Source organism: Arvicanthis niloticus, chromosome 1 (genome assembly GCF_011762505.2).
Source record: "Arvicanthis niloticus isolate mArvNil1 chromosome 1, mArvNil1.pat.X, whole genome shotgun sequence".
Taxonomy (NCBI): Eukaryota; Metazoa; Chordata; class Mammalia; order Rodentia; family Muridae; genus Arvicanthis; species Arvicanthis niloticus.
The window spans coordinates 134,437,679-134,509,767 of record NC_047658.1 but is presented as its reverse complement, the minus strand read 5'-3'; the positions used below and the strand labels follow the sequence as shown (position 1 = coordinate 134,509,767).

The 72,089-nt window shown below is 40.5% G+C and overlaps 1 pseudogene; it reads right to left on the bottom strand.

Annotated features, from left to right (window-relative positions):
* Positions 1 to 38,865: 38,865 nt before the first annotated feature.
* On the bottom strand, positions 38,866 to 71,178 carry LOC117694005 (small ribosomal subunit protein eS17 pseudogene; annotated as a pseudogene).
* Positions 71,179 to 72,089: the final 911 nt, after the last annotated feature.

Below are 72,089 nucleotides of genomic sequence, written 5' to 3'. Positions count from 1 at the left end.
ATGGAGTAAAAGTATTTTGCGCATGCGCGCGCGCACACACACACACACACACACACACACACACACACACACATGAATGCAGAGTTTTCTAGAAGCCTCTGAGGAGTCTATCATGGAATGGAGAGGGATGTGACCTGGCTCGTCTCCACCCAGCCTTCTCCGTTGGTCTCTGAGTGGACAGGCAGCTGCTGTCAGAGCTTGGCACTGCTCATAGCTCAGCACTGCTCATAGCTCCATGTTGTAGTGTGCTTGCTTTCTGGCCTGTGCTTCCAATTACATACGCTTTTCCTTCCCGTTCTCACACAGAGGCTCCTTGGCTGCACCAGTCAGCTGTCAGCAGGTGGCCTGCTGGCTCCAAAACCTTTCTGCATGATTGATTTACCATGTGCATTTTCTGCACGCTGAAACTTGGCATGCTCCCTGCCACACACACTTCCTTTACCCGACTTTCTCTTACACACTCCATGTTCCCGCAGAAGCCATCCAGATTCTCACTGAGGGTATTGGGCCAATGCCAGGCTTTCCTCAAAGACTCAGCTAGTTTCCACTATAAGATGCAATTCCTCCTCCACTTACCCAAATAAAGCATCTTATATATAGTAACTTACCATCTTCAAGGACACTCCATCTTCTGTCTTTGACTCTACATAGCCATTGAATGAGCTGCTCATAGCATCCCATCATCGTAGAGTGTTCCATAGATCTTGTCATATTCAGAATAATGAATGCATTCCACAGGTGTCAGGCAAGTTCCTTCAAGGTAGCTCACCAGCTCGCCTACCCAGTCCCCCTGGTCTCCACACACACTCCCCTTCCTCTATTGTCCTAACCTGGGGTTCTGGGTCCTGCTTGCTTTCTCACTCATCATTACCTTTCCACATTCCATTCCATTCCCTGTCCTTTATCCACTCTGTTCCCTGACTGTCACCTCCATTGGGAAGCTTTACCTTGACTTTATCCCCAGTCCTATTCTTCCACACAGCCCAGAGAGTTCTTGTATACACCCCTCAAAGACACTGAGGGCTATCTGCTGGCCCATTGCTGCCCTTTACTACAGCATAATGCATTTGTGGTTAGATTCTGGTATTTCCATGGTTTTATTCCAGCGGTTACTTTCATAATTTCTAGTATATCAAATACTAGTATCAAATATAGTGTTTTGATACCAATAGTATCAAAACTATCAGTAACACTTCTATTCAAGGATATAATACAAGAATGTTCATAATTAGGGCTGGAGAGATGAGTCCACAGTTAAAATACCTGGTACTCTTCCAGATGAGCCAAGTTTAATTCCTAGCACACACCAGGCTACTCAAAGCTGCCCCTAACTCCAACATCATAGGATCCACACCATCTTTTGGTCTCCATAGGCACCCACACGTGAGTGGCACCCATTTACCCCCCACCACACACACAAAATAATTTTTAAAATCTTTTTAAAATGCTCAGTGTCATTTGAATTAGTTCCAAAATATAAATTCTATATAGTGAAAAAGAAAAGTCATAACCCTTTAAATAAGTAAAACCTACTTGGCAGTGAATGAATTACAACTACATGGTGCTAAGTGAAAGAAGCCAGACATAAACACAATCATCAGTGTTTAATTGGCTCATATAAGCCCAAAGGCTTACAGAAGTCATCATCTGTAATGTTAGAAATCACAACAATGGTAGTCTGATGGGGGCACCTATGACTCAAATAATGTTCTCTTTCGTGATCAAGATGCAGGATACAGAGGCATTTTCATGCTGTCAAAAATTGAACACTTGTATATTTGGGACTGGTACACATACCTGAATCTTCTACTCCAGTCAACAGTTTGATTTGGAAGCGTCCTCTGTGTGAAGGCCATTTTTTTCCTTGCGATTCAGATCTGAGTCAGCATTGGAGAGTGTGGTCTGAACGCAAGTGACCTGCCAGTGTGAGCGAGATGCTTGTCTCATTCAAACTGCCCTCACTTGGGAGAAAGGAAAATTAAAAGACAACATGCTCCTTGGACAGAACGTAGCATTCATTTGGAAAATACAGTGCTCAGTTATGACAGCAGGTATTCTGTGTGGGGCTCAATGTATCACCTTGAATTTCAGCGAGTTCAAATATTTTTAGGTTATGTCACAGTACAAATAAACAGATCCAGACTCTGGAATCCCACTCTTGCAGAGTTCACGGATCCGCCTACATCAGTCACATCTCCTGCTCACCTTGTTGCTTCACCTCTACAGTTTAAAAGGCATAGGACTGTGATGTGTTACCCAAAGAACCTCCTTGAGCCACCAAGTGTTTTTTTCTTCAAGTTTATTGAGGTCTAGAAATAGCAGACTCCAGGACATTTTCAAAATGAAATATTTCTTCTCTTTAGATAAGCATACGAATATGGAGAAAGAGCCTGGAAATCCTTGTCTTGGCAACACTGTCAGCCACTGCGATGCTGCTTTCTGTGGGTCCCCCACCCGGGAGCCAGTCCAGCCTTCTCTGCAGGAGTTTCTCTTTCACATTCCCAATAAAGGCTGTTCAGTACCAGCACAGATGGGGATTCTGACCCACCTTCTCACTTCATGGTTCCTGCACTTTCTTTTCTAAGGCCCTCACTGCTCAAAATAGAATCAGATTTTTTTTTTTAATTTGAAAGTCATTGTGTGTGTAATTTGAAATTTCATGGGAGAGTAAACAGGGTGTATGTGGCTCCCTTTAAATTACCACACCCTAAGGTCATTTCCCCTATGGGTTAGAAGGTAGAAGGTGCAGAAGAATGCTTGGCGCTCTCTCAAAAACCAGCACTCCATGGACAGAAGGGATGGTTGGAATGCCCATCCTGAATCTGGGAATAGATACTGACCATGTGAACAATGAGGAAAGAGAGAGCAAGAGACTTTGCCTGGTCAGATACTTTCAGTTAGCTTCAGAAATCCTCTGATCTTGTAACATCACCGCTTGAAGTAATATGTACCCCTTTTCTCTGAAAAACTTTTATTAAGCTTCTACCAAGACTATTTCCCATGTTCTCCTCTGCCAAATTGGGTTTTTTATATCCTTCAAGGTCTCACTCACACCTCAGATCCTCTGGGAAGACTTCCCTGGGTGGCCTGATGTACTAGGTTAGCCTAACACTGTTTGTATTCTGATGCTAAGTGCTGGTCTCCAAGATTTGGAGTCAGCACATAACTAAAAATATTAATACTACAGTTTGACATAGAAGTAATTTTCCTAGTGTCTAAAATACTAGAGCCCTTGATTGCTGGGTTTTCTGATCTTCTCCATATGCAAGATAAGTTATAATAATGATATCCAAAGAAATAACAGAGTAAATGAAAACCTGGTGTTAGACATTAGTCTCTTCAGATGTATACAGTCAGGATCCTTCCAATGAAACCATGAGAAAGGTTGTACTATTTTGCAGATGAGGCTTAAGGCCCATAGAGATCTCACATCTTCCTAAACAGATTAGAAGCTTCATTTACCATCACCTTGATTTACTGATCTTTTTTTCACTGCACAAGATTCAGCACCTTGGTGGTTGGTAATTACTCAACCAATATTTGTTTAACTAAGCATAAGAACGCCTAATGAAACCTAAGACCATGAGAAGAGAGGATTTAAGAAACATTTCTGATAGTCAAATATGCTGCCTTTCCACTTCTGTCAACACAGTGAAGTGGGCAAGGTTGATAAAAACCAGAATAACAGCAACAGAGCTTTAGTTCCTGTGTAGTGTATCCCAGGCCTTCTTGAAGAGATCCATATTCATATACTTTATATCAGTTTTCTCCCTAAAAGGATCATAACTTTAGGAAGGCAAACAAAATCTGGGGTTCATCATTACCAAAACTGGCATGCCTTTCTTGGGAGGGAGTTTCATTGTCTACAAGTGAAAATGGACATACATTCAGTTAAGGTACCCACATGCTATCAGATAAAGGTAACTGGTCATCTAGGTGAGACAGCATAATTACTGATATCAAATGTTTATATACTTATTTGTATATATGTATGCATATGTATACTTATATACTTGTGTACACATGTATGTGTCTACGAGAGGTATTGCTAATAAGGTAAGAGGTAAGAGTTCAACATTGCCTGTCTTCTTTTTTTCCTCACCTTAGTTTTAAGACAGTCTTTTATTGAACCTAAAGATCATTGATTCAGGTAGGTTGACAGGCCAATATGCTTTAGGGATCCATTTTCATTAATCTCACAGTCCTACAATTACAGCCACATATGCCATTACACCCAACTTTTTATGCGGGTGTTGAGGGTCCAAATTCAGGTCCTCATGCTTGTGCAGCTATCACTTTAATAGCTGAGCTATATCTCCATCCCCATCAGCAAACAACATCTTGTTCTATCTACTTCTCTGCCTCGGCACACAGTTCTCAACCTGTGAGTTGTGGTCTCTTTGGAAGTTGAATGGTCCTATCACAGAGGTCACTTAACACCGTTGGAAAACAAACCCTTTGCATTATGATCCATAACAGTAACAAAATTATAATTATGAAGTAGCAACAAAATAATTTTATGGTTGGGGGGTCACCACAATATGGGGAACTGTATTAAAGGGTTGCAGCATTAGAAAGGTTGGGAACCACTGGCCTAAGTCAATCTCATATGACTGAAGATTAGAAGAGCAGACACCTTTGTAGGAGGCAGCAAACTGTTGAGGCCAATATAGTTGTAAAGTTGTTTGACTTATTTACATGTGTCAACTGAGCACATTCTAGAAAAATCTGTGAATTCTGTTTCCCATAATCATGATTCCATGCTATGTATTCAGGGGATTTATCCTTCTGCATTCAATCACATGCCATATAGGTGTTACAGAATACCATCTATGAATATCCTATAGAACCAATGTGCCCAGGAATAATAATAGCCCTTGGAACGCCTGGTACTATAGGAAATCTAGTTCTTTGGAAATTGACTTTCTAGCAGAGAAAATGAAATCCAAAGTTCTTTGCATGATTTATGATGCTCTTTACAATCCAGCCTCAACCTGCTTTTACAGACCTAATTTATAACCTTTCTTTTTCAACATCTTCATGGTTCATTCAAACCAAACTATATAAGAATCTGTGGTGATGCTCAGAGCTTCCACTCCCTGTGCCTTCATGGATGCTTCTGAAAATTCCCTCTTCTCTCCCCCTTATTTTCTAGCTCCTCTGTATGGAGGGTCTTAAAGGATGTATCCTTTCTTGTGACCCTGGTCCAATTCTGTTTACAATTAATCTCCTTTATTACTAGAGTCCCAAGGATAGCTTGTTTAGGGTATGTTGTATTATCTTCATTTATTTTTAGCTTCTCTGATTTCTCTGCCAAACTGTGCATTCATCCAGGGTGGAATGCATCTTAAATAAATGTGTCTTTGTATTCCAGTTTTGATAACACACTCTGACCTAAATTTATTTCACCATTGTTTTTTTATCAAGTGCTTTCTGCACAGGAAAAATAAGTGGGGACAGTTCCCACCATGTAATGGCAGGTTAAAGAAGACAATAAGCTGCTCCACGGTGACCTAAGGTTGTTCACATTGACCTCAGGACATGAGGCAGGGATCCCTCAATGTAGCCCAGGGTCAAAGAGACTAGCAAATGGGCTGAATCATATACAAATCATTAGGAACTCGGGTTTTTTTCCCCGTTGTAGTGTTTCTCAGATTTGAAATTGTCCTACCCGATCTGCCCCACACTTGGGGGCCAAAATGTTCTGGACCACTCTGCTGCTCTGGTCCGTGGGTCAGGGTCTACCAGGGTCTAGCAAGAGAGAGAGAGAGTGGGGCGAAGAATGGAGACAAACCAGAGTGTGTGATCAAGTCTCGTTTACTGTCTCCCATTTATTGTCTCCCATTGCAAGTCTCTTATCAGGGTATATGGCTCAAGATGGCTGCAAAGATGATAGCTGCTTTCTAGCCACTTTCTGCTAAAAGTCGGCTCCCAGCATGAAACATTGCAAAGGAGCCTATGCTTGGATGCTACTACTTATTCCAGTTACATTCTCTTATTTGTATAACATTTGCCATGCCAAAGAACTTTGTGAAGGATTCTGGAATGTAGGTATTGCCTTCACCCACCAACAGAATGTTTTAGTATGTAAAGAGATCAATCATCTCAGGGGCTTTGATAGTGTTACAGCAGAACTAAGAGAATAGTCCCAAGGTCACAAGGTAGGGAGAAATGCCACATACTCCTTTGGATGACCAAGTAGAGGTTGGCCTTAAGAGAATAAATTCCATTGTCATAGAAAGATGTTATGTGGCTGGAGGTAGTGGTAATGAGCAAAGCTGGTCTTGTTTTGGGACTGGTAGAACTTTTTATCCATACAAAAGGCTTACTCTGAACAGTATGAGCCACATGACTACAAAAGTATGGTAATATTGCCACAGACAGAATTTTACAAATGCAGAAACATTTGAATCTAGAGAGCAGCAACGGTATTTGGAAGCTGTTTTCTATCTAATTATTGACTGTACAATAACCAGTTCAACAGTACTAGTGCCTTTACTAGGAGATACCAATATTGAGGATAATTGGTATCAGTTTATAACATTTGCATCAAGGTATACATCTGTAACATTTTTAGGTAAAGAACCATGGACTAATTCTGTAGTATCAGAAAGTTTTTAGATTCTGAAGAGTCAGAGTTCTCATACTGAGCAACCTGGATGACTTTATCCTAAGTCCCCTTTTCCCTGTCACAGTTGTAGCTTTAGAACATAATACTTAGGGATAGGGAGAAGGCTTAGCAGGTAAAGCACTTATCAGTTATGCAAGAGGACCTGAGTTCAGATCCTTAGAACTCACCTTAGTGTCATGTGTGTGTGGCATACTGCCTAAAATTCCAGCCTCAGAAGGAAGACACAGATACTTGGAGCTAGCTGGTTGGTAAGACTACTAGTTTAAACTACTAGTTTACCAGTTTTGAATTTTGTTGAGATACCATGCCACAAAAAAATGAAATAATGATTATGAACATGTTTACAGACACACACGCACACACACACATAAGGGGGGGGAAGGTATAAAAGATTTCATGGAGCTTCAAAATAAAATGTTCTTTAATTTTTATATTTATTTTTATTTATTTTATTTTTGTGTCTATTTTGTCTGTCTGTCTGTTTGTCTGTCTGTCTGTCTGTCTGTGTATCCTATTTATATGCATTGCCCTTAGAATTTTGAAGAGGTCAGAATATCCCCTGAAACAAGAGCTATGAATTGTTATGTGCAACCATATACATTCTGGGATCTAAACTCATTTCTCTGCAAGAATTACAAGTCCTCTTAACCATCAACCCATCTCCCTAGCTTAAATTAAGCCTTCTTTTTAACTTGACTCTCACAAACAGATCATGGATCTGATTTTCAGGCAAATCTGTCTTCCACTTACCATAGAAAAGGCCCCACTGTGTACTGTGAAAGAGGCTTTGTAGTTTGTATTTTGTGTTCTGATTAATTGTTGCTTAGGCCTATAACTCCACAGACCTGTTATTACCATTTGTATCCCATATGTTAAGTTTTAATGACTTTTTGAATGCCTGTATCCTCTCTTTCTTAGTCACTGGTGAGTTTCCTAGTAATCTGAAATGTTGCAGTGTCAGACACATCACTAACCTATATTCCTCCTACAGTATAGCTTTACTATAGGAACTTCAACATCCAATACTAGAAGCATTGGATATATTTTATAATTAAAAAGTATTTTTTATTTCAAAGTCAAGATAAAATACCAGGGGATACTTATGCTAGAGCTTAGGCATATATATATATATAATTTGTTTATGAGCTTCTAACATACATGCAATTTTGTTGAAACTTAAGAATGTTTTCATTAAAATGTTTTTCTCCTCTTTCTTTTCCTCCTCCTTTCTTCTCATTTTCTCTTCCTTTTCTTTTCCTTATATTCTTCTTCCTTCTTCCCTCCCTTCTTCTCTTCTGTGGGGAGCGGAACTCAAGATGGCACCTGGCTGGGTGCCAGACACCCCTGGAGTGTTGGCTTACCATTTCAGGAAGCCTGGGTGGCACGTAGGCTAGGCTTTACTGCAGCATGCATTCTGCTTGTTTATCGTTACATAAGATTGGGCCATGTGACGTATGTGCTCAGCACCAATCGAGAATGACCGCATGGTAGGTTCTGATTGGTGAGGACACAGAGATTTAAGGGCTGGGAGCTAGAGCTGGGGGCGGGGGGTGTGTGTGCTTTTTGCAGTACTTCAAGGTTCCTTAACAAACCATGTTGGAAAGAAGATTCCGTGTCCGTTGTCTTCTGTCTGCTGGTCGGTTCGGGAGGAGACACTCTTCCTTCCTTCTTCCTCCCCTCCTTCCTTACTTCCTTCCCTCCTCTTCTTTCTCCTGCTCCTCTCTTCCTTCTTTCCATCTTTCTATACAAATAAGGCCTCATTATGTAGTTCAGACTTGCTTGCAATTCCCTATGTAACTCAGTCTGGTAACAAAGTTGATGGTTTTCTGTCTTGACAATCGTTTGCTGGAATTACAGTAACACATCACCATGCTCAATTTATGTTCTGCATTGCCTTCCTTATAAAGACTTTTTAAAAATAATGTTCATCTTTATTTTAGTGTTTTTTTTCTTTTTACTATACTACAACTTTTTTGCCAATACTCATTTAGGTAAATGAGCCTATGAGAAGGCATATAATAGACATAGACTCATGTGTACTATATAATAATTATAATATATTATATATAATATGTATGTAGTATTACCACATGTGACAAGGGTCTACAACAAATAATTTTTGTGTCATTTGACCACCTGTCCTTTTTATCTCCTTACCCTGAAAAAAAAAATAAAACAAATTAGCTTGGTGTTCAATTTAGAAGACCAGAAATCCATACATACATTTGTTACTTATTGCCTTAAATATTCTTTAACATACACATAATACACTGTGATTATTTTATGTGTGAATATAAAACACTGTTTTGTGTATCCAGCTAGAGCTAGAATTTTAAAAACACAATGTGGATGCAAGGCTTAGCACAAAATAAAAATATTAATAAAGTATTAGTTAAATAAACATCTCAATTTACTTTACTGAGTGTGGCTGTATTAATGTCGTAGAATATGCAGACAATAATTAAATTATATTGTTGTTTGTACTATAGCCCAGATGCAAATATTTCACAATTTTCAAAGAGTATTTTAGGTCAGTCAATTGATACCAAACCAAAATATTAGTATCTCTATAAATTGCATGGATTTTAAAATATAATAATGCCTCAAATGCCTATGTTTATAATTATTGCATCTTTTCTAAATTATGTCAGATACATTAGCTTAAGTAATTGAATTGTGGACACAATTTGAATTATGAAAGAATAACACAATTTGAGAGAACTAGATATATAAACAATTATATATAATGTAAAAAAAAAAAACAAAAACAAACAAACAAAAAAAGGCTTTCCCATTTCTATCAACCAAAACTTTTAAGTCTCCTTGATAATGGAGTTAAGTGGGAAAAAGTGTGTGGACCTCAGGAATTTCTGAAGTGTCAGTCACACTTTGAGCCCTGACTTAACTGATTGTGGAATATGCATGCACATGAGCTGCTTGCCACCATTCTCTGATGTGTCCTTAATATCAAAATCATGAGGCCCAGAATCCAGGGGGCAGCTTGGTACTCTACAATCTGCTAAAGAAAGGAGACCTCACAAAGCCACAAGCCATCACTTGCCATCCATTTTGTTCCCAATCATCTGGCATGGCAAATCAAGAAGGTTCAGATTTTGAATTGCAAACTGATACTCTCAAACGTGCAGCTCTGACACAGAGCTGGAGCATGAAGGAATCAGTCAAACAGTAGATTGTTAGAAGAAATTTGGCATATTTCTATGTGTAAAGGAAACTCACATTGAAAATCTTTTTCAGAAATAAAATCTTTTATAACTACAATTCTCCCATAACATCGAAATGATAGTATGCTCTAGAGTCATGGAGAACAGAAGGAATGAAAATGTTGCTTCCTAAAGTTTATGAAATTGCCAAAATCAATTGCAGGTCCATCTTTATGCAATAATGTGTTGGCTCTCGTGGGTGCAGGCTAACCTGTAGCTCTTTATCTGCCAGGTTGCCTAAGATGCATCCTCAAAGGTTGCCTCTGCTGGAATATAAAAGACAGGCTGTAACTGAAGAGCTAAGCTGGTGGCACGCCTTGGACTTCAATCACTTTTCACTTCACTTAGAGTCAATATAGGAAAGAACAGAAGTGAGTTTTATATTTTTTTAGTACCTTCAGTGTGATAGGCTATACTATATGTATTAATTTATCTTGTTGAGCCATTTCTGTAGAACTCTGTTGTTTTTTTGGAGGTTGATGGGTTTTGTTGTTGTTGTTTTTGCTTTTCTGTTTTTTTTGTTTTTTGGGTTTTTTTGTGTGTGTTTTTTTGTTTGTTTTTGTTTTTTGTTTTTTGTTTTTGTTTTTGTTTTGTAACAAGGAAACTAAGGCAATTACCATTGGGGATATGTCAGGTGAAAAATGTAACAGGGCATGGATACAAACCCATCGTAACCACAAAGCAAGGCTCATAAACTTCCCATTGTAATTTCTACCTTTTGCTTGTGGTATACTAAATGTCAACCTCTTTTCTCATTGATGTTAAGGCCAATTTGTTTGACATAGAGACAATGCTCCCTATTTCAGAATCTAAATTCAGCTCCATGAAGAGCTTCAGGATGTACAGTACCACCTGCAGACATTTCTAAGGTATCATCGGAAAGCCCCCTTTGGGTCTGCTTCTATCAGTGATGATCATCAGGAGCTAAAGTTGGCTTCTGTTGGAGACTGTAGACTGAAGCTTGCTCTAGCAGGAACTCTTGTCATAAGTAGTTGCTCTGAGAAGTGGTAGCTCACACCAGGTTGTTTCACCATCTCCTTTCTCCTATCAATGCAACCTCTTGATAGCAAGGCAAACTGCCATCTTTCGTGGGCTCTTCAGCCTTGGACAGCTATGTATACTATAATTTGGGCTGTGCCTTCAGTCATGGTTTACATTACCTAAGGTTATGAAATACTCAGCCTCCTTTTCGTTTCCAGTGAACATTATTCCCTCATAGAGGTGGGAACAAGGAAGTACTTGCTGTCTTCTGGAAGGACCTGGGTTGAGGTTTAATGCATGATAATCTTAGAATCTCTTCTTTGACTTAGGAGGATCTAACTAAATTAATATCCAAGGAGATGCCAACATTTTTTTCCAGTGATTCTAAATAGTTACAAGAAGGAATACGTTGGAGGAAAACCCTTCAGAGTTCGTGCAATTACAACTTACCACCCCTCCCCAGCTAACACTGCATGGGGCAGAGAGAGACAGGTCTCCCCACTGATGCCTGGATGAAACAAAGATCCATGATATAAGGCTGGGGAGTTTATAAGTTAGAGTTTTGACTAGGAAGAAAAAAAAAAGATCACTTCAAGCCTACAAGGCCTGATTTTCCTCTGAATCTCACTGAAACTTACCTGTCATTAGAATATGCTGTCGCAGAATTACACTCTAATGCATGTAGGGTATATATTAGCAATGGGGGGATGAGTTTCTTGGAAATAGGTATCTTGTTGAGTCATCTGTATCTTCCGATATGGTGAATTTCTAGGCAGGAGGTGCTCTATAAATATCCCTTAGCTAATTAAATCAGATGTTGTGCTATCTAGGAAATAAAACCACCTCTTACTGTGCAAGTTTTGCAACATAAGATACGGTATAAAGCAGATTTATTAAGCCCTGTATAGTTACTGGGTGTGAAACACATTGACCTTTAAGATCACTGTAGTGTATGAGCATTATATACAAGGCATACAACCACTGATTTCTCAGTCCCTTTGCTCACTCTTTACTGCTCCATTGCAATTTGATATCCAAATCTTGAAATTTATTTAAGAAGTCAAACCACATTACAGCCCCATCATTCCATCTACCTTTCTAATTAATGAGTCACAGCACAAATGAAGCAAGTTTTCAGTTAATGAGCTACAAATAAATCTATGTGTAGTTAGTAATTACCACTAATATACAAATTAGTTACACGCCAGGTTTGTTCTCTTTGAATTTACATTAATTTGTCTCCTTTACCCTAATCAGTTAAGTCTCATCTAAGATAATTGTAGGGATGTGACTGCCAGGATGGAGTCTGCAGAACTCAACTTGAATGGGTGACATCATTAAATAAAAACAACATGGCAATTATTTAACGTCTTTGTACATGGCTGAAGGCCATACAGAAATGAAGAAACATTTATTCAAGGAAATCTGTGTGGTCAATTAATGTAGACAAGGGCAGTAAGAATATGCAAAGGAGAAAAAAATGTTTCTTCAATAAATGGTGCCAGGGAAATTGGATATCCACATGAAAATTAAATGAAAATGGACCCTTATATTTTATAACGATACGTTTGAATAGATTAAAGGCAAGCAAGTAAGATCTGAAACCATAAGACACTTAGAAGAAGACAGGGGCAGAGCCTTTGACATTGGACTTAATGATGGGCTTTATTTAGAGCACCTGGAGTCCAGGTAACAAAAGCAAAAGCCAAGTTTGCTAGGTCAAACTACAAAGCTTCTGCATAGGAAAGAAAATGTTATCTAAATGGAAAGACAACACATAGGATGGGAGAAAACTTATAAGTCACGTATGTGGTAAGAAGTTAATACTCTATACAATGGAATGGAGTACTATTCAGCTATTATTTTTGTTGTGAGCCTATCTTTTAGCAGTTGAGCCATCTCTCCCCCTCAACTCAAAAACAAGACATCATAAAATTTGCAGGCAAATGGATGGAACTTGACAATATCATCCTGAGTGAGGTAATGCAGACCCAGAAAGACATGTATGGTATATGCTCACTTATAAGTAGATATTAGCCATAAAGTGCAGAATAACCATGTTACAATCCACAGACCCAAAGAAACTGGATAGTAAGGAGGGGTCAAAGGAGGATGTGTGAATCTTACTCAGAAGGGGAAACAAAATAGTCATTGGAGGTGGATAGAGAGAGGGAATTATATGGAAGAGGGGGTAAGGAGGGATATGGGGATAGTGATTAGGTGTGGGGGGAAAGGGGCAGGAGAGGGCTAAGAGTGAGAATGAAAATTGTTGGGGTATTATCTCTAGGGTTAGCTGAAGATCTAAGATGGGGGAGGTTACAAGGAGTCTACGGGGATGACCCTAGCTGAGATTTTTTCCAGTAGAGGATATAGAGACTGAAGTGGCCACTTCCTGTAGCTAGGACTTCCAGAAGAAGGAGGGGAGACAGCAACCAACCTAGAAAATCTGCAACCCAAAATTTTTCCTGCCTACAAGATACGTAAGAATAAAGATGGAGCAGAGACTAAGAAAATGGCCAACCAATGGCTGGCCCAACTTGAGACCCATTGCATGGGAGAGAGTCAACCCCTGATACTATTAATGATACTCTGCTATGCTTGCAGACAGGAACCTAGCATACTTGTCTTCTGAGAGGCTTCATCCAGAAGTAGATAGAAACAGATGCAAAGACCCACAGCCAAACATCAGGCAGAGCTCCGCAGTCTTGGAGAAGAGTGGGGGATAGAAGTGAGCAAGCTGGAGGGGTCAAGGACACCACAAGAAGACATACAAAGTTGACTAACCTGGGCCCAGGAGAGCTCACAAAAACTGAGCCACCAACCATAGGGCATACAGGGGCTGGACTTAGGGCCCCTACATATTTGTAGCAGATGTGCAGCTTGGCCTTAATTTGGTTCCCCTAACAACTGGAGTTGGGTCTATCTCTTACTCTGTTGCCTGCCATTGGGTCCCCTTCTCCTACTTAAAGTGCCTTGTTGGGCCTCAGAGGGAGAGGAAGTGCTTTGACCTTCTGCCACTAAATGTCCTGGAGTGGGGTGGTACCCAAAGGGGGCTTCCCCTTCTTGAAACAGAAGAGGCGATATTTGCAAGGGCAGTACTGGGAGAAGAGGAGGGAGCAGGCTTCGATTGAGATGTAAAATAAATTTTAAAAGTAAATTATGGAAAGGAAACTTGTTAATATTAAAGATATATAAGGAACTTCTATGAGTCAATAGCAAAAAAATAAATAATTGAAATTATAAATGGGCAAAGGAGACCTAAAAGTAACTACATATAGTTACACTGATCTGTAGGATCTAAAACAGCTAAATCAAGCAGTAGAAATCAAAACAGCTGAGCCAGACAATGGTGGCACATTCCTTTAATTCTAGCACTTGAGAGACAGAGGCAGGCAGATCTCTGAGTTCAGAGCCAGCCTGGTCTACACAGCACATTCCAGGTCAGCCAGGGCTACATAGAGAAACCCTGCCTCAAAAAACAAAAAAACAAAAAACAAAAAGCAAAAAGCAAAAAACAAAAAACAAAAAAACAAAACAAACAAACAAAAAACCCAAAACAACTGTTATGAGGAACCAGGAAACATGGAGGAGGTTGGGAGAAATAGGCTGACAGATACAGAGTCACAGCCAGATAATTTATAGTAGTACAATGATTACAGTCAAAATATTGTATGGTAGAATTCAACAAAGCTTGAAAAGAGGATTTCTAATGTTCTCACCGCAAATACATGCTACATACTGGAGATGACAAATAGCACAAATATCTCGAGTTGATAATGATGTGGTGTATAAATGTACTGAATCATGATGCTTTACTCCTTAAAGCTATGTAATTACTGCCAGTCAATAAGTAAATAAGAATGTCTCAAAATCAAAAGGAGCAAAGGACTGGAATAGACATTTTTCCCAATTAAGATAATGACAAATGACCAATATATGTATAAAAAGGGTGTTCGAAATCACTGATTATTAGAGAAAGGCAAATTAAGACAAAGTGACATAACACTTCACTGGGTAAAATACTTCCCACCTCCCCAAGGAAGATGATACACTTACATAGTGGGGAGGAGGTGGGGCGAGTGAACCCTCCCATACCATTGGTAGAGATCCTTGCTAGTTCAGTACAAAACTGTGTAAAACTATGCAGAGGTTTCTCAAAACCATTTAACTACCATATGGTACAGCAATCTCACTACTGAGGAGATAACCAAAGAAAATGCAATCACATCAAAGAAATACCTGCTGTCATGTTTACCATTGTGCAGTCTCAGCAGCCAAGGTAGGGAGAGATGCCAAGGAAGCACCGCCAGTGTGTGTGCAGCAGGTACCATTCAATTGCAGAGAAAAACGTGGAGGAGACTATGGACTACTGTGCTAAATAAAGAAGCCATGGCAAAGGCAAAACTGCCACCCCCTTCACCTGTGGAATTCAAAGAAGTTAACTCATAAAACTGCAGCAGAGTAAGGGTTTCTGAGCATGGGAGCAAGAGAAAACCAGTCACCAAAGGGCACAGGATATGTCTGTGTGTCAGTGTGAACAGGTCCTGGAGATCTAATTCAAACCAGGGGTGGTGATAGATATCTCAACTGATGTCATAATTGTTGTGTAGTGCATGTGTATATTAAACCAGTATATTCTATGCTTTGAATTTCTGAAAAGCTATCAGGATTTGCTGATAACAGCAAGTGATTATAACAAACTCCAGTCCACTCTTCCTCAGCATGCTGGGAGCTCTACCCCAGAGGCAACTCTCTCCCACAAAGCATTCAAGTGCTGTTGAATTTTCTAGGATAAATAAAAGGCCAATGTTTTTCCAACTGCTCTTAGCTGCCTCTTCAAAGGCAAGTTTCCAGATCAGTGTGGCCAAGATATCAAGGACTTCTTTCTTCCCGGAGCCCGACTGAGAGCTCCACTGGTTCAACCAGGAACAGAAAGTTCAATCATCCTTACCTCAGCTTTCTCATAAGGAGAACATTGCACACTGGGAGCAGAAAGCTACAGAGACAGGTGCTACTGCCATTGCCCAACGCTCATAGAACAAGATGGCTATGTAGGAGAGGTGGATTATTGTCTTGCTCTCAGAACCAGATAGTGGCTCAGAAGTTATGTCACAGCATGTAAGATCCCAGCCTCTGAGTTGATTCAGAACGGTTGTGGATAGAAAACTCTTCTCAGAAAACAGTGGACTTTGGCACCAAGAGTTGAGAGCATGCTGCTGGCTCAGTGGAAGCAACCAGCACCACAGGTCACCTATGTCATCACAGATAGCTAGGAGAAGAAATAACTGTGAAGATGAGGAGTTCCTTACTGAGCTAGACTTCAACAGATCAGACTCCAAAGCAAGCAATTCATTGCTGAGGCATTGTTTGAAAACCTAATTAGCAGCAGTTAGTGAACCTTTACAGTGACCCTAAAAGGAGGCAGGTTTACAGCAACCACAAAGGAACATACAGCCCTGCCAAACTCAGGCACTCCAGATGACTGAGCCTATGCCCAAGGCTAGGTACAGTCCCTTATGGATGCCACCAGACAGTTCATATCATGGACAATGGATTCTGCTAAGATATATCAGCCAAGATACTTCACAAACAATGAATGTTAGTGAATAATCATGGAAAGGGGAAATCAGTATTTGGAATTGCTTTAGTATTACAAGTTCCATTTTCAATAACAAAACCTGGATTATCATAATCCAGGACAGGGGTGTGGTGGAGAAATTGGGTTTTAGAAACTGCCTGCAAGACAAACCTTCCAGACTAAGTAGGTCTTTAATGCAGCCATGTCAGTGTGTTCAAAACTAATGAAAACCAGGCTTACAGTAGTAAAGGAAGGTACAAAGAAATAGAAAACCAAAAAGAATGAAAATGAAGACAAACTGTAACCAATAAACTAAACAAAAGTTCTAGAGTTGAAAGTACAGTAATTAAAATAAAACATTCAGTCCTGACTGGAGAGCTATCTGAACTGCCCAGTGAATCAGATTTGATTTAGACTAAATCAGAATTTAGACTAATTGTGTTTAGACTAAATCAGAATGGTTTAGTCGATGTAATCTAAAGTAATGGCGGGATCAATGGGGAGAAGTGAGAAGAGACCTAAAGAAACATGGTCCACCCCTGAGAGCACTTACAGATGTGTAAGGGGACATTAAAATGGAGACTGATGGGAAGGAGCCAAAAACTAACAGTGGCTGAAAAGTTCTCAGATTGGACGAATAATGGTATTCTGTAGATTCAAGAAACTCAACATGGTCAAAGAAGGGTGATATCAAAGATTCCACAGCCACCACTTATGGTGACCTTTAATGACAGAGATAGAAGAGATAGAGAGGAAACCTTAAAAGCTGTAAGGCAAAATGACACAGCACGCTCAAGGACAGCCTCTAAAACAGCTGAACAACGAGGCCACAGAATGGAATGAAGCATTTAAAGCTAAAGGAAAAACAAAAACTCGACCAGAAATTTATGTATGCAAACCGTTTTTCATAATGAAAGGCACAGTCACAACATTCCTGGACAAGGCAGAGAGAATTTGTGCCTATTAGAATTCTTTACAACAGATAGAGTAAAGTATGTTCTTCGGGATAAACGTGAGCAATCAGAGGGAGTCATTTAAACCTTCATGAAAAATCGAAGAGCCCTGAGAGTTAATTAAGTAATTACGAAGACAGCACAGATGCCAAGCCCTCTCATTTTGTCTTAACCCACCTAAGAAGCAGCTGCAAGAGACAGTATGCAAATCATCACATATGGGAATCTCTAACTTATATAAAAAAAATGTCATTGATATGATCATCACAGCGAAAGGGAAGTGAGAGGAACAAAGCTGTGTTGGAAAGACATTATCTATGACCCAAAACTTTAGGACCAGATAAAAAGGACCAGAAGAGGCAAACAAGCTGAGGGGTGTCACGAGCATGTGAACACACACTGGATCACCTTTCCTCCATCAGCAACTAGCAAAGGGACGAAACTACCCAAATAATGTCAGCAGCACAGAGCATCACAACACAGGTAGCTGTGGTGTGCAGAGCACTAGCAGCACAAGACGGAAGCAGGTGATGCCCAAACATTGGGAGAAAGCTGGCATCTAAAATGGGACCCGAAAAATTATGCTGGGTATGGTGATCGTAGAGAAACATCTGAGCAAAGAAGTCAAACATCAGGAAGCAATGTTAGAAAGGGTTCCTTAAAGCAAGAGAAGAGGAAAAAAAGAAAGGGAAAGGAAAGAAGGAAAGAAGGAAGGAGGGAGGGAGGGAGGGAGGGAGGGAGGGAGGGAGGGAGGGAGGGAAGGAAGGAGGGAGGGAGGCTTGAGACAGATCATTATGTATTGTGCTGTGTCTTTCCTCAAATTCCTGTGTTATAGTTCTGACCCCCAGTGCCTAAGATATGACAGTCTGGATTCTTTTTCAGAGATATTTACTTTAAAAGGAGGTCATCAAAGTCATGGTTGACCTTAATCCAATATGTCAGGTGTCCTTACAGGGAGTATGAATTTGGACACAGATTCAGACAGAAGGAAGATGGCATGAACAGGATTGGGGGCACAGCCATTTTCAGACTAAGGACAGAGTTCTGGGTCAGCTGCTTCTCTTACAGCTTTCAGAACTCTCCGAACCTACTGATCTTGAACTACTGATTGTTGATCTTGAACATCTAGTCTCTAAAACTGTGAGACAACAAGTTTTTATCATTTCAGTCACCAATTTTTGGTAATGTTTATGGTAGCTTTAGCAAATGGATACACGTGAAAAAACAGAAAAGCAAAATGCCATTTGCAACTATGACTGTAACAGCAATCACACCTAACAGGATATTGAAAAATTCTACAGAAAGCAGAGTTTCAGATCCAATAAAATGACCGAATTCTATAGCACATTGTCTGTAAGGGACACACTGTATGTCCAAAGATATAAACACTTTGAAAGTAAACAGATGGAATACAGTCTTCCTCAGGAAAATTGGATCATTTATATCAGGCAAAACGGACTTTTATACAAAAAATCTTACTGAAGATGAAGGGGAAAATGTCATTCTAAAGGGAGTGTTCCACTAGGAACCAAAACTGAAATGAAGGAAAAATTGTAAAAATCAAGTCAGAGACTCAACTATAATAGTTAAAGACTTTAATGCTTCAATTTCAATACCAGAAAAAACAATAAGGCAGACGGTCTAAGAAGAAGAGCTGAGTCAAGTTTATATGAATTGTATCTGATAGGTGTCTACAGTCCTTGCACCTGACAACTGGGGAAGCAAGGACATAGGAGACGTTCTCCAGCCACACCATATGTTGCATAAGAAAAATAATTAATAAGATAGAAAGGCTATAAAGTCTATATATGTATGTATGTATGCATGTAATATACTCCATCTACAATGAAATGAGATATAAAACTAATAACAAAGGCATCTAAGTGACTTAAATATAATATTATATGGCATACTACTCAATAACTAACAGGTCAAAGAATAATCAACAAAATAAACCATACATCAAAAAATAAATCAACAAAATAAAACATAAAACTTTACATATAATACAGCAAAACTTAAAAGAGTCATCTTAAATGGTACAGAGAAAAAAATTAAATTTATTATCTAAAATAAAAAAGAAATATTCCTCAAATCAATACTTAGTCTTCTGCTGAAACAATTTGGAAGTAGAAAACACAAAGCATAAAATAAATAGATAAAATATATCAAAACCTCAAGTAGAAATCACTAAAGTGGAGAACAGACAAAAGATACAGGAAATTAAAAACACAGCAAATTATTTAAAAAGCCAAACCTTTAAGAAAATGGAGAAACTGAGGGAATATTCATAATACCAAAACAAAACTAGAAGAAGGGATTAGCTAGTAGCCACAGAGAATTAAGAAGAGTATGGAGGGGCATTATAAACAATTATGAACAATTAGATGGCAACGAATTAAGCAATATGGATTAGATAAATAAAGACCTAGAAAAATGTCAAAGGGAACTCAGAAAATGTTTTGGCTTGCTTTCTATTGCTTTGGCAAAACCACAACCAAATGAGTCTTGGGGAAGAAAGGGCTTATGCGGTTTATACTTCCCCATCCAGCCCATCAGTGAGGGAAGTCAGGACAGGAACTCAAACAGGAATCTGGAGGCAGGAACTGAAACAGAGGCCGTGGAGAAATGCTGCTTACTGGCTTGTTCTTCATGACTTGCTCATGCTGCTTTACTGTACAACTTAAGACTACTTCCTGGTACTGGGCACAGCCCAGAGTGGGCTGAACTCTCCCATATCAATCATTAATCAAGAAAATGCCTCCATCAACTTGCCTACAAGCCAGTTTGATGGGGGGCATCTTCTGAATTGAAGTTTCTTCTTCCCAGATGACCCTGGCTTATGTCAAGTTGACAAAAACCAACCAGCATGGGAGGCAGTAGAACATCAAAGTAGGCCTGTTAAAAGGCAAAAATACTAAGTAATAATGATTATAGCTGTTGTGTTAGAATTGTGGCTCATCCAGACAGATCACACCAGACCAATACAGTTCCACGAGAGAGAGGTTTATTCTGGGGGTGGGGGGGAAGGACAAAGGGAAAGAAAGTGAAGGTCAGGAAGAGTCTGCCTTTTATTTGGGCTGTGACATAACCACTCACAGGTAAAGGTGGGAGGTGAACCAGGTGGATGCTGGGAATGTATGATGATTGCCATGGCAACAGATGCACTGGTCCCTGTCACCTATGGGTGACATCAGCATCATTGCTGGATTTGGAGATGACCTGTGTTTGTAAAGCCAGTTCCTGACTGTAAAGCCAGTTCCTGATGCCAACAATAGTACTCATGGGAACTACACATACAGAAAAGCACAGGACCAGATGGCTTTACTGGTGAAGTTTACCAAACAGCAAAGAATTCATAGTGATAGTTCTCAAGGTCTCCCAGAAAACAGAAGAGAGAGGATGCTTTTCACATCATTTCAGCTATCTGTATAACACTGCTACCAAATCAGATTAAGAAAAACATTCTGAAAAAGACAATGAGAAAATTATAAAGCATGTATATTCATGATGTGAACTATGAACTTAATAAATACATACACAAACCTTAATGAAATTTAATCAGCCAGATCAAGTAACCCATGGTAAAGATTCATGGCTAAAATATGAAAAAGTATAAAACATTACTGAAAAATAATTAAAAGACCCAATTAAACTGAAGGCATTTGTTTCTACACTTTGTAGATTTAATATTTGAAGATGATGTGTTAGTTCTTCTAGAGTCACTTGGGAGACAGACATCTGGGTATTCTTTGATACATGGGCCTTTGAGGACCCAACCAGTGTGGCCGGCACCATGTCCAGGACTAGGTCGTGAAGTCTACATATATATGAAGAAAGAAAGCACACAAACCCTGCCTGTTTTCTGATTATGCATGTGATGTGAGAAGCAGCATCAAGCTGTCACTTACTGACTTCCCTGCTCTGATGTGAACTATGAAGCATCAGAAATGCTTGACTCTGCCTTTGTCTCAGAAACAAGAAAAGAAACTGGGACAGATGGTAATGCCTCTCAAATTGCCCTTCAGACTCAGCACATCCATTATCAAATTCAGCCTGGCCTTATTTTTTTTAGAGAAATTGAAAACTAGATCCTACAATTCAAAGGAAGTGAAAGAGACTCAAAAGAATGAAAATATCATTTTTTTTAAAGTAACTTTTACTTACTAGTTTTCTTAGTTAGGGTTTTACTGCTGTGAACAGACACCATGACTAAGGTAACTCTTATAAGGACAACATTTAATTGGGGCTGGCTTACAGGTTCAGAGGTTCAGTCCATTATCATCAAGGGAGGAGCATGGCAGCATCCAGGCAGGCATGGTGCTGGTAGTGCTGAGAATTCTACATCTTCATCTGAAGGCTGCTAGCAGAATACTGGCTTCCAGGCAGTTAGGATGAGGGTCTTAAAGCTCACACCCACAGTGACACACCTACTCCAACAGGGCCACACCTTCTAATAGTGCCACTCCCTGGGTTGAGCATATACAAACCATCACACTAGTTTTAAATTTTACTATAAGGCAGGTCTGGTTGTGCATGTTTGCATTTCTAGCAATTGAGATGCATAGGAGGAAAGATTACAACAGGTTTGAGGCTAGCCTGGGTTATGCAATGAGGTTAAAGCCAGCTCAAGCTATAGAATGAGGCCTGGTCTTAATGAAAACAAAACAAAAGCTGCATAGAACTCTCAACACAAAGCATAGTAGAAATCAGAAAAATAAAACTTAGAATTTAGACTTTACCCTACATTTATATTCAGTCAGTTCCCAGCTAGAATGGTAAGACAATTTAATGAAGGAAATATTTTTGTCAACAAATAGCAACGCTACAATTATAGAATCGCATGGAGAAAATGAAATTGGAACTTGTCTCATATACACAACAAAATGAATTCCACAAATAGATCAACAAATTAAAGAGCTGAAATTTGAGACAAGACAAAGAAATTATAGATGTAAAGCCCCATGACCTTGAATTAAGACATAGTTGCATGGGTATTATATTAAAAGCCCAGGTTTAAAGAAAGACAAAAAATAATGTGTAAATTGGATTTTAACAGAATCTAACACCTTGTGATGTATGGACCACCACTGAGAAAGTTGAGAGATAGCTCACATTCAGTTGGTTGAGAGCACTGGCTCTCCTCTAGGCCTGTGACATTCCCAGCCACAGTTTCTTGGTCCTGTCAACCACGCCAGTCAGACGCTCCACTGAAATACATCACATGTATGTTTGAAGTTCTCAAACAAATAGAAAAATGATAATTCACAGTCTGGCTGTGGCTCAGTGGTAGCAAGTTTGCTAGTGCCATCATGCCCTGTGTTTAATCCTAGATATCACTGAAGAAGAGAGATAATCCACTTTGTAAATCATACAGAATAAGTGTATTACTTATATTTATTAAAATTCCATTTGATATGGGTTTCTTAAAAAAAACAAAAACAAATGAGACTGACCCCTCCCCCAGAGGCTCATATGTTTGAATATTTGGTTCACATAAGTGGAACTGTTTGGTAAGCATTGCAAGGTGTGGCCTTGGTGGAGGAGGTATGTCACTGGGGGTGGGCTTTCAGGCTTCAAAAGCCTGTGCAACTGCTTCCTGGTTGTGGATCAGGATGTGGGCTTTCAGCTGATGCTCCAGCAGCATGCTTACCTGCATGCTGCCAAGCTCCCTACAGCGATAGCTATGGACTCTTTCTCTCTGCAGCTGCAAGCAACAGCTAAACCCTTCAGTCCATAAGTTGTCTTAGTGATGATGTTTTATCACAGCAACAGAAAAGCAACTAAGACACTGAATAACTCAATAATTAAAAAGTCATCCAATTAAGAGTGGACAGAGGCTTTCAACATACATGTTTCAAAGAAGATGCACAGGATACCAAAGATTGTTACTTGTCAGAAAAGCAAAAGTTAGAACAACACGGTACAGCTTTACAGCCACTAGGATGGTTGTCATTAAAAATTCATCCTCAAAATGTTAAATTAGAACAGTCATATATAAATATCCATAGTATCCATCAATTGATAGATGAATGAATAAAGCATGGTTTATCTGTGTAATGGAACATTATTCAGCCATCAAGAGTAGAGTATAATAGATTCAAAACATGGATAAAACTTATATACATTTTGCTCAGTGAATGCAGAAGGGCAAAAAGGGCACATTTTGTTAGTCTAAGTAACATTTCTAAATTAGGTAAACTTATAGAAAAAGGCACTGAATGGTTTCTCAGAGCTAAAAGACTTGGAGGAAAATGGGACTTGCCCAGATATAGATGTGTTTGTTTGCAGATGTTATAAAAATGATCTAAAATTAATTATAATGATTGTGCCTCTCTCTGAACATGCCAAAATGATGCCAACTTCTTATATTTTAAGTATATTACACATACACCCAGGCATGCATGCACATGTGCATTTGTGTATGATATCTAAATTATGCCTTAATATGATATACATATCAAGTTATAAAGAGAAGGTAGCTAGAACATGTTTATTGGTATAAAATATGTTCACTCCTGATTTGAGTTATTAAAGTGTCAGAGTAGCAAGCTTGCAATTCCTGAATGCTCTGGGCTTCTATGGCAAAAGTGGCTTGTGACAGAACAGCTTTAGCCTTAAAGGATTAGAAGTGCTAACATCAGAATGACCCAAAGGCTTGGCATCAAAATTTCTGCCTCTGGTAACATGGGGACTTGCTAAGAACTGGTGACTGTGAGTGACCCCTGGACTTTAAAGAAAGAAGGGACTTGAGACACTGTTAAGAAGGGTCTTTGGGGAAGAATTTTGTATTAGGATGGGTTTACCCAGGGCAGACCCCAGAGAAAGGTTTGAATAGCTTCCTTGATCAGAAGTGGGAGATGGAGAAACAGAGGCAGGAAGAAACCAGGAAAGTGTACAATTAAACAAGATTACTGAGGAGGGTAGTTGGGACTTGGTTCTGCTGGGGAATGCTCTGAGAAAACTAGGGTATGCTTCTGTGTTGTGCTATAGTAGAACAGAACAGGCAGGCTGGTCCAGATCACATCTAGCCCGGGTGCATGGGCCTCTGGAACACTGACTCTCCACATCTGGGCCATGTTTGCCCACTGTGGTACTCTCTTCTGCTGAATGAACCCTGCATGCCTAGGAAGAGGCTTGGGAGTGGAGGGCGGGGCCAGCTATCAAGAGGCCAGGTGGCCTGCTCCACCTTAATCCTGGGTAAATTTCTCTGTTACCATCCCGTCCTTCATAGTTAAATTTGGGTATGAGCTTGACTAGATTAGGGAACAGCAGAAGCCTTGGTAAAGTGGCTGTTGGATGCTGTTAGTTTGTTTCAGGAGGTGATTCACACATGGGTGAGGAAGACACCTGACTCCCTCTTTACTCTTTACTCTTTACTCCCTCTTTACCTCTTCTCCATTCTCTACTAGAAATGGACCTCTTCCCTCCTCCTGCCCCTGAACATCAGAGGTCCTTCTCAGGCACTGGATTCTGGGATACATCTGCCTCCCTTATCTGCCTCCATTCTTAAGTCCTTCAGCTTCTTGCTGTGTCATGTCATTATTTCCTACGGTTCTGAGCTGTGGGATCTGGACTGAGCAGGGTTCCTAGTTTCAAAGCTATTGTACCTGTGAGCTCTGACCCCCTAGTGAGTCCTCTTTCATCCGTCTTCTTCCATAGCCTCATGATGCCTTCCCTGAAGAACTGTAAGCAGAAGTAACTGTGTCCCTTTTTCCCCTGTGTGTGTGTGTGTGTGTGTGTGTGTGTGTGAGAGAGAGAGAGAGAGAGAGAGAGAGAGAGAGAGAGAGAGAGAGAGAGAGAGAGAGGAGATTTTTGTTTTGTTTCTTTGAGTCTTGATTGTCTGGGATCATCACACTAGCAGACAACCTCATACCGGAGAGATTTAGGCAGGATTACCAGAGAAACTATACTCCTACCCAGATGCTCGTGTCCTGTGGGTCCATTCCTAAAAGTCCGAGGCACACTCATGGAGGAGACGGACACATTGCCTTGGTGCATTGTCATCTTCCCCGAGCTTCCCACCTGCCTTTGCTTCATACTGCCTTCTGTCTCCCAGTACATGAATCGCGCAGGAGGAAACTGAACAGTTGTATCTGACTCAGAACTTGCAGTGGTTTGATAATACTCCAGGTTATTTCTTGCTCACATCAGAGTTGTCCCTGATGAGTCAGATTTTCCTTCCCATGGGGTTTCAAAACCATTCTCTGGGTAAACAGAGAGCTGAGCAGCCATGCGTTGAGAAGTTAACAGAGAGAGGAGACAGGATCCTTCCTGCTCCAAACTCTGTCAGTACTTCCCGTAGAAAGAACATGACATGTGACTAGATGCGATAGTGTAGAGATGGTTTGCATGCCACACATGGGTAGACCATGAGACTGTATTGGACAACGAACTGTCACACTATGGCGCTGGGTGCTACACAGTTTTCCACACTTTCCTTTTTAGCTTTTCCCCTATGTGTTGATACCTGCTGACCATGGGTGTGGTTCTAAACACGTCCACTCACGTGTTGTAGCTCTGATAGAATTCCTTAATGTCCAAACCGAGAAAGACTAGTTTACCGAAAAGTAAGTTCATGGCCATTTTGCTGTTGAGGATGAGAACAACAGATGGCTTGATGTATTTAAAAATCAGGTGTCACAGAGCTGTTGCCTTGACACGTGAGAAGGACTGGGCAGTCTGGTAGCACCCTCTCTACACGCTATCCCTTCCTTCAGTAATTCACATGGGCTCATCCTGTGACAGTTTATAGACTTCATGCTTCTCTCCATTCCCACCATGGGGAGCCCAGGCAGACTCGGCCACCTCTGTTGATGGGATTACTGCAAATGTTTGTTAAATAGTTCTATGCTTTGTGACACAAAAATAGGATTAGAACCCATTCCCCAGTTGGGGCCTTGAGCCTCTTCAGTTATTCCCTGAATGGGAATCATAAATTTTAACCCTTTCATCACACCATCCATAGACCTACCTGCCACCATCTTGGCTTCATCCCCTCCACACCCCCAGATTCTAACTTCCACTGTTTCTCTGAACCTCATTTGACTTCTATGAGTTTGTCCTTCTTCTGAGCCATGGCAAATGACACACTCTCACTTCCAGAAATGTCTGTCCTTTTCTCTCTTCCTTCCTTCCTTCCCTCCATGTCTTTCTTTTCCAACAGTTTAACCTCCATCCCATATCGACACCACTTCTCAGAAGGCTTCTCTGATAACCTCAGGCTACAGTAATTTATTTTCTGTCTGTTCTTCATAATCTGTTCATGCTCCTTGCAGTGGATACTGACTCTGAGGGTTGTTTCCTGGACGTTAGTCATGGAGTGGGTATGTTGTTGTTGTTTTGTTGTTCTCTCTCTCTCTCTCTCTCTCTCTCTCTCTCTCTCTCTCTCTCTGGATGGTACAAGTGGAAACCCATCTTACCTAACAAAGAAAAAACTCTATATAAAACAAGAAGCAATATTAGTAACTACTGGTAAAAATACTATCACATTCTTCCTGCACATTTATTTAATCCAACTCCATAATGAAGGTTTAACATTAAATTTTCTAGATGCATACCTGTGATTCCAGCACTGGAGAATGAATGCCAGGAGACTGCTGGGCTATCAGTTAGGCTAAATGTAAGACCATGCTCAAAACAACAAAAATACAACATCTCTGTGCTCGGGTATTCTTTCAGTGCTTGGTTGGTTGCTTGGTTATTAATATCCTAGGAGACAAGCTGGTACAATCTCATTTGCTCTCTGCAAGTGAGGATTTGAAGAGACTTAGTTGGTCACAAGGAATAAAGTACACACAGGGTTAAGACTCTGGCTGTGGAGTCCTAAGTGTCTGGTTTGAGTTCTATCAATAGGATTGGCCTGCCATGTGACCTTGAGCAATAAATAATGCTCTCTAAGTCCTAGCAGAATGCCTGTTGCACAGTAAGAGCCCAGCAGCTGGTAGCAATGACAATTAGTGTTATATTCTTCACAAAAGTAATATTAATTTGATCATTTCCCTGCTTTAATCTTGCTGTCGGAGGCTGACTAAGGCATCACCAGGGGCTTTGTACACTGTGTGCAGGAAAAGCAGTCAAGAATGACGAGCCCTGTGAGGTTATGGGGGGAAAACAGTACTTTTCACTGGACAGACAAGAAAACCCACACTGGGCAGGGTTTGGTGACCTGCTTCTGGTCACGTAGCCAGCCAAGGCAGAGCTGAAGCTTTAAGTAGGTCTTCTGACTCCAACACCAGTTCCCTCCACACAACACCCTCTGGGTGTTACTGTTTCCGTGTCCCACAGAGTTTCCAGCTGTTTAAGATCAAATAGGACTTTGGAGGCTAAAGATGCATCCTGGGACAGTCTGTTCCTCTCTGTCCATCCATTCATAGTTTGCTGGGATTTTTAACCCAGGGGCATTCTGCTCATGTTCCAGCATGCTCACTTGAGGCTCTCTTCCTCAGATCAGCTCCCACAGAGGCAAATGTACCTTTGGACAGTGTGGCTTCTGTAGGACTGGGCTGCAAATGCCACCAACCCCTCACACTCCCAAGGCTCATAGATCCCAGGGGGTTCTGTTCAATGGGTGTTTAGCATGAAAAATGAACCTAAGACTCAAGTGGACATTAGGGAGCTCCAAGTTTGATAAGAACTGAGGACCTGCCTCAGTGATTTCCTTGCAGAAGTGGACATTAGGCATAGAAATAAATCGTACTTCTTGTTCGGGCTTTAGTGGAAGTAGTTGCATGGTGCCTCCTAGGTTCCATTCTGCCATCTGAGACATGATCATAATCAGATATACTCTCCAGATGCAAGATGCTTCAGACATGGAAAACTGCTTTGCTTGTCTCCCATCATCATGGAGAGTTGTTTTCTATGGAAGCAATGTTAGTGATCAGGCTTTCCTAGGGATGGGATGATTCTAGGAACCTGTTGGCTCTTGGGGGCTTGTGTAATAAGAACTTCAAGAGAAGAAAGAGGGAAAGGTAAAGAATTCAAGCATTGTTTCAAGAGTGTTTCTCTTCCTTGGTTGTTCAATGCACAGAGGAAAGTTCAGGGAAGGTATTCTGGTCATCAGTCAAGTTAAAAGCCAGAATCAGGAGAATGGCTATGGAGTAATCAACCAGCTGCAAGAGTTACATATTTCTTCCTGGGGGTCCCAAGAGTGAAACTGCAGGCATCTACACTTCTAATAACCCAGTGCCTCTCTGTAATTGAAATTTGAATATTTTTTATAGGTAATTTCTACTGGAGTCTTAGAGATTGAATCCAGGGCCTCATGCAAGCTAGGCAAATATTTTAATACTGAGCCATAGCCTCAGTCTCTTCTCTATCTTTTATTTTTTTTACATGTATCTAAAGTATGTTTATCATTTCCATTCTCTAATCCTCCCCTACCCTGACTCCCCCAAGACCCCTCCCAAATTGATACCCTCTGTTACTTTTTCATATAACTACTGAGTCCCGTGGGATCTGCCCATACTCACATTAAGTTTAGAGCCATCCACTGGAGCATACCAATAGCTGCTAAAGATAAATGATCTTTAAATGATCTCTGCTAACACCCACACACTGCCAATAGCTCCTCAGCTGGGGTGTGCCCTCCAAAGCCATGCCCCCCTCATGCTGGAATTTTGACAGGGTTGGTATTGTATGGGTAACCATAGCTGCTGTGCCTTCATGAGTGCCATGGCTATGACATGTCCAAAAGACCATGTATCACAACAACTCCTCTTTATCCTCCAGCTCAGAACTCTGTAGAACAATGCCACTGTAAATGATTTTGTTCTCTGAACATCTAAGTAATTAAGGTATTTAGCACTATTTTCATTTCTCTGGGTGTCTTTCCAACCTACTAGAAGAAGCTTGGTTGATCAGTTCTTGAACGTTTTGATATTTTCGAATCCTGTAGGATTTGGTGTCTCAAAGCCTCCCTAGAGCTTCTGAACTAGAATTTGCTCCATTCAGAAAGACATGGGATTTATCTAACATCCTCTGTTCCCCACCATCTGCCTCCTGGGCCTCTACTCCCACTGCTCTGTCAGCTCCCTTCAATATGGCAGTGCCTTGCTTCAGGGCCAGAGGGATCTGTCCAGGGCAGAGAGCCTTTGGCAGCTCCATTTGACAGCTGCATATAGAAATGGAAGGCATCTTATGAGCATGCTCAGTTATCCCATTTAAAGCAGGGTTCAGTGTTGCCTCTCAAGCCACTATTGTCCTTTTTGGTACCCAGTGCCTGGAAGAGCCTACACGAACAAATTAGGCAAATGAATTGAAAGAAAGAATAGGGAGTATCTAACTTAGCAAGTTAGTGAATATCCTTTCTAAACTAAAGAATGTCTCCAGAGAAACCTTGATAACACCTGCATGCATTTGCATGAATTACAGAACAGAGAAAGAAGAAATACCACAACATTCCATCTTTTCTATTCTTTTCAGGAACTCTTGTAAAACAAAGACCATAAATTATTTTATTCTCTGAACATTTAAAATAATTTAAGGTGTTATTATTTTCATTTCTCTAACCAGATTTTTGTTTCTGACACATGTCCTTCCACTCTCTCTGGCACCTGGTCCGTCCTGTCTGTGCTCACTACCTGCCACCATATCTAAGTTTATTAATGCATTAATTAATGCACAGGGGTCCAATGGAACAAGAGAAGGAGGGTGAGACAGAGAGGGCTGAAGAGCAGATTAGCCTGTATTTCTTATTCCTGGCTCCACCGTTTATCATAGAGACTGTGCACAGAGTGCTCAGCTTCTGGAATATAGTGAGCTTGCCTGGGAATAATGATTCAGAGTAATTATGTAAGGAAGGTACCTGGAATCTGCTTATCAAAGTCGATGTGTGATACATTTTAAGTCATCAACCTATTGCATTATGTTATGATATAGATGACACATACATATATCATGCTATGTCATATCACTCAACCTTGACATAAAGATTACATGCTGTACTTTTACATATAATAGTATCGTATATAGACAGGCATGTACTAATTGATTGTACATTGCCACATCTGTGCCTATGTGTATTTTGGCCAAAGTCATATGTTCCTCAGACTCCTCCAAGCATCCCATTGACTTTCTGTTGCAGACCTGACCTAAGACTTTTTTCTCCTGTGCACACCAAAAATATAATCCAATTCTGTTCTTGTTCTTCCATCTAAACAGTGTTTAACCTGTAGCCAGCCGAGTTGGCCTCTTTCCCATTCAGAGGATGCCCTTTGAGTTCCAAATCCTGTTATAAGCCATCCCTGAAAGATTATCACTCTCATTTTTGGACCTGGCTCTCACCTCCCCAAAGAGCTCCAAATATTCTGAACATATTGGAATGGAACTTTGTTCGGAACCATGGAAGTTTATGCTCTTTCAACTTAAGGACTGTCCAGAGTTCATGTGAAATCATGTTTTCCTCCCTGCTCTGAGGTGGTCAAAGTCAGGGCAACATGAAGAAGGATGAGGTTTTCTTACTCTGGGGAAGAAACAAGCATAGAGCCAGAGACATGGCAGAGAAAATATGGTATAGAGACAAAACTCTCAGCTTGGGCCCATGGCAACTATTCTTGCTTGACATCTCCCTTGCTACACTTTCCTCTAGGTTATAAAACAACATACTCAAGGAGGGAGCTTTTCCTCTGGCCTGAGAGGATGGAACAAAATTGGCTCATGCCACAGATGGCAATCTGATTAGGCAGGTAATCTCAGTTCTGACCAATAAGACCACAGCAGCAGTTAGGGAGTAGATTCTTCTTCAAGAACTTTGCTCCCTGTTACCAAACACTACATGTAGAAGCCATTGCTTGAGAGCATGGTTCTTGGAGCTACTGCGCTATGTGATCAGACAATCCAGTGGCCCAAGGTGCAACACTAAAGAGACACAGAGGGCAAGGTTGGTGAGTAGTCTTGAATTGCAAAGCAATATGGGCAAATCTGCTTCTGGACTTTGCTTGGTTTGTGAGCTAACTAACTGCGTCTATTGCTTCAACCACTGTGTCCTTTATGTTATCGTCACCAGAGGTATCATGTGTGATAGGCACAATTCAATTTGTGCTTTAATTTATTGTTCTACCTCCACATTGTATTTGAATGATTTCTGTATTCCTGGCACTGAGGTAATCTCAGCACTTAGAAAGACTTCCAGAAATAAATGAAAGACTTGTTCAGAAATAAAAGCTTCCTAAGTTGCTGAAATGTGAAGATCAGGATTCATGGTCTGTATGACTTTTTGCTACCAGTTTGGTTCTATGACAAAAGGATGACTGAAAGACACTATGGGGTGTGACATCATGTAATAAAAATACAGTGTCATCTGTCCATGGCAATCACTGTTGATTGACATGTCCCCTCGCTACACTTTCCTCTAGTTACAAATCATCACATTCAAGATGGAGGAAGTAAATAAATAATGACTGGTATAATGACCACTTAGAATGCCCAGAAATATCACCATCCAAATAGATATCACCATCCATATATGGATTCAAATCATGCATACAATTGCAGACTATTTAAAGTTATTGTCCTAGGAAACCCAGGTGTGTGTTTTATACATTTAGCAGGTGTATCTTTAACATTTTTTATTTACCAGGCACTTCTCAGTAGGGAAGAGAGACGGCAGCCAAGAAACCTCTGTCCTTGAAGCCTCACAGTACAAAACAGCCTGAATAGCTCACACAAAGGCATCTATATACTTCAAGCCTTGTACTGTTAGCAAAGTGCAACACTACCACTGAGTTAATTAAGAAAACCAGACTTTCATCCTTGATGAAATAGTATCCCTGAGAACTTCTTCTACTTGGCCTTCCTTGCCTAAGTTTGATTGAGGAGGCTACTTTCTTCTATTACTGCCCTTGGTCCTCAACATTCACCCCACATGCTCCAGGAGTGCCTGCTTCTCAGACTACGGCTTGACCCAGAACAGCCACTTCAGAGAGCAATCAAGTTTAGAAACTGATGAAGACTCAGGGGCATTTTTTTTTCTTTGTAGGAGGATACTAAGTAGACCCAAGCTTTACTACAAACAAGGAAAGACAAATCAAATACAAATTAGGCCTTATTCAACTTCCTTCTAACTGTGAGGTCTAAAGGAGGTCAGAGCTCCTGTACCTAACACCATTGGAAAATAATCTTCAAGGCTACAACCCAGTTCCCACGGAATGCAAGCACCCAAAGACAGCAAACTTTGTGCTCTAGATTTTGCATCTCATCTGCCTAAAGCAGGCATTGCTGGAAACTGGCTTTCCTGTGCTTTTTTCAGAAACTTTGATCCTCCTTCTGTGTCCTGTACTTCTTCCGTATACACTTAGATTCTTATATACCTTGCCTTCTGCTGGTGGCTCCAGCTGTATTTTTTCCTCTTTGAACGGCACAGATGCCACAGCCTAACTGTGGAGGAATAAATCCAAACTCCCCCACTTATAGATGTGACATTCAACTAGAGATTGGCACTCGTGGCTCAGTTTGTACACATTGAAGATGGAATCTAACCACCTTTCCTCCAGAATTTCCAACATCATACACTTTCAGTTTTATCAGCTTGCAACACTGCCTGCCTCCGGGCTGACCTCCTGTGGTCACTGTGCATACAGTCTCCCACCGGGTACTTAGGACTCAGTCTGCATCTTGGTTTATGCACTCTGTGAGCAGTTATTAGACTGTGACCTTGGCCCTTTTCTGTACATTTGCTGTGCTTCAATAAAGCACTCAAAACTGTTGGTTGGTTGGTTAAGTTGAACCCACGGAGCCAGAGGCAGCTTTCTTTCTCACTCTTGTATCTTTCTTTCTCTTTCTCTATAGGTTAAAGTGTTACTGAGAGCCAGCCAGAGAGGATCATTCAGACACTGTAGCCAAATGAAAGTCTTTATTCCAGCCAGCTGGGACAAGTGCTGGTATTTGAGATCTAAGTGTAGCCCCAAGCACTTAGAGCAAAGAGCTTTTCAAGGTTAAAAGTCACATCCAGGTTTCTCACCCTGAAGCTGCAGGTAGGAGGGTGTGTGCATATGTGTGTAAGCAAGCAGTTTAACAGAAGCTAAGATAAGTTAACTAGGACACCTTGACTTCAGATTCCTAGAACAGAACTGGATAATTTTTCTATGGGATTCTTCATCAAGGAGATCAAATTCTACATAAACTTGAAATGGCCTCAGCTAGAATATAAGATGGGTGAAACTTTGTACTATCTTACCCTGTCACAAAATGAGTATGCATGTAGTATCATATATATATATATATATATATATATATATATATATGTGTGTGTGTGTGTATATATATGTATATATATACACACATATCTTTTAATATATTAGAATTTATTTTATAATTATATACAATTTATAATGTGTAATTATATATAAATATAATTAATTTATAATTATATAGAATTAATATTATTCATATTAGAAATAAATATGTATTAGAAATAAAAATAAAAGCAGTACAAGAATAAAGCTGAAAGGCATTCATGTTCATAGTACTCAGACTGTCATGGTTGATATTTAGTGTGTATCCATTTTTACAAAAAGAAAAATGAAAAGAAAGAAAAGAAAAAAAAAGAAAAGAATTTGTTCGTGTTTTATAACCTTTTCCAATGTGACCTACTTGTAGTCCTAACATTCTGTTGTTAAAGGCGTCCTTGTATTTCATGGGATGGGGACCACACAATTATTTTACCAGCCTCTATTGGGAAAGATATACATGGCTCTAGTATTTAGCAATGCCGCTGTGACGAGCTTTGGTGCTAAATCATTGCATCTCACAGGAGCTCCGCTCAACTTAAATTTCCATTTTTCACAGCACTCCTCCAGGTCTTGTTTGAATTTCCTGGTCTTTGAGGGAATTCAGAATTGCTTTATTATGCACTACATCCTCTGAACGTTTCCTCTGAAAGATGTACACGTCACTGGAACAAATTGTGAGTCCTTTACACAGATAGGATAGGAGGAAGCAAGGGCACCATTGGCTGGAGTGGGTTGGCACAGGGAACCCCCTTCCAGCCACAGACCCGCTGGGGGCACCTGGCTACTCAGAAGCCCTGTTGTGGCTCACAGTGCTATTTCCTTCTTGAGTGTTATTTGCTGTTTCTTTGGTGCTAATGACTGCAAATAGCTAATGGCTGTGAAAAGCTAATTGTTTTGTAAGGTGTTTCTGTCCTGATTATCAGGGGAGCACACAGTCACAATTAAGCAGAGATTCATTAGCTCCTCTGACATAGCGCTCTTGGGGGAATCTTCTTCTCAGGCTGGCAAAGAACCAAGCCTCTACTGACCCAGAACCAGGAGGATTTGTGCCCCCTGCAAGCAAATCAAAGCAAAGGAAAGGAGTTTAGGGAGCACTTCCCAGGAGTAAACAGAGGAAGCAGGATACAGTGTGCTGTGCCTCGGACCGAGACCAGAGCAATAGAAAGGCTCCTCTTTGCAGGCAAGTCTCCTAAAATGATACCGTCTACTAAACGGACCAAGCTGGACACCATGAGGGTCCTTTATGGCTATTTCTCTTCTGAGGAGAATACTGAGACTCAAAAGAATGATTTCCACAAAACTATTGTATTCCAAAGACTAGTCTCTACATTTCTTGTTTGCTTGATTAGGTTTTTTTGTTGTTGAAATGGGGGTCTCACTATTTAGCTCAGGTAGACTGCTAGCTCACTATGTAGCTCAGGCTGAACCAGCTTCCTGATGGTGGAATTACTGACATGCATCACTATTAAACATCTAGAGACTGAACTAGTCTTTAGTTTAATCACTACAGAATAACACTTCCTGGGAACTCAAGGGCTGGCCTGAGGCCTTGACTGTGCACATGCCTGCCTTCCTGCCTGCCTGTGTGCTCTTGCCTGCACATGTGGACAGACATTGATTAGGCATGAAAATACCAGAACACTGACTTTGATTCATTATAGCCCATGACTATCTCATGATGTTGGGCTGGTCAAACAGCAAAGAAACAACTCCCCACTAGTTGCACTAGTTAGTGAATATTCCTTTCTACCGCATTTCTGTCCGGAAGGCACAATGTCTTCCCTACTTCCACTGAAGTCCTGTGTTCTAGAAAACCTGCGTAAAAACAAATAAAAACGTAACTTTCACTGCTCTGTCCTTTGACTTGAGTTCAGCCATGGGTTTGACAGCTAAAGTGAGGGGCAATAATGTTTTTGGAACCTACGCTAGTAGAAGTGGTGCAGCAGTGTTGCAGTGCAGCAGTGTTGCAGGGGCGCATTAGAATTAAGCAGCTGGAGAGAAAGCATTGTTGGAAATTACTATCTCCCGCCTGGAAAAGTGTGCCCTTACCAATTTATTATCTCCGTCTCTCTGCTCACCCTAAACTTCAGTGGCTAGTCCCACCTAGCCCCTGCCAAACATCCTTGGCCACCCACCTGTAGTGGAGGCCACAGGCCCTAGCTCCCTGCCCCCCAAGACCTCACATGACTTTTGCATTCTTTTTCCTCCAAGGAATGGCAGAACTCCCCCACCCCACCCCCTTCTTGTGTTTGCCTTTTCCTCCTGGGACCTGGAAGTCCCACCTATACCTTCCACCTAGCAATTGGTCCCGGTCTTCTTTACTGACAAATCAAGAAACAACTGGGGAACAAGATGTTAGTATCAGAACCTCACCTTACACAGATCTTCCTACACCCGGCCCTCCAATGTCTTAAACATGTCTCTCTGCTTCTGTCTTCCTTTCCCAGGCACTCTATTCACTAACTGCTTCCTACTTATAATTTCACTTGCAAAATTATATTTGTAATTCTTACAATAAAAGAAAGAAAGAAAGAAAGAAAGAAAGAAAGAAAGAAAGAAAGAAGAAAAGAAAGGAAGGAAGGAAGGCAGGGAGGGAGGAAGGAAGGAAGAGTTGACAGCAATAGAAACTAATGGAGAAGCTATGCCTGGTGCCTAGTATTGCCAGGAGTTCATCTTACACATTCTTTGAGAAAACAAAGCAGAGGGGCCCATGCATTAGGAGGGCAGGCTGCTAATGCAGGGTAGGATAAACAACTTTGAAAAGCAAAACACCACCACTTACAGTTAAAGGACAAGTTGCCTGGGCAACCAGAGACTCAGGGGAGATGAAGAACTGGACTCACCTGCCATCCCCACATCCTTTTCTCCTGCCTCATTAGCTTAACAGAGATAGCAGGTGCGTTTATGGGCTTGGCTATTAACAGGGCAAAGAACTGGCATTAAAGTTAATGTTAAACTCTCAACCAACTCAATCGATTCATTACTGAGATCTGGTGCAAGCAAAAATGAAGTATGGCTAGAAGAGTCCGAATTTCCAGCTCTTCAATAAGTGGTAGGTGTTGATCGGGGCTGAGAAGCTTTTCCTGGCATAATTATTCCAGGCAGATCATCTGGTGCAGTAAGGCAGCTTGATGCAAACGATTGACACCCAGAGAAGCCCAGGAAGCAAAAAGAGGCTTCTGTGTTATTAAAAAAAAAAAAAAAAAAAAAAAAAAAAAAATGCCTTCCGGAGTTAGTCCTGTTGGATTCTGTCAGGCCTCAGTGAAAGATGAGTTAGTGAAGCTCTGCCGTTCCTGTTAGCCACCACTGGCCAGGGTAAAATGAGGTCTACTTCCAGGATTGCTCAGTTGATCTTGCCAACAGCCGCTCCTCCCAATAGGAGGAGTCACATGGAGCAGTAGTTTACAAACAGTATCAGTAACAGAGATGCATCTTACTTGAGTTTGAAGCAAAGCCAATGGCATTCTGTTTCCAGAAAATCCCGTCTTAGGACTTCTGTGGGATCCCGTGGGAGAGAGCCAATGATTAGCATTTACCTGCTTTATACCCGCCCCCCCCCCACACACACACAGTTTCTACAGCTAACAGTTGTAACCTCCTTAATAGTCTTTGAATTTTTCTCTGTCCCATGTTCAATTGTGCTTCACTAGTTCAGGATGCCACTTTTTCTCATTTGAATTACTTAAGACAATAGACAAGTAAAAGTCTTTTGTGCCTCCAGATTCACCATCCTCTCTGCTTCAGCATACTTTTAAAAGAAAAAATCCAAATCTGATCTTGTTATTTGATTGTTAAAAATATTTGGCTAGTCTCCAAAGTTTTAAGGCTGAAGTCCAAAGTCTTTAGCTTGGCAAAATGAAAATGTAAGCGGACATCATATGAGTCTTTTTCTAGAAGAGTATAGAAAGTCCCAGACCACAAGTAAGTGTTCTCTATACTATCTTCTTGGGACAGCAGAAAAGAGTGGGCCTCCTTGGATACAAGCCGTGTAGCTAGACATAAGAATTGGGTCCTCAAAAGCCAAAGCTTGGGTTAGAAGTTTCTGTCTGGGTAGGGTTGTATAAGGGACTGAAGCTTTGTCCTCCAAAATTCATATGTCCGAAGTGTGGCACCTGGTGTGATGGAATTAGATGGGGCTCATTGAGAAGTAAATAAGTATGAGGTCATGGTGTAGAGCCCCCAAGAGTGAGGTAAAGGTTTTTATTAAGGGGTCGCATGGAACCTTCTAATCTTCCATGTGAACATGGATTGTGTTACACTAGGAAACTTTTTTCCAAATCATGCTGTACTTAAAAATGCCTAAAATAATGGGCCCAAGGTCAATCAGACTCTAGAAGTTTGTACTAACACTGGCTACTTAGTCATGCTGAACCAGATTTCCTTCTTTCCTCTTGTGAACTGTTACTTTGCTGGTGGTGTTGGTTGCAAAGCCCCCCCCCCCCCCCCCGCTCAAGAATTCCTACCTCATGACATCACTACTCACAACCTAATAGAATTAGCTTTTACTCCTTCTACCCAGGGGACAGACTAAGGCTTATTATTGTTTACAGCTTATTATTGTTTACAGCATTCCATTTCATCCATCAGTTTATTCCCCATTTCTCTGGCGTCTAGTGGAGACCAAAGTCTCAGGTTGAGCAAATAATATTTAATGGCCTTCAGGAAACAATAATGCTATTGAGAATTGTAGCCACAAGAAAAGAAAGGCCTCCATATTGAGACTAGGTATATGGGGTATGGAGGGAAGGGTATGCTTAAATTTTTCCTAGAAAGTAAAATGTATTCATTCATTCATTCACTCACTCACACATTCATTCATTCCAAGCTTATTGGGTACCATGTTTATACTCTACTAGAAATAATACGAAATATTAGATAATGACTTCTACAATCTAATGCCTTAAATTTTATGTTTTAGGGAAAATGTGTGTATTAAATCAATAGTAAGACATCTTTATAGTAGAACAAATTCAGCACACTTAGTGGGGGAATTAGAAAATCCAAACACAGTGATGAAGAAATGGCTCAGTGGTTAAGAGCCATGACTGCTTGAAGTCTTCAGTTCAATTCCCAGCAACCACATGGTGGCTCACAACCATCTGTAACGGGATCCCATGCCCTCTTTTGGTGTGTCTGAAGACAGCCACAGTGTACTCATATTCATGAAATAGTTTTTTTTTTTTTAAATACAAACATATTTTAGAAGGTAAATATATTGGGGTTTTTTTGTTTTGTTTTGTTTTCAGGCTTATTGAAAATATAACATAACAGATTAAACAGCTCCATGTGGTGTTTTGAGATTCATCCCAACCGTAGGCTGAGTGACCTACCAGAAGGTTAGAGGGTCTGCCAAAGTCCAAAAGCTTCAGTATTTCCTTGGTGTCAGGATGTATCTCAATGTTCTCCACATCTAGGAATAAAAGAACTCAGGAGCATAATTGTCTCTCCTCTCTTTCTTCTTCCTTCAACTTGATAGAGATACGTCTCACCGGACCTCTCTGAGTCTGCTTCATCAGATTCGTGACATAGCCGTCTATCTTGTTTCAAAGTTTCTGACTGGGGATATTGGCAATCTCTTTGCACACGCACTTCTTGGTGTGAAAGTCATTACCCAGGCCAGTGTGTTACTTCTTGATGATGACCCAAGGCACCTTCTTCACAGTCTTAGTGCATACATGGCCAAGGATGGTGGGACTCAGTAAAAGAGGTAAAGATATTACTTTAAAATTAATTTGAATTAAAAATTCTCATACAATGTATTTTAATCATCTTCTTTCTTCTCCTCTGGCTTTTCTCAGATCCTCCCCAGTTCCCTATCCCCCATGCTTTCTCATTCTCTCTCAAAAACAGGAAATTAAGACAAACTGAACAACAACAACAAAATAAAAAGGCATAAAAACATGGAATCCGTTTTGTACTTGTAGCATAAGATGTTTAGTTGGGGCATTGCCTGTCCCATTATATGGTGACTCCATTTAAATTCCTTTTATGTATGTATTTTAGGAAGCATCTACAATGGTAGGTTTGCATATGCTTCTTTCAAAGGCCTTTAGTTTTTGTTGTACCTCCTCTAGCTCCCTCCTTTACCCTCCCACCCATACCACTCCCAATTTAATTCTCCTAGTTTCCCTCCTTGTCTCTTTATAACACTAGACTCCATTTCTCTTTCCTTGGATGATCCTCTCCTCCTCCCTAGTCCCTTACTAGCTAACCTCTGTGGGTATTCTGATTGAAACATACAAATCTAAAACTTAATAACATCCACATATTAAAAAAAATCATACAATATCTGTCTTTTGGGGTCTGGGTTACCTCACTTAGAATAATTGTTTTTACCTCCACCCAGTTACCCTACAAATTTATTAATTTAATTTTTCTCAACGGAAAATACCATCCCATTGTACACATGTCCCACCTTTCCATTATCCATTCATTGGTTGATGAATATCTACTCTATGCTACTTTCATTTTCTGTTTTTCATTTTCTGTTATGAACAGAGCAGTAATGAACGTGGATGAGCAAGAACCTCTATAGTAGGATGTAGAGTCCTTTGGATGTGTGTCCAAGAATGACACAGCTGGATCTTATGGTAGATCAATTTTCAGCTTTCTGAGGAATCTCCACATGGATTTCCATGGTGGCTGTTCAAGTTTGCAGTCCCCATAGCAATAAGTGTTTCCCTTTCCCCACATCCTCACCAGCCCATGATATCACTTATTTTATTGATCTTTGCTTTTTCTGACTTGAGTGAGATGAAATCTCAGAGTGGTTTTAATTTGCATTTCTCTGATGGCTAAGGTTGCGGAATATTTTTTAAAGTATTTCTCAGTCATTTGTGATTCATCTTCTTAGAACTCTCTGTTTAGTCTGATACCCATTTTTTAATTGGCTTAATTGCTTTCTTGATGTTCAGGCACACCCCCCCCCTTTAAAGTTCTTTACATTATAGTTTTAGATAAAACCTCTATCAGATGCATAATTGGTACTGATCTCTTCCCACCCTGTAGCCTGCTGCTTTAGCCCAGTGATGGTGGTCTTTGCCATACAAAATCTTTTCAGCTTCATAAGGTCCCATTTGCTAATTGTTGAGCTTGATGGCTATGTCATTGGTGTCCTGTTCAGAAAGTCCTTTCTTGTATCAGTTCAAAACTGTTTCTTCTTTTCTATCAGGTTTAGCAAATATGGTCTCTGGTTGACTCATTTGGAGTTGAGTTCTGTGCTAGATGATATATATGGATTATTTTCAGTTGTCTACATGCAGCTGTCCAGTTTGACCAGCATCATTTATTGAAGATGCTGTTTACCAGTGTGAACACTGTGTGTTCTCCACACACAATCTCTCCCGAGTGTGCTTTAGGCTGCTTTTTTAAAAATCAGATGTACATAAGTATGTGGAACTATCTATGGGTTTTCAATTCCACTGATGAGTATGGTTGTTTTTATGTCAATACTGTGCTATTTTTATTTTTTTAATTTTGAAAGGATTTGTATTGGATATCTGTATTTACAATATGGATGTCATCCCCTTTCCCCATTTCCCCTCCCTAGAACCCCCTATTCTATACCCCCTCTTTCTTTATCCTTTTTATACCATTTTGATTACATGCATGTATTAAGGTCAGTTCTAGGTTGAGGGTCTAACAATACAATAGATGCAAATAGTCGAGGAACAAGCAATACAATATACACAAATAGTCAAAAAAAAAAAAAAAAAAAAGCAAGGCATTAAACCCAGTTACATGAACACTCCTGTGATCACTATTTCTAAAGGTTTATCAAAATGACCAAAGTATCTGAGCCTACTTCCCTATCCTAGCCCAAGGTCATTTTCATGTCTGAAGCCTACTTCCTTATTCTAGCCTAAAATTTAGATTACTGCCTGAGATTACTTCTTTGTTCTAGTTTAATGTCATATTTCTGCTTGAAGCCTACTTCCTTGTCCTTGGCCAATGTCATATTCCTGCCAAGCAGCCCCTTTCCTTATCCATGGCCCATGTCAGCTTCTTGCCAAGCAGCCCCAAAGGCTCTCCACCTCTCCCCCTTTTTTGTTTTGTTAAAAAGACTGAGCCTGTCTTAGGTCGTTCTGACAAGAATGCCTTCCTTACCCATCATGGAATATACATTACTAAAGGCAATGTACTTCTAAGGGTGGTAAGGCTCTTCACAGAATCTTACTTGTCCTTGGCTTGCCAGCCTGTTACTTTAATAACTCGGTCTGGGGTCCATTTTCAGGTTTAAACCATGTACTTTGGCTGGCAACATGTTGATGTTGTTAAAGATAAGCTTTAATATGATGGGCAGGAATAAAAGTATTCCCAGGACATATAGCTTGGCTAAACTGACCAAGCTATATATGCCATTCCCGAGATTTGTCCAAAATGGAAATACTGAGCTCAGGCCATAGATAATTTTATCAGCATTGCCTGCAGCACCAAAGGTCAACAGAGCAGCATTCTTTAAATTCATAATCTCACTATGCAAAGTTAACACACCAGAGAGGTGTTAGGATTATGCCATATATCCTACAGGTGTCTTTAAACTTTTTTTTCTAATTATAATGACAATCATTGTGAATTTTAAAAGTAACACTACTCCAATGATATTTGTCATGACACTTGGGATGGCTCCTAACTCTTGAACCCTGAACCTCCTTCAGATAATTTGAATGGGTTATATAGCATCATTCGTTGTTCCAGATACCTATATAAATCCTTTTGTATACTCAATACATTAGTAACATTTTTTTTGCTAGATGGTTAACAAAGATAGTTTTCTTAACTTCTTGTGTCAATGCTATTGCAGAAGCAGTGGTACTAGCAATTAATGGAATTAAAGCTGTTATACCAGCAATAATCAAGCCTGCTACCCTCTTGCTTCTGCATAAAGCCTAACTCACTTCTTCCAGCACTTTCAAGTTTTCTTCAGAGAATCAAGATTTTCTAATACTCAGTTCAGTGAGACAAAAGCTGGTTGATAGGCCCCTGTAACAGACATGCCAGGTTTCAACACACCAACATAATTGGAAATTATACAGTCAATGCAACTTAGAATAAATGCTGTAGAAGAGACAAAACCAATTTTAGTTTGACAATTAAAAGAGCCTTAAAACATGCACTAACCCTTGTTTGAAATCCAGATCCTATCCTAACATTATCTCTTGCTATCCTAACATCATAGTGAACTGCAGCTAGCTTCCAAATATGTCTCTGACAGAGTCCAGATCCAGTCTTCCCAAAGTAGACTGTTATTTCCCATATTGGATTGATTTCTAGACCAGTACATGATTAAGTCCTAATAGCTGGGCATCTTTAAGAAGAATACAAGAGACATAATTTCTCTTTTTGATTCTCTATCCCACAAGGTCTAAAAACTTGAGGCAAGGCAGCTTGTTCCATCTGGGTTATAGTCAAGCAAAGGTGGGTCAGGAACATATGTCCAATGCAGCTCCCCAGTCACCCTTGTAAGGGCACTCAGCAAGCTCACAGGTTGCCATCATTCTTTGTCTCAGCAATGTATGTCTCATCAATCTTTTTAAAGTTCCATGGGCCTCTTCCACAATACCTTGTCCTTGAGGATTATACGAAATCCCAGTATTAAATTGTTGACAAAAAGTCTCGATTGCTCAACTACAATTACCAGACCCATTACTGTTTTTTTTTTTAAATTAGATATTTTATTTATTTACCTTTCAATGTTCTCTCCCATTCCCTCCCCAAAACCCCTTATCCCATCCCCCTCCTCCTATTTCTATGAGGGTGTACTCCCACCATCCTCCCATTCCCACCTCCCTGCTCTCGAATACCCCAACACTAGGGAATCCAAACTTTCAGGCACCAAGGCCCTCCACTTCCACTGATGCCTGACAAGGCCATACTCAACTACCTATACAGGTGGAGCCCTGAGTCCCTTCCTTTGTGTTCTCGGGCTGGAGGTTTTAGAATGGCTACTTCAGCTTGTTTCTTAGGACCATTTGCTTGAAAAATTGTTTGCCAGCCTTTTACTCTAAGGTAGTGTCTGTCTTTGTCACTGAGGTGGGTTTCCTGTGTGCAGCAAAATGCTGAGTCCTGTTTATGTATCCAGTCCATTAGGGGAATTGAGTCCATTGATGTTAAGAGATATTAAGGAGAGATTGTTGCTTCCTGTTATTTTTGTTATTAGTGGTGGCATTGTTTGTGTGGCTATCTTCTTTTGGATTTGTTGAAAGAGGATTACTTTCTTGTTCTTTCTAGGGTATAATTTCCCTCCTTGTATTGGAGCTTTCCTGCTATTATCCTTTGTAGTGCTGAGTTTGTGGAAAGATATTGTGTAAATTTGGTTTTGTCGTGGAATAACTTGGTTTCTCCATTTATGGTAATTGAGAGTTTTGCTGGGTATAGTAGCCTGGGCTGGCATTAGTGTTCTCTTAGGATCTGTATGACATCTGTCCAGAATCTTCTCACTTTTATAGTATCTCACTTTTATAGTATAGAAGTCTGGTATAATTCTGATAGGTCTGCCTTTATATGTTACTTGGCCTTTTTCCCTTACTGCATTTAATATTCTTTCTTTGTTTTGTGCATTTGGTGTTTTGATTATAATGTGATGGGAGGCATTTCTTTTCTGGTCTAGTCTATTTGGCGTTCTGTAGGCTTCTTGTATGTTTATGGGCATCTTGTTCTTTAGGTTAGGGAAGATTTCCTGGATGTTTTGTGTTAAGAACTTTTTGCATTTTTGCATTTTTCTTTGACAGTAGTGTCAATATTTTCTATGGCATCTTCTGCACCTGAGATTCTCTCTTCTATGTCTTGTATTCTGTTGGTGATGCTTGTGTCTATGACTCTTGATTTCTTTCCTAGGTTTTCTATCTCCAGAGTAGTCTCCCTTTGTGACTTCTTTATTGTTTCTACTTCCATTTTTATGTCCTGGATGGTTTTGTTCAATTCCTTCACCTGTTTAGTTGTGTTCTCTTGTAATTCTTTAAGGGATTTTTGTGTTTTCTCTTTAAGGGCTTCTACCTGTTTATCTGTGTTCTCCTCAATTTCTTTGAGAGTGTTATTTATGTCCTTCTTAAAGTCCTCTATCATCATCATTAGAAGTGATTTTAAATCTGAATCTTACTTTCCTGGTGATATGGGGAGTTCAGGACTTTCTAGTGTGGGAGAATGTCAGAACAGAGTCTGATATATCCCGTAAGGTCTGTCTTTTTCCTATAAGGTCTAATGGCCGCTTGGCAGGCAGGATTAGCATTTTCATATGCAAGTTGTTTCACATAATCTACACCTGCCTCTGCATTGTCAAAAATCCTCCCTGCTGTTGTCATTAATCGATGAACAAAGTCAGAAAATTGTTCATCAGGCCCTTGCCTGACTGCTGTTAAAGATGCACCAGGGTCTCCCTTTACCGGGAGTTTATGCCAAGCCTTCATGGCTGTATTTTGAATTTGAGCAAATAAACCTGGGTCATATTGTATCTGGTTATCACTAGAAGCAAATTGCCCTTCTCCTACTAAGGCATCAAAGGACCAACCATTGCCTGCCTGAATGTTTCTCCTAGCTGTCTCTTTACAATTCTCATGATACTCTGATTTCCAAATAAGATAGTCTCCACCACTAAGAACTGCCCTCATTAACATATTCCAATCACTAGGAGTTAGCCACTCCTCTGCAACAGATTCTAAAATTGTAAGAGTAAAGGGAGCAGTGGCACCATATTGAGATACTGCATTTTTTAATTCTTTAATCATTTGAAAATTAAACCCTGTGTGATGTCTCCAAGCAACCCCTTGAGCGTCTCTGGTCTCTGATACAGGGAAAGCCTTAGCGTCTCCCTCCTCTGGCTGATCTGTAACTGAACTAAAGCTAGAGGATAGGGACTGCCTTTGGACACCAGGTTGAGGAACATGAAAATCCGGGGGATTTTCGCAGTTAGTCTCTTGAGACCTCTTCCCTGTCCTTAATTTCTGTAACTGGTTACTTAAGCCCTGATACTCTTTTTCTAACTCTATCAGTTGTTTAAGGGTAGTAATTTTGTCCTGTAACTCCTTTTTAGGATCTACAACCATTGTCTCCATTGGGGGAGCACTTGGAGGTAGAGGCACATAGGGAAAGGGCATTTCAGCGTCATAAAATTTGACTTCCTCTTCCTCTTGGTCAGCACAATCTGGCTCTGACAAATTGTCATCAACCTTTGGCTGTATTTTGGATTCTAACTTACGCTTCTTTTTATTTTGAACCAAAATGACAGCATTTAAGAACAAAAGCAGAAAATTAACACATGTGAGCAGCAAACAAAACCAAAACAGAGAGTTGAATTCAAGCTGACAAATTTCTTGTCCCATTTTCATTACCTTTCTCGAAACAAACCAAAACAGAGAGTTGGATTCAGGTTGACTAATTTCTTGTCCCATTTTTCTTACCTTTCTCAATGTAGCAGATTCCTGTGGCAACCAACAGATCCTTCTTCCGTAAAGTCCCTCACTGGGTCTCTCGTTCCCGCTGCCCCACGTTGGGCGCCAAACTGTTGCACTAACTGGAGCCCGATGTTGGACGCCAAACTGTTGCAGCCTGTACTGCCCGTTCCGGTCCGAGGGTCAGGGTCTAGCGAGAGAGAGAGTGGGGATAAAGGGGAAGAGACGCGAAGAATGGAGACAAGACAGAGATTTTGATCAAGTCTCGTTTATTGAAGGGAATTCTGAGCTATTTATAGGCTTTTGCCACGTGCCTTGTAGGCGCGTGGATACCACGTGCCTTGCAGGTGTTGATATGACGTAAGCCTTACAGGCATCTATAGCGTGGACAGCACGTGCACCACAATGCCTTGCAGGCTTGGATAGCACGTGCGCCTTATAAGCATGTATGGCGTAGATAGCACGTGGACAGCACGTGAACTGCAATACCTTGCAGGCGTGGCCACCACGTACACCTTGTAGCTGGGGGCAGTAAACAGCAACACAAAATATGTGGGATATCAGAGTGTGCTTTAGCTGTTGTAGGCTATTGAAAACCAAATCTTTCGTCAGGGTATATGGTTCCAGATGGTTACAAAGTTGATCTAGCCGATTTCTGCTAAAGTCGGCTCCCAACAGGAGAACTAGGTTCTACTGATGCCAAGTTCCCTGGGTTGCTGATGCTTATGTTCTTGTGCTTGCCTTTCACCATCTGGAACTCCTTAGTGCTACCTGCACTGTCTTTGACTGGAGCCTGTCTTTCCTATTATCTTTTGGTTGTGTCAGAACTGTGTGGAGTGGGTGTTGCTCCTGGGGTTAGAGCTGCCACGAGGGATCTGCTTAGTCCCCAGGCCCAGACTGGAAGGAACCAGTGCTCTGGGCCAAGAATGACTTCCTGGGTCCTAGTGGGTCCCAGTTACTCCCTGTTTGGGGTGGGTGTTGCTGTCTCCTTACATAAGATACTGCATGGGTTAGAGCTCCTGGGAGGCTTGCTTCTTCTGGGTTCTGTGAGATTGGGTGCAGAGCTGCTGCCCAGGAACTGCTCAGTGCTAGGGCCAAGATTGGGGGGTATTTTTATTACTATACCTTTGTAATACAACTTGAAATATAAGATAATAATATCTCCAACAGTTCTTTTATTATTCAGGAATGTTTTAGCTAACCTAGGGGTGTTTGTTTGTTTGTATATGAAGTTGAAGGTTATTTCTTCAGTTGTCGAGAATTGTGTTAGATTTTTGATGGAGATTGTACTGAGCCCATAGATTGATTTTGGAAGAATGGAGATTTTCAAAGTATTAATCCTATCTGTCTATAAGTGTGGGAGATCTTTCCATAACCTGCTGTCCTCTTTGATTTCTTTCTTTACATTTCTTAAAGTTTTTGTTTTTCAAGTCCTTCATTTGCTTATTTATAGTTAGCCCAAGGTATTTTTAAGGCTATCGTGAAAGGTACTGCTTCCCTGATTTCTTTCTCAATATGTTTGCCATTTCCAAACACTTTTTCATTTACTTTATTGTGTGTGAGGGAAGGGGTGTGTACATATGCCATGGTCTGTATGTGGAAGTGCATGGATACTTTGGGGATGACAGAAGCAGAGAAATGTAACTAAGGATGCTGAAGAGAGAGCTGGCGACCACCAGAGGTAGAGTAGATCCACTATGTGGATCCTGGTGACCAAACTCAGGTTGTCATCCTTGGTAGCAATTACCTTCCTGCACTGAGGCATCTCACTAGCTTTTTGATTGGCTACATCACACTCCAAATTCTACATCTGACTTCATGCAATGGATCACAGTCAATTATAGCTGAACTAAAAATACTGTGCACAAGTATCTCCAGACTCTTTGCTTGAAATAAATATAAAATGAGGGGGATTTCATGTAGGTGTGCGATGTCACACACAAGTTATCAAGTGTTAAAGTGGAATTCCAGACAATGAGCTCAGAAATTAGTCTTGGGAGTAGTCAGAGAAGGCTTCATGGAGGAGGCAACATTGGAGTTGCTTTTTTAATACATCAGATTCTGGACAATAAAAACAGCTGGAATCTTCCATCCAGAGGAGAAAGAGCAAAACTGAGACTCACCCAAACTGGTTGGGACACAGCTGATGTTAGTCCTTGTAGGTGATGAGTTTGAGCTAACAGGGACTCAAGTTAAAGTTACTAGAGGTCCAGGAGGGCACACCAGAGAGCTGATATTATAAAGGGGAGCTATATATAATGTCTTCCCTAAATACCAGCTCCTCTCTCATTACATCCATGCAGAATCAGCAGCTCTTCCCACCATATTTCAAAAGACCCTGTACACATTGTGACAGCTCTTATCACATAGAGTGGTGATGACCTAGTTTGTGTCGGTTTTCTCTGCCATCCCTGGAAAGATGAAGACCCAGTGCTGTTCAGCACCTGGACACGGATAGGCACAGTGAGGGACCAGGATGGTCTTGGTGAAGACACTGAGAGTGAAGATAGATGGTGAGGCTGAGGCAAGCTCAGTGCAGAGAGGGATGTGCTGTGTCCTCTGTGATCTCTTCCTGACTCCACCTCTGCTGATCGCCAGCTCTCTCTTCAGCATCCTTAGTTACATTTCTCTGCTTCTGTCATTAAGAATCTGCCCAGAATCAGAGTTCAGGGAAACCTGCCAACTTCTGTGCCCATACAGTGCTCAATTCTTAGAGTCATCTTCTGCTGTGTCACCTGATCATCAATTACAGAATAGCCCAGTAAACCTAACAGGCACGTTTCCAATCACTGTCTTTTGGCCTTCCTTTAGAGAAAGCCCATCTTCTAATGTCTAATGTATGTCTAGCTCTATCTTCTATCTGCCTGTCATATCTATCATCTATCTGTCTGTATGTCTCATGTTACAAACACACACACACACAAACACACACACACACAATCACGTTCAGGCTTAGGCTTCTATCTTGAATATGGAAAACTTTGCTATCAATTATTCATTCCTCAATCCCCAACCAGCAGCATCAAGACCATCAAGTATTAGAAGCTATGTGCCTGCTCTATATTTACAAAGCAGTTTCTTGTGCATCACTAGGGGCTCTGCCTACTCCTGGGAGGTGACTGGAGCCATGTAGAAGTGGGTCAGGTGACAGTGTGCATCCCACCGGGAGGACTGAGCAAAGATTTCCCTATCTCTTATTTCTTTAATTACCACTGGTGGGATGTGGTCCACATTTAGCCTCATTCCTAGAAGATAGGCCACAACATCTGATTGCCTGGTTTTCCCGAGGTGGAGCCTGCACAGCCCTTAGCAGCCAGAGCTTTGTGCGCCCTATACAGTCTAATGATATTAAAATGGAAGAACTGGGCTTTGTTTCTTCTCTGCCCCAGCCCAGAATCACTTTCCTCTTTTCTTGGGAATAAAGAAACAGCTGGCACACTAGTTTATCCTCTCATTCAGTCTATCTTGCCCGGGGGCAACCTTACATGCATAATCTTTTTTGAATGAATAGTACTCTGGGCTCACCTTTTTTTTCTGTAATTCGCTGAGCAGTTAGAGAAATAAAAAGCTAAAAGAACCTCTTAGAAAGGTGCAAAGGGAAAAGAAATAAGACATGGTTTCTGCCCTTGAGCCGCCTATGAAAGTCAGCAGGCACAGATGGGGAAGGATGCCCTGCTGTGGAAGGTTTCATTTGCTTCCTTCCTTTGGTTTATTCTCAGGCACTTTCCCCCATTTGGCTCTATTGTAAGTGGGATATTGGTCCTACATTCAGTCTCTGCCAGTTTGTTACTGGTGTGTATGAAAGCTACTGATTTTTACACCTTGATTTTGTATCTTGCATGTTGACTGAAAATGATGCAGGATCATTTGATATTTTTAATAGTGTCCATATTTTAATGAAAATTCAATGTATGACTTATTAACAATGTCTAACCTTTATATAAAGCCAAAAATTTCTAAAACACATACCATACCCATTAGTGTGGCTAACATAAAAGCAAGCTAACTAGGTGCAGTGATGCGTGCTTGTAATTCCAGAGCTCAGAGGCTGAGGACAGCCTCGATTTTATAACAAGATTGACATAGAAGCAAACAAAAATGAGAACAAAAGCTTATCAAGCCCAGAACCCTTAAAATGTAACAAATGGGCTATAAAATTGAACTCTTGGCTATGGAGATGGAAGTCTATGGTAGAGAACTTGTCTGGCATCCACAAGACGCAGGGGTCAAGGACCAGGGCTACAAAAATCAAAAATAAGCAAGACAACAGCAGCAGCAACAAAATACCTTTCATGAATTACTAATGAACTCAGGAATGTATGATCATGTAGCCACGAAGGAAAACAGCAAGGCAGGTTCTCACAAAAGTAATACATGTGATAGAACTTTATCCAGGTTAAAGGGAGAGAGTCCTGATATGCTGGAGCAGACATTCATCCTAAGATCAGTTGCTAATTAAAGTTCGCCAGACAAAACAGACAAACATGGTGTCAAATTCTAGGTTAAGTTCACAGAGATAGAAGGAGCCATAGAGGCTACCTGAGTCACGGAGGAGAGAATACTGAAGAGTTAGTATTTAGTAGCAAGGTCAGTTTTGCAAGACGAAAAGCGTTCTAGAGCTTGGCAGCATAGCAATAGGAGAGTGCACATAGTGCTGAACACTAATAAATAATTGAGATAGGAAAGGTCATACTTTGTGTATTTTATTAAAATTAAGTTTTAAAATTCTAACAGAAAAACTATTCATGTATAAAAATGATCAAAGAATTAATAAAAAATATAGTTCAAAAGAAACAGGAAACTCCATATTCTAATCTCTCTGGTAATAATTATTGCTACACTATAAATTGCTCCTAAGTTTAGTTGCTTAAACAGTAAAAACATATTATATACATCTCAGTTCATTGTGAACTTGAGTCTTGTTCATAGAGTCTTGGAGAAGACCATGTCCACTGATCTGAGATCTCTCAAGATTCACTTTAAGAAAAGCTCTGTCCAATATTGTTGGTGCAGAATTCAGTTCCTTGAGACACCTAACCTTATGGTCTTACTTCCGTTTTTTGCTGACCAAAACTTCCCTTTCAGTTCCCTGCCACAGGCATCCATCTGCACTGCCACTCAGCACATGGCTGCTGACATGTGCCAGAATGAGAGAGGAAAAGGCCAAAGTAGGCAGGAAGATTTTTATATATTAATCTTGGAAATGGTTCACCACTTTCATTCTGTTTCATTTCTTAGACGGGAGTCACTAGGTCCCACTCAGTTAGACAAACAAACAAACAAAAAACAGTAACAGATTGGCGTGGGTGACAAATTGTAGGAAGTGCTGTACATCAGTAGGAACTTCCAGAAATATCTCTAAATAAATGATAGAGTAAAAAGAAAGAATTAACTAGAATACAGGAAGTATGAAGAACAAAGCTTACACATTTAATACCGTAAAACAATGGCCCAGCAACTGTGGAATAGCTGTTTTCATGGACTACTTGTCAAATGTAGCTTCATCTCTGTCCATGAAGCAAGTTGTGATATATTTTAAACATTTAAATAATGTATTGCCCTATGCAGTGGAAGTAATATAGAAATCAATAACAAAAGACAAACTGGATGTCTGCCAATACTTTACAACTAAATGGTATTATTCTAAATATATGACATACTAAGAAAAAGTATAATCAGTAGACTTTAGAAAACATTTTAACTGATCTTAAATATAATTTAGATAGGACACATTAAAACTTACGGATAAAATCTATCCTGATATAATTTCAGTGGCAAAACATCTTTAAGCAACCAGAGATAACACTCAGTAATGAACCTTAAAATACTAAATATCAATATTGCTTATGTCCAGTAAATAACAAATAGTAACAAAGTAACATCTGAATATGGTTAGGGAGTAAGTGTGATCCCAGGAGTCCAAAGCAAACAACATTCCTGTTAAGGAGAACAGCTGCTTGGCAGTTCTGGAGAGAAAGAGAGATGTCTTCTTATAATGCAACCAACCGGCATTTGAATTTGCACTTCAAATGGTGAGACTTTACAAAACAAACAATTAAACTAGAACATTGTCTTTGAGATGAGAGGAAAAGCTATGGGGACTAAACCCCAGGGAGAAAGTAGGAGCTAAAGCTAGAAACTAATTCTGCCTCAAAGGCGCTTATGAAACCAGTGACCCTCAAGTCCAGTATTCCTCTATTGATCTGTCTAGACGATCTGTCCATTATCAAAAGCGGGTTATTGAGGTGCTCTGCTGCTGCAGCTGCACTGATAGTCTGTCTCTCCCTTCAGATCGTTCAGTGATAGCTTTCTCTATTTAGGTGCTCTGATAGTGGGTGTGTATGTTTTTATGACTGTTTTCTTGTTGAGTGTTCTTCATGTTCTTTATCGTTACATAATGGCCTCTTTTTATTGCCTTTGATTTAAAGCCTATTTTGTCCAATATGAGTGTAGCTGATCCTTATTTCTTTCATTTTTGCATAGAACACTTTCTATACCCCCACTTTGAGTTGTAAGTAAGTCCTACTTACACTAATGAAGTGAGCCTTTCACATGCAGTGTAGTTTGACATTACTTTCTTTGGTATCTCTTTCCTTCACGCTTTGTCTTGTAGCTGGAATTAATTCATCCATATGCAGGGTGATCATTATGAGGTAAGGACGAGCTGCCATTGCTTTGTATCTTGTTTTCTGGTTGTTCTATAGAATCTTACCCCTTCCTCATGTTGTCCTTGTGATTTGAGGATCGTACCACACTTTGAATTGTTTCAGTTGCTACTGAATGGAGGGACTACAGGTTTTTACTTTTCAGTTGCTGTGAGGCTTACTGTCTTTGTAACTTGACTGTTTACTCGTTTGTGGGTGTCTTTTTCTTCCACCCTTTACTACCCTTTTGCTTTCTCCTTTTCAATCCCCTAATATTAGGTAGGAGAGAAAAAAGGATAGTGGGACTATCATTAGACTACTTTCTTCTGATTGGGGCAAGTTTGATCTTCACTGTCAGGAAGACAATTTCGTCTTCTCATTTCTAATTTCGTCTTCTAATTTCTTTATGCATGACCACTTGACAAACTACAACAAAAGCAACCACCACCTCCAGCAGAAGGAACATAGGCTGGAATTGGGTGGGGGTGGGGATTAGCACTTATGCACCTTTTCAAGAGTCCCCAGAATTCCAAACATCATATACTTGCAGAAACTATCTGTGGCTGGAAAAATTATGCCCCTGCTAGAGCACAAGGCAAATCATAACCATTTGCTGAGGACAATCTAAAGCAGCCCTATGTCCCATATCTGGGATCAAAACAAAAATATATTTCTAAAAACATTTCTGTCTTTTTAAAGAAACCAAAATTCTCACTACAGTCTTAGTGTTTCTATTGCTATGATGAAACACCATGACCAAAAGCAAGTTGGGGAGGAAAGGTTTTGGTTTGGTTTGGTTTGGTTTGGTTTGGTTTGGTTTGGTTTGGTTTGGTTTGGTTTGGTTTTAGCTTACACTTCCATATTATAATCCATCATTGGAAGAGGTCAGGAGCCTGGAGCCAGGAGTTGACACAGAGGCCATGGAGGGGTGCTGCTTACTGACTTACTCACATGGCTTTCTCAGCCTGCTTTCTTATAGAAACCAGAACCACCAGCCCTGGGGAATGTACTACCTACTATGGGCTGGGCCCTCACCCATCAATCACTAACTAAGAAAATGCCAGCTGGACAGTGGTGGCACACACCTTTAATCCCAGCACTTGGGAGGCAGAGGCAGGTGGATCTCTGAGTTCAAGGCCAATCTGGTCTACAGAGTGAGCTCCAGACTAGCCAGGGTTATACAGACCCTGGTTACATAACCAGGTTACATAAACCCTGCCTCAGACAAAACAAAACAAACAAAAAGACCCTACAGGCTTGGCTACAGCCCAATGTTATGGAGGCATTTTCTCAATTGGAGTTCCTTCCTCTCTGATGACTCTAGCTTGTGTCCAGTTGACATAAAAGTTGCCAACACACTTATATGGAATAGTACATATGTGATAGGCTAGTCCAAACTGGTAGCAATTTAATTGTAATTGTATAGAATTTCAACACTTTCATTCCTCCCACTTTCTAGATTAAAGTGATATACTTTATATATTGGAAAAGTTTGTTTAACTTAACAGTTTATTGCTCTTACAGTTCTTAATAATTTGTCTCTGGGACCTCCCAGTTAAAACAATTTATTGTAAAGATAAACTGCTTTACACAACAACTTGAGGTGTTAGGGTATTCTGAATGGTATTACACTGCTGAGTTTTATGTATTCATATGTTTAATGTTTAATTTCATATAGGACAGGCCTCGTGGTGATTCATAGATGTTGTCTGTCTAGGCAATCTTTTATTTCCTGTATGAAGGACTCCACCTTAATTAATTGGTAGTTTTTCTTCAGCATTTTTTTAAGAGTGATATGCTGTTTTGTTTTTGTTTTTTGTTATTGTTTTGGTTTTGGGGTTTTTTTTTGTTTTTTGTTTTGTTTTGTTTTGTTTTGTTTTGTTTTGTTTTTTGTTTTTTTTTTTTTTTTTTTTTGAGACAGGGTTTCTCTGTATAGCCTTGGCTGTCCTGAAACTCACTCTGTAGTCCAGGCTATCCTCGAACTCAGAAATCTGCCTGTCTCTGCCTCCCAAGTACTGGGATTAAAGGCGTGCGCCACCACTGCCCAGCTTCTTCAGCATCTTAAACATGTTACTTCATTCTGTCCTAGTTTGTAGGTTTTAGTAGAGAAATCCATGGACAGTCATTTTGAGACAACTTTGAATGTGAACTTTCTTTGTAAAAATAATTTCATTACATTTTTATTTATTTGGTGGGGGGGGGGGGGCAGAGGAAACTTGCCGGAGTCTCTTCTTTTACCATGGGTTTGAGGCATCAGACGCCGATTGTGAGTTTGGGCAGCAAGCACCATTACCTGTTGAGTGATCCCACTAAAATGATGTATCTTATTTCCTTCTGCTCCCAGAATTCTTTCTTTGTCTTTGAGTTTTAATAATTTGCTTATAATACATCTTGGTTCCCTGCACTTTACAGCTGAGTTTGCCTGGAGACCCCCAACCATCTGGAGTTTGGATGCTCTTTCAGTCATTGCTTCCTTAAACATGGTCTGGGCATTTTTCCGCTTCTGTTCTTGAGTCAACTGTAACATGAAGGCTGGCTTTCTTGGTGGTATGTAGTCACTCTTGTAAACATTCTTTTCTCTTTTTTCCCTACTTTTATCATTGAAAATTTTCAGAGCTGGGCGTGGTGACTCATGACTTTAATCCCAGCATGTAAGAAGATAAAGAAGGATGACTTACATGAGTTCAAGGCCAGCCTGGGCTATATGGTGAGTTTCAGCCCAGCTTGGGCTACATGGTAACTTTCAATCTTCTTTGGCTATAGAGTGAAACCCTATTTCACAGAGCATTTTTGGCCAATATTCTTTCTCAGCTCATCATTTCTTCTGCTTCATACACCTACTGCTGATACTTTCTGTTGACATTGTCACTTTGGATACTATATTTAAAAAAAAAAATTATAATTCTGTTCAGTTCTTCTAGTTTGTATTTCCGTTGGTCAGACTTCTAAATTTGTTGATGAAATTTTCCCTGAACTTTGTTAGTTTAACCTTTTGTTATGTTTATCTTATTTATTTGGAGGGGAACGCAGGCCACAGCTCATGAAGGGAGGTGAGCCCCAGCCTGCAGAGGCTGCCCTCTCCTGCTGTGTGGGCCCTAGGGATTGAATTCAGTTTCTTGAACTTAGTAGCAAAACCCTTTACTTGCTAAGTCATCTCACTGGCTCTGGGTTTTTTTGTTGTTGTTGTTGTTTTGTTTTCTATTTTGTTTGCTTGTTTTTTTAATATGAAGGAAACATTTATCACTTATCAAACATTTTCTAGGTGTGTTAGATCAAATCCTGATCATACACTTGTTTCAACCTTTTTCTGACTCATATTTTCATTTAAATAGCATGGTAGAAGGAAAGTAATGTGAGTCTCATGTATAGTTTTTAACGCTTTAAGGAGCAAAAACTACCGAAAATAAGCTAAACTTATTATCTTACTGAAATCATAATACCAGAAATATTTTATTTTCACTACTATAAACATTGAGTTATTTTACATTCTTTTTTATTTTTCTTTTTACATCCTTAAAATCCAGGGTTTAGGGGTGCTGAAGAGATGTTTCATGGATTAAAAAAATGTGTTGCTCATACAGAGGACCCAGGTTTGATTCCCAGAATGCATATGGTGTTCTCAACAATCCCTAACTCCAGCTCCAAACAATCTGATGCCCCACCTACCCACAACCCTGCCTTAGCCTCTCTGAGCATCAGTCTTGCGTATGGTGCACAGCATATGTTTAAGCAAAGCATTCATACATATAAAATTTTTAAAATCTAAAAATTATATAAACAAACAAGCAAGCAAACAAACAAACAAATCTGGTGTTCTGTACTGACAATGCCTCTAAATTTAGACCAGTCACAGTTCAGAGACCCAAGAGTCACGTCAACTGCCATGACAGAGGCTGGCTGATACCTTTCCATAGTTGGGTCTATCTGCCTACAGATGCTCAATTGCTGCAATGCCTCAGTCCCAAAAGCTAATGCAAGCCATACCACTGGCAAAAATTAACTCCTTATATGACATTGAGCTGACACTCGCACTATGTCTGACCCTTAGTAAATGGCAACAGAAATGACTGACAATAAGACCTCAACTCTACCATTGTCTATTTGTAGACCCTAAGAAATTGCCAGCATCATTCTTCATAGTATTTACCACAATAACTAAGGTTTTGTATTTTCTTTCTTATAATGTGTGCATATGCGTGTTTCTCCCATGTTATTCCATAAGAAACATCTATCCTGTTTGACTTTATATCCCTGTGCTCCCATAAAACACATTACAGATATTAAATGGCTGATAAATGTGTGGGTACGCATTGATTGGGAGCCTCAGCCAGCTTATCACCTCATCATCGATGTCCAGTTAGTTACAGCATTCCATATTACATCAGTAAAAGCCATAACAGCTATCTCTCTTTCAGAACAGCTTCTCATAGCCAAACTCTGATCATTAAAGACACATTAGAAATTTTTTCCCTCGAAGAACTGTATTTTTCCTATCTTCAATTTGCTCATGAACCAACACAGGACAAAATGAGTATTGTTCAGACACTGTATATGGTAACAGTTTCTCATCACACGCTCAGAATTAGAGAATATGCACATAGACACACACCATCACTGCCAGTGTTCAATATGTGATTGGAAAAAATTATTATTTTGGCCTTGTTAGATTTTTGTCTATTTTCTTCTGATTCCTCAATCTCCTTTGACAAGATTCTCCTGAGACTTTTGTCAACTATATCGCAGGGCTTCTTTTATTTGGGGCCCACTATCAATTTTTTTCGTGAGGTATCATATTTCCCTGGTTCTTTGTAAACTGTGTGTCCTTTTGCTGGTGTTCATATATTTGATGGTTTTGCCTCTTCTAGCTTTGTTAGGCATTCTTTGGTGGTAACAGAAATTCATTATTTAGCCCCAAACTCTGGATGGGTTTCTAGCTGCTGCAAATCCCAGATAGAAAGAACTTGCTGTCAGGTATCCACTGCCTATGCATTGAGGCTAGGTGGAACTACTGACTGTCCCCTGTGACCCAATGAGATTGAGATTGCTGGTTTGATTGTATGTCCAGATGAAGTTATTAACTGGGCATAGTAATCACATCTAGGTAGATAGCATTATAAGTTACCTTCCCCAGTTGTAATTTTATAAAACTCAGGAAACTTACAGGACTCAGGCAGCTCAAAAAGCCTCATAAGGCCTCTCCCCAATGTTTTACAAGCAATGAATAATTTCTGGAAAAGACATCTTCCAGAGATATAGTTTGCATGTGTTGTCACCCACACTGGGGTGGAGCTTTTCAATGACACATTGTCTGAGAGTCACTGTGTACCCTCATAGGCATTCCAATAAAATCATTGGTTCACCAAGCTAGATATGAGTTTTACTTCTTTGATCTGTTGTTTGGTGTGAACAGATGTTTGTTCAAGTCTTCCAATGAAAAGCCATTTAAAATTGTCAGGCTCAAGCTTCTTGGAAGCTGCCAAGCACAGCCCTAGTGTTCTGTATAACTTTTCTTTGGTTCAGAAGGTGTCTTAGTTTGGGTTTCTATTGCTGTGAAGGAACACCATGACCATGGCAACTCTGATAAAGAAAAATTTTAATTGAGGCTGACTTACAATTGCAGAGGTTTGATCCGTTGTCACCCTGACAAAAAGCATGGCAGCCTGTAAACCAACTTGGTGCTAGAGAAGGAGCCGGGAGGTCTACATCTTGATCCTCAGGTAGCAGAAGGGGATTGTGTGCCACACTGACCATAGCTTGAGCATAGGAGACCTCAAAGTCCACCCCCACAATGACAAACTTCCTCCAACAAGACCACACCTACTCCAACGAGACCACACCTCTTAATAGTGTCACTCCCTATAGGCCAAGCATTCATATATGAGTCTATGGGGGCCATTCCTATTCAAACCACCACAGGAGACAAGCAAGGTCTGAAGATATCTGCAGAAGGAACATCTGATCCTTTTCCTCTCCAGTGGCTAAGTAGTGACCAGTATCTTCAGCTGGCTAGAGTTTTAGTGCTGTATATAAAGCTTTACCACAACAGAGCACCACTTACTAAGCTCAAGTAGTAAGGGTCCGATGATGTTCTCAGTATTTATCAAGGGATAAAAATAGAGAGGGCCTTCTGTGATAAGTTCCTAAATGGCAGAGAAGCTGAATACTTGCCTTAATTTTTTATTGCTTACTGTTTAAGTTGTGTGCTGAGAGAATTCCTCTGTGGGTGGGACCATACTAATCTCCAAGGTATAAGTGACACAGTAGAAACCTAAGCCATCCTTGCTTTCTTTGTGTGTCTCAGGTTTCTGGTTCAATGGAAATGTTTTAGCCTCTCTCTTGAATTCAGGGATATTAATGAGTGTACTTTTGTCCATGGATAGTTGATGTTTGAAACATGAACCAGAGAATTACCACTCTACCAAATTTTTGATGTCTGTCTAAAGCAGATAGGCCCTCATGTATGCATTCATAGAATCCTACACATAATGTACATGGATACAGGTTAAATCTTCCCAGTGTAGAAACCTACTAGATATGGTTTTGCATTTGTGGAAATGGATGTTTGGGTAAGCAGAATGCAGAGATACTAGACTGCATTTACCCTGCCCCATTGGGTGCTAGGCTAGAGCAGAGTTCCAAGAGATTGCTCAGGGCATGGGAAAGCACAGTCTAAGATGTGGGAGGCTGAAGCTGGGGTTCCCAAGCTCCTGGGCATCCAGTCACTGCTGGAAACCATAGGGAGTCAGAAACAAAGAGTTGAGAGTCCATGGGCCATGGGATGAGGAGCCTGGGGGGGGGGGGGAAGGGGGCTCCCAAACTCCTGGATATCCAGATGCACTGGGTCATGGGGAGTTGGAAATAAAGTGGGCCCATGGGCTGAGGAAGAGCCTGGGCCTGGGGATTCTCAGACTCCTGGACATCCAGACACTGTTGGAAGTCTAGGAAGAGTCAAGAATGGAGGAGGCCCATGCCCAGGACTGGGGGAGGGGAACTCCAGCGAAAGTCCTTAGAGCAGCGGTTATCTGGGAGCACAGGAAGGGCCTTCTCCAGGAGGCTTAGGCAGTGTGGCTCTGTAGCTGAAGGCCTTCTCCATGCTCCCCAATGCGGTTCTTGATGCAAGAGACAGTTCTTGGTTCCAAACTGTTTATTGATCATCGTGGAAAATGCATACCACCTCCTCAGGAGGACTAGAGATTAAATACCTTTTGCAAAGAGCAATGTCCGAGAAGGGAAGCTTATTGACTGACCCCTCAGGGCTTCTAGGTACCTCATTAGCATGGAGAACTCTGTTCCGATTCACAGGTCATGATTCCTATGTAGGAACTGTGGCACATGTTCCAGACCAGGAATCTGGTAGGGAGCAGGGAGCCGCCTACCATCTCAGGTGGGTGCTTGGTACTAGAGACTCTGAATCTGCTCAAACTTACCAAGTTTCCTGGCACTGGCTACTATCCCACAACAAGAAAATCTTTTCTAAAGGCAGACCACTCCCCCAGTGACTTTGCTTTCACATCAGCCAAGAAATAATGTACCTCGTTGTGTTTTGCAGCACAAATTAAGTTGCCAAGAAATATAAAATAGATTCCCCTATGCTTTTAAAATCAAAGAATCAAAAACTGGTCATATTCACATGTTCATGGCAGAGGAGGAGAAAATGCTCTCCAGAGAACACATCTCTATCATAATCCTCAAAAAATTTCCTAAAAATAATCTTTCCATGGAAATTAGTCAACAGACATAAAATTCAAGCACCAAAAAAATCCTTGCTTTGTGACCAAGAAGAGTAGCAATAACAGACAAAAAAAGACATAGGACACCAATATAAATAACAATGTTTATTCTGTTGAAATCATAAGAGATAGCTTTAAAAATATGGATAGGGAGCAAGAACAATAAGGAGTAACAAAGCAGACATTCAAAAGACTTGAGCAGATGAAGTCCTGGCTGAGTAGAAGCGATATCTGTAAGATCAGATAGAAGAAAGCCAAGATTGAAAACCATCATCAGAGAAAAAGTAAATTACAGAAAACATAAATAAGATTAGATGGAGTTATCCTCATAGAGAAGTCAGCTGCTTATTCTCCCCCAGCCCTCAGCCCCCAGCCCCACATTGCACCAAGTTGCTCTTACTGAGCTGAATTCTGCTGGGAAAGTGAGTTCAAGGGTACTGGCTGCCAGAAAGCTGGAGAGAAACGGTCTGAACATCCAACTTGAAGACTGAATTCTAAATGCCCAGAGAGGGTTTGAGAGCACAGTGGGCACAGCCCCAGTGCAGGAATCTGAAGCTGAGAGACCCATGGTGCATGCACCCTTCCCCCATCCCTGATGATGCCCATGCAAGCTGCACTGTATTGGAAACCTGGAAGTGATGAGGCAGACCTTGGTGCTGAATCCTGATAGATGCAACAAAGACTCTGAAAACGATGGATAATGCACAGTGCAGCAGAAGTGTAGCATGCAACTCTGAAGCAGAGACATTCTCGGTGGCCTTATCCTTCTACTCCCGCACTGCAGGACACTGCAGGAAGTGTGCAGCATTCCCTGGCATATCCACCAAAGGCAACATAGTCACCTATTATGTTTTATTGCTTTTTTTTCTAATTCAAATTTTTGGTTTGAATTTTTTACATTTTTTGGCACTTAACACTTTTGTGCTGGAATCAAATGCCTATTGTTTTAACAGGTATTTCATTGGAATGGGTTTTAAAGCTGTCCTTTCTTTCTCTAACCCTAGATACAATGGATTCCTAGTACTTCTCACCCTTTTAATCCTAAGGCTTCTTGTCTTTGCTTTACTATGTCTCCCCCTTCTGTATTCCAACCTCACTTGACTATTTAAGTGCTTGATAACCTTAGCTCTAAATATTAAAGATTCCAGTTTCCCTACTAACAACCCCAGTGTCACAGCTTGTGAGCCTTAAAAATGACACAGGTGATGTGCTAACAGGGGCCCAGTTAGCACAGACTGCTGTCAAGCCACTGGTAGGGCAGTAAGCTTTCTGCCTGAGGATGACATCGGAAGGAAGCGGCTCACCTGGATTTACATAAAAGCAAACAAAGACAGTGAGGAAAGGCGACAAAAATAAAATAAAACTGTAGATAAATCTATCCCAACAGAGGCAACCCCCCCCCAAAAAAAAAAACCATGAGAAAACATGAGACAAAAATTCACTAACTTTTCAATATCAGAAATCTTAAATAATGAGATAATGAGATAGCTGACATGCAGGAAAAAATTATAAATACTTACCCTCTTTAAAAACAAACAAACAATGATCATAAAGAAGTCTCAAATAATCAGATGAATGAAGTAAAAAAAATTAATTCAGGACCTATATGAAAAAGTTATCAAACTAGATAATAGTAACATGAAGAGAGAAATTTAAAAAAACAGAATAAAAATGTATCCAGGAAATTGAGATACTTAAACAGAGTCAAATAAAATGAAACAAATAAAGAAACAAAATGAGAACACTACTAACAGACAAAACTAATCAGAAGAACTAATTTTAGGGATGTAGGACTAAGTTAAGGAAATAAATACAGTTAGTCACAAATAAGAAAAATATATTAATGAATGTAACCTGAACTTTTAAATGCTTTGGGATAAGTTAAAGAAGCCAAATCTAAGACATCATGGAGTAGGAGAAGTGGAATCAAGTCTTCTATAATTAGTCAATGAAAAGGAGCAGACAATTTCCCACTCTAGAGAAAGAAATTGTCAGTCCATGTCCGCTCTGCTGCTGGGCATGGCCTGTTGGAGAGGCTGAACACAGGGAGTTTGACTGTGCTTATCCCACACCACTGCTGGGGTGGGTGCAGGGCTGTGGGGAAGATCTGAGATACTGCTCTGGGGGTGGAAGGGAAAACACAGTCTGAGATGTGGGGAAGCTGGAGCTGGTTTGGATGTGGGGGTCCCAGGCCTATGACAAGGCCAGGGGCCATCGGGAGGTACCACTGGGAGTTGTGGAAGAGGGGTCCCTCAGGCTAGGGACAGCATCTAGCCTGAGGCCAGGGGAAAGGAGAGCATGGTTTTACCCTCCAATAGAAATGGATATCCAAATATAGAAGGCATTTACAATAAACCAACAAACCACTATTACTAGTAGGGGATGAAGGCAAATTGTTTAACTAATCAAAACAATTGACAAAATCATGGGAAATAACAAGCCCTATCAATAATAACCCTGAAAGCAAACAAACCCAACTCACTAGATAAAAGATGCTAGGAATGAAATTAGAAGAAAATTCACTCAACAGAGTTTGTAAACCAACAGAACACTCAGAGTACATAGAAGTAAACTTCATCAAAGAGGTGAAAGATTTCTACAATAAAACCTTTGCAACACTGAAGAAAGAAATCACAGATGTTAGACATTGACAATCCCATCTATGCTTATGGATTAGTAGAATTAATGTGGAAATGGCTGCACTATTGAAATCAATTTACAGATTGAATGGAATGCATATCAATAATATTCTTCACAGTATTATAAGTGCAATCCTGAAACTCTTATGAAAACACAAATCCCCACAAATAACCAAAGCAATCCTTATTAGAGTGAAGACTACTAGAGGTACCATAGTATCTGACCTCAAACTATGTTATAGAGCCATAGTGACAAACAAAGCATTGGCCTGTCACAGAAACAGGCATGCTCCAATTAATTGAATAGAATAGAGGACCCAGAATTATTCCTGCATGGCCACAGCAACCTGACATTTAACAAACATACAAAAATAAATATTGGCAAAAAGATAATCTTTAAGATAAATGATGCTGAGAAAACTGGATATCCACAGGAAGAGGGGTGGAATTAGACCCGTATTTCTCACACTGCACAAAAATAAATTTAAAAAAATGGACCAAAGATTATAGTGCAAATTCTGAAAAACTAAAACGGTTAGAGAATATTGTTGCAGGATATTTAATCACACTGTGAACCCCAAGATTGTGTTATTTACCGGAGAACCTGTATATAGTTGTGGTGTGGATCAGACCCAGAACATGCCTTTCATCCAAGAGCTTTCTGTTTATGTAAACAGAATTAAATAGCCAACCATAGACCAAGAGTTGAAACAACCAACCAGTTGAGAGGCAATGAACACAGGGGGGAAAAAAAAACACAGAGTAAGAGGGAGGCAGGAGGACAGAGAAAGAGATGCACACAGAGTAGAAAGTAGGAACATTCAGTTTGATGGATTTGACTTCCTTTTTTGGGATGATGGCTGCAGAGGAAGCTCAGCTGGGTGCTTTCTCTGCCTCTCTGAGCCAGCAGCAGCTGGCTCCCACGTCTTCATTGGTAAAATAGAACCTATGACATTTGGTTAACATAACATAACAACAGAATATCTATCATTAGGAAAACATTTCAAGATATGGCCACAGGCAAGGACTTTCTGGAAAAGACTCTAATCACATAGGAAATAACTTCAAAATTTGATAAATGGGATCACAAGAAATTAAAAGTCTTCCATACAGCATGGGAAACTATCAGTAAAGTATAGAATAGTCCACTGAATGGGAGAGAAATTTTTGTCCATTATAGCTCAGATAAGAGACTAACATCTACAATATATAACAAATTTTACAAATTAAAGATCCAAACCTCAAAACTTCCAAATCAGTAAATGGACCAAGAAATTGTGGAATTCTGAAAAGTAGAAATGCAGATGTCCAAGAAATACTTGAAACTATATTCTATATCTCAGCCACCAGGGAAATGCTAGTCAAAACTGCTTTAATATTTTATCCCACTCCACTCAAAATGGCAACCATCAAAAGGAGAAATCATAGTGAATGCTGGTGTGGATGTAGAGTCCTGACTCACTGCTGGAGGGAGTGTATCCTGACACAACCACTGTGGAAATCAATATAAAAAGAGTTAATGAACTAAAAGGTGGGTCTCAAAACCTTTTCTCTGACCACAGTACAGTAAAACAGGAAGTCTATAGTAAGACACTTGACCACCTAGGAAGTGTTCTGTATATAAAAGAATGAAGACATACCTTTGTCAATAGTTCAAGAGTCAAAGTAAAAATCATAAAGGAAATTAAAGTGATTTTTACATTAATGATCACAAATAGGTTCAGTGCTGAAGCTAAAGCTCACGTGGAAGAGTGCTGACCTTGGTTCAATCCATACAACCAAATGAACTCAGATGCTGTGGCAAAAATGCCACCACCAACAAGAGCTTTAAAACTATATAGGATGCAATTTCATTAGTACTCACAATATTTAGTATGAAACTCTTGTGTTAGAACTAAAGATGGGTTAAAAATTAATGATCAAAGCAACCATAAAACCTGAAAGAACTAGAAATTAACCGTACAACCCCCCCCCAAGGGAACCATAAAGATAAGGGCTCATTTTAATGGAATAAAGTCAAACATGAAAAGAACTAATGAAACCAAATCTTGTTGATTGACAGGGTTGCTAACTGAGTTGATAAAACTGTTGCGTGACAAAGCTAAAGCACGACTCCCCTATGTTAGGAATGAAACTGGAGCCGCCATAACAGACAGAGCAGTTACTGAGGTTTTGAATAACTTTACACAAAAATTTAGAAAGTTCTGGCAAAATTCATAGAAATAATTTACTAAAACATTGATGTGAGAGAGAAAAACACAGACCGTTTCTTGAACCTATTTCCAAATTCTTCAAAGAAATAATTAAATTGGTGACCCTTCTGTAACGCCCAAGCTGCCCCTCGTTGGGCAGCCAAACTGTAACGGCCCACTCTGTCCCACAGGTCCAGGTCTAGCGAGAGAGAGAGAGAGAGAGAGAGAGAGAGAGAGAGAGAGAGAGAGAGAGAGAGAGGCAGGTGATGCGAAGAATGGAGACAAGACAGAGGGTCTGATCAAGTCTCAAGTCTCGTTTATTGTGTGTGTCTCTCTCTCCTGTATTGTCTCTCTCATTGTCTCCCATATTCTCTCCTGTATTCTCTCTCATGAAGGGAAATCTGGGGTATTTATACACTTTTGCCACATGCCTTGTAGGCACATGAATACCACATGCCTTGCAGGTGTGGATATGACGTAAGCCTTACAGGCATGTATAGCGTGGATAGCACGAGGATAGCACGTGCACCATTCGCCTTGCAGGCTTGGATACCACGTGCACCTTACAGGCATGTATGGTGTGGGTAGCATGTGGACAGCACGTGAACTGCATGCTTTGCAGGCGTGAATACCACGTGCACCTTGCAGCTGGGGGCACTAAACAGCAAAACAAGATATGTGGGATATCAGAGTGTGCTTCAGCTGTTGTAGGCTGTTAAAAAACAAGTCTCATGTCAGGGCATATGGCTTGAGATGGCTGCAAAGCTGATAGCCGCTTTCTGCTAAAAGTCAGCTCCCAAGACCCTTCCATTTAGATATACACCAGATATGATAAATAAAAACTAGAGTGTTTCATTTTGCTTCAAAATCATGTCTTCCAAGGTCAGCACAAAGGAAAGAAAGGAAAAGTCTCAGAGGAACGGCTCCTGTGAGAGCAGACACTCTAAAGAAAATATAGACACCTGTTGCAGGCCTCATGCATACATACAGTCAGAATGTTGACTTACATATATTTTTCCTAATCACTGGATCTATCTAAGGCAGGTCTTAGCAGAGTGTCTAGAATATAGTGGTATTCTATTCATGTTAGACAAATAAATTCCTTAAGAAAATTTAGTATCTTTGACAGTTCATATTTATTTTTCCAAATGTGAATAAAGATTCTGTGTGTACATGTACGGGGTCTTCCTCTATCATTCTTTATTTCTTTTTCCTTTTTATTGAAAATATATTTTTTCTCACATGGTGCTAATTAAAATGTTAACAATAGTGGTTTATACCAGAACAGATACTGAGTCTCAGTCTCTCTCTATCTCTCTCTCTATCTCTCTCTCTCTCTGTTTTTTTGTTTTTTTTTGTTTTTTTTTTTTTTGTTTTTTTTTTTTGTAGATCTATGATTACATGATGCTATTCTACAAATGGGCCTTAAAGGACATAGGTATCTACAAGATTGAAGGATGTGGACAGGGTGGGTAGCAGCCATATACTGATGTTCTAAGGATGGGCCATGTTTTACTACTGAGTATACTGGGGATACTGTATACTGGTGACAGTGTTCAGCTGTCTATCTGTTTCTCCTTAATTTTTTAACGTGTGTGTGTGTGTGTGTGTGTGTGTGTGTGTGTGTGTGTGTGTGTATACCATGTATGCCATGTGTGCAGGAGGTCAGAGGACAACTTGTAAGTTCTGGGCATGAATGCAGATAGTCAGGCTTTGTAGCAAGCAGATACCTATGTCTGTTAAGGCACATTTTCAGAAGAGCATCATGTGACCATAAATCTACAAAATACAGACGCAGTATCACCAATCCAACTCCATGTGTTCTGGTATAAACTACTGTTGTTAACATTTTAATTGGAAATATGCACTATGTGAGAAAAAAATCTATTTTTTAGTAAAAGGGGAAAAAAGAAATAAAGATGTGCCATTTCAGCCACTCTTCTCCCTGGAGGTCAGGGTCCTGCTATGTAGATCAGGCTGGACCTGAAATTACCATTTTTCTACCTTAGTGTCTCTAGTACTGGGATTACACACACTGCTTCTTGTTTTATCCTCTTAAAATGAACATTCTCTTTCTTTGTGAACACTTTCTCTGTTTCTCCTATTTATTAACATATAGAAAGATACAATTCTTAATTGCAATAAAGTTAATGGACGCGTGGTGAATTTTCTCAAATACTATGTCTACAAAATACAATTCTAATCATGTTATGTTCCTCTACAAAACACATATTTCGAGTAAAATAATCTTACTCTGTAAACTTTATTGCTTGAAAAACTCACTTTAAAAACTCCATTAAATCAAAACTCCCATTCTTAGCAGGCAGGAGGTTCATTCACAATCCTCAAGGAAGGTCTTTTTCTCTCCAGAGAATTCTAAGTACTCATGAAATATATGCAGAGCCCAGAAAATGAAGGCAGCTTGTAGTATCCCATCTGCCATGGCTCCACGAGGAAGACACCTTTTCCACACATACATGGCTCCTGAAGTGTGGAACTTGGTACTGCACTTGTACCAGAGGAAGTACTGAGGAGGAGCCCTGTGCAGGCACGCCTTCTGAGTCACCTTGCAAGTTCTTGCTTTCCAGACACCAGGATTATGTCCCCAACTTCTGATGGACTACAATCTTCTGATCTTCTGTCTCCTTCCCTACCTGAAATAATATTCTCTTCCCTCTCCATATTCCACACCTTAATGGCAGCGTCTATGTACACACACACACACACACACACACACACACACACACACCCTGCAGCTCTTCCAATATCTTTCCTTTAACTGTACCATAGCTCCAAGATGAGGGAAAAGAAAACTTCAAAGTGTCTCCTGAGCAGTAATGGGCAAGCTGGGTAGTAATAAATAAGAAACACAAAGTAGTAATCACAATAAATCATTGTGCCACACCTTCAAGTACTTAGTGTTTTTAGTATAACTCAGCTTCTTTAGCCTGACATTTGAGGCCTCTCTCCATCTAGGTTCCATTGGTTTTGTCCTTCTTCTATATCTCACAAGCCCTGAAAAACTCATAGTCATGCCTGTCCACATTTTTCTAAGACATTCATGGCAGTGACTGCTCTCAGCATCCATGTCTGTGCCCTGGACTCCTAAGGAAATACCTATATGTTCATCTGTAGAGATTCCTTTCTGTGTTTACCCATATAGGCTTTTACCCTGAGCATCCCCCAGTTGCCATGACTACTTCCTTCTTTAGAGCCCACAGGCAACACTTCAACATGCTTCTCAGTATAGATGTGTCTTCCTTTACTGTTCCATGAAGTCCTTGTGGGGCAACAGTCAAGTCCATTTCTCAATCCCAGTATCTATCCCCTGCTAGGGTTATGAAAGCTGGCCCATATAGAGAGCACAGGATAAACAAACACCAGAACCAACATAGTTGGACCTCCCCATACTAAGAGCCAGAGCCCCTAACCTCTGACATGTTACCCATTGGAGGGTATGCTTAGTCACCATAATCTAATCTTCCTGTCTGCGAGAAGCTGGTCTGTCCAATTCTGTCTGAAGAAACTTCATCCAAGAGTTTCTATTCAAATTCCTATAATGGAGTTCCAGGGACAATTTTGGAGGGTTTTCATCAAAATTCTAAGTCAGCGGATCCAAATTAACAACCATGAAGCAGAATATGGAAGTCAGTGTTGTTTTGGTGGTTTTAAAAATACCCAGATATCGATGCTCTTTGCCTACCTTCAACCAGTTTGGCTCTTAAAAGTACCTAACCCATGGCCCTCCATCTAAAGCAAGTTCCTCCTGTGACAGTCACTCCTAAAGGCTCTCCCACACTCCAACTATGAGTAGGTCTGTGGGATAGTTGGTTGCTCTGCTGTGGTATGTTCTGCATGTGTGCTGAGATAGCACAGGGCTGGGAGAGCAGGGAGAGAATTTGCAGGGCAAAATACAAAGCCGACACACAGAGAAGAAAGTCTGCCAGCTCTGCTTGCACTCCATCCCCATCCTCTGAATCTTCTAAGGAAGACAGGTATCATGCTGACACATAACCCACTCGAGTACAGACTTGTCTGGGGGCAGGAGAACCATCTCAGCTTCCACTCCAGCCAGGTAGCTCTGAGCCATCTGCATATGGTAATATAATATATGCAATTTTGTTCAGTTGAACGAGTGACTTTTTTTTCCACTTCCCATGGATGCAATTCTGTTCAGTTGAATGAGAGACTCTTTTCCACTTCCAAGGAGCCATATCCTCTATAGCCTCAGAGATGGTATAGTTCATGTTCTTGATGGACACACTGTTTAAAGAACACTAGCATGTGACAGATACTAAGAGTTCTGGGAGTGAGGTGAGGCTACTAGGCCCAGGGCAGAGATGAGAGGTAGATTTTCTGTAGGAAGTACCAGGTGTGAGAAAAAAAGAAAGGCAGAGAGGGCCCATGTGGAGTGTTGCCTAGGAAACAAGGCTACAGAGTGGATTATAAATAATACAACATGCCAAAAATTTCAACATAAATCCAAATTCAATGAGGATCTTTAGAAGATTAGCTTGGGAAATGAAGCAATTAAGGTTAAAGTTTTGAAGTTAGATCGTCTAAGTAGATAACCTTTTGAGGCTATACTGAGATATTTTAATAAACTTAACATCAAATTGTCTTTGAGTGAATATTCAATGCTTTTGTGAGTTAATGCATTAATGCACATGCACATACATGTGTTCATCTAGAAAATTCTAGACGTTCCTTTTCTTCCATTGTTTTGTTTGCTTTCTTGCTTTGTCCACCGATACTGATATGAAGTAATTCAGTCACAGCCCTCCTAACAACAGAACACTAACAGAACAGAACACTGAGCGTACCCCACTTTTAGGTTGAAAGACAATATAGTCTATGGAAATTTACTAGATATTGCTTGAATTTATTTTTCCTACCTTGCTTTTATTTGTTTGTTTGTTTGTTTGTTTTGGTACTCTGTGTATTAGTGGGAACTGAGTTGTAATTTTTTAAAAGATGTGATGTCTACAGTTGTGAAGCCCTCAGTTTTGCCATCATGGAAAGCTACCTCTGTAGGTTTTCAACTGAATGCTGCCATCTTTCGCAGATTGATTCTGCATCTGTGTCCCATTAAGGCTTATAAGAATGACTGACAAAGAGACTCTCGATGGCTAAGAAGTCGCATGATTGATTTATAAGGTCACCTCATTTTAGCTTACTTCCTAGTGTGCCTTTCACCTGCTTTGCTCGTATTTCTCAATTTTCTAACATTCCCGTTTTCACACAACCAAGACTTTAGGCAGCTAAACATTGCCTGAGAGACACCATCTCACCAGGGACCCTCTGTAGTTCTGAACGGGACGCTCTGTACGAACACACATACTTGCTAGTCAGGAATGCCGTCTGTGGTGGGACATAAGCGTGTGAAAGAACTTTACCCTGTCTCTGTCTCAGCCTTCAGAGTGGGGCCAGGCATGCTATTTGGTATTTCCATATTTACTCCATAGAGATGCTTAGTAAATATATTTAATATTCTGTGGGTCTAGTCCCATTTTTTGTGTGTGAAAATTCAGAATGGGATTGTGAGATTAGCTAACTTGGGCCCCCATGCTTCCTACCCTGCATGTTAGCCCTCTTAGGCACCCCTTTTGGCCCCGGGGTAGCCTTGAAGGACTCCCATATCTGCCACAAGCATACAAGCATCTCTTGATCCAAAGCAGTTAGCTTTTCCTCTTCTCCCCCCCCCGCCCCCCCCCAGTTCAAATTCAGAAGTCATTCAGTTGGGAGACTGATTTCCACCAACCTACTAACGGCTCAGGAGTATTTTTTATGCTACTTCCTCCTAGAGACTAGAATCAGCTTGCCCTTGTTCAGAGACATAAATCTATAAAGATTATAGCCAAGTGTTTCCAGAGCGATTTAGTTTTCACCCCTCAATTTGGCAAATACCTGCAGCCTGATGTTGCCGAGGTGCCAGCGCTCACTGAGGCTGCGCGTCCAGGCGGGGCAGCTGTGGATCTGGATTTTTAGCCCCATGCTGTCAAATGAGCAGTGCAAGTTTTCAGTCTGAAGGAAGCAGGCCATCAAGGGTTTTAGCGCTGCAGACCAGACCCAGGGAAAAACTGGGCTTCGTGGATGTTCCGTGAGATTTGCTGAGAGGTAAGAATAAGGAGTGGAAAATGAAGAGGCAAGAGACCGCCTGACTTCCCTCGGCGTTCTGGAGCACGGTGAAGCTAGCATCCACTTCAAGGCTGAAGTTTATTTAATTAATAGAATACCCGTGAGGAGAAATAGACCTCTAATTGGCGGGTGCTCCCAAAGGTGCAAAGGAAACACAACAAAAACATAAGATGAAACTGGATGAGGAAGTACATGCCCATAGCCTGTGACATGGGGCTTCAGCTGCCAACTCAACACAGCCCAGGGTCACTTGGGGAAAACCCTCAGTGGAGGAATTGCTCACATTATATTGGCCTGTTGGTATGTCTGTGAGGCATTTTTTTGTAATTTCTAATTGATATAGAAGATCTCAACCCACTGTGAGCGCTAGCATCCCTAAGTGGGCCTGGTCTATTTAAGAACGGGAACTGAGCAAGCCAGAGGGAGTGAGCCAATAAGCAGCCAGTCCTTCATGGTTCCTACCTCTGCTCCTGCTTGAGTTCCTGCCCTGCCTTGCCCCAATGATGGCTTGTGACCTGGAAGTATAAGCCAAACAAGCCAGTTTTCCTCCCCAAATTGCTTTCAGTGGAACGCAGCTACAAAAGCAAACTAGTGCTACTTATAATACCACAAGTGGGGAAATGGAGTCAGGATGTCAGAAGTTCAAGGCTATCCTCAGCTACATAGTGAGTTCAAGGCCAGCCTGGGTGGTATGATGTCTTGTCTTCTAGACAACAAACAAACAATGTAAAACACCAAAACTACAGATACATAAATAACAATAGAAA